The sequence below is a fragment of the Periplaneta americana genome, chromosome 12 (genome assembly GCF_040183065.1).
Source record: "Periplaneta americana isolate PAMFEO1 chromosome 12, P.americana_PAMFEO1_priV1, whole genome shotgun sequence".
NCBI classification, from domain to species: Eukaryota; Metazoa; Arthropoda; class Insecta; order Blattodea; family Blattidae; genus Periplaneta; species Periplaneta americana.
This window is the reverse complement of record NC_091128.1, coordinates 177,869,242-177,941,330: the sequence shown is the minus strand read 5'-3', so window position 1 is coordinate 177,941,330 and position 72,089 is coordinate 177,869,242.

The following is a 72,089-nucleotide window of genomic DNA, read 5'->3' as shown; positions in this document are numbered from 1 at the left end:
TTAACTTTGCTCTAGAGTATGCCATTAGGAAAGTCCAGGATAACAGAGAGGGTTTGGAATTGAACGGGTTACATCAGCTGCTTGTCTATGCGGATGACGTAAATATGTTAGAAGAAAATCCACAAACGATTAGGGAAAACACGGGAATTTCACTGGAAGCAAGTAAAGAGATAGGTTTCGAAGTAAATCCCGACAAGACAAAGTATATGATTATATCTCGTGACGAGAATATTGTACGAAATGGAAATATAAAAATTGGAAATTTATCTTTCGAAGAGGTGGAGAAGTTCAAATATCTTGGAGCAACAGTAACAAATATAAATGACACTCGGGAGGAAATTAAACACAGAATAAATATGGGAAATGCCTGTTATTATTCGGTTGAGAAGCTTTTATCATCCAGTCTGTTGTCAAAAATCTGAAAGTTAGAAGTTATAAAACAGTTATATTACCGGTTGTTCTGTATGGTTGTGAAACTTTCACTCTTACATTGAGAGAGGAACATAGGTTAAGGGTGTTTGAGAATAAGGTGGTTAGGAAAATATTTGGGGCCAAGAGGGATGAAGTAACACGAGAATGGAGAAAGTTACACAACGAACGCAGAACTGCACTCATTGTATTCTTCACCTGACATAATTAGGAACATAAAATCCAGACGTTTGAGATGGGCAGGGCATGTAGCACGTATGGGCGAATCCAGAAATGCATATAGAGTGTTAGTTGGGAGGCCGGAGGGAAAAAGACCTTTAGGGAGGCCGAGACGTAGACGGGAAGATAATATTAAAATGTATTTGAGGGAGGTGGAATATGATGGTAGAGACTGGATTAATCTTGTTCAGGATAGGGACCGATGTCGGGCTTATGTGAGGGCGGAAATGAACCTTCGGGTTCCTTAAAAGTCAGTAAGTAAGTAAGTTAATAGTAAATTGTCTATATTTAAAGAGCGCTGTATCGACGAAGAGTCAAGGTGTGACAGATAGTGAGTGACTCATTCGTAATTGCCGCTCACAGTAATTTGTGATCAAGGCTGATTTTGAGTTTCGTGGGCAGCAGACCTGTAATCTGTGCATTGTGTTGAACATAATTAATGCCGGGGCGTGCAAGAAGGAAGGCTGTGTTATGCTGCTTTTAATTAGTAATAGCCGTGAAATTACATCTTATTCACAGATTCTGCATTCTGATCAGCAATAATAATGACAGCAACAAACCAGGGACAGCGGCGGCTTAGGAGTGGACCAATTTGCACGCGTGTCCGGCGGAGTGATATAGTGGACACAATATCTGGGAGAGGACCTGTTATAGAGGGGGAGGCGAGACGTGACGTGAGTTTTACTATAAGGGAAAGAATAAGCTACAGAAAGAGAGTTTGTTTCATGATGGTTAATATTATACGAATCTAGAGTTCATCTCAGGCTAAAACCTATCTTCCCCCTCCATACCCATTGGTGATGAAGCCAGGACACAAGATAAGGTCACAGGACAGGTCTTGCCTCTGCCACTATACCATAGGCCAGCCGTGGCGAAAATGTAATCGTGCTCCGAGCCACTGTGTAACCTGCAACGTGCATACCACCTATGGAGGGAGGCGGACATCCGAAGGGGAAGTGAAGCAACTGTCTGACTTATTAACGGATTTTCATTTTCCTTACGTCAAGCACTTAAATATAATTTTATACAGTACAAGGCTACAAACTAATGTTTAGTACGTGTAACGAAGAAAGAAATGAACAATAAATGAACAATATCACAACATAAAATTAACTGTCTTCAGAATGTCTCTGCGACAGAGTAACACTTTTTTTTTTTTTTTTTTTTTTTTTTTTGTGGACAGAAAATTCTTTATCGAAATTTATGCTGCGTTGTAAACTCTTGCTAACATGTCATCACAAAAACGATCCTGAGGGCCTCTGGCGGAAAGCATTGGAAACATGGCGACTTCTATCTCACCGGTTCAGAAACTCCTTACTAGGCGCTAGGGTTCAAAGATACCTGACTGGTACTAACCGATAATTTTTGGTGTAAGTATGGCTTCTTTTGTTATTACTTTTATAAATAGATGGCGAAGAAAAGAGTCAGTGTCGCCAATAGTACATAAATATACCACCACTATAAAATTCAAAATTTAATCTCCCTCTAATGATTGTAAAAATTATTAGATTTAGTTTACGTAAATGGATAAACTACTTTCCTTCCCTCCTATACCTATTAAAGTGATTTGTTTGTATTTTACGGCAGTATCATTGAACTCCAGTCGTGGAAGGGGGCAGCAAAGGTATAGCCAGCTTAATATTAGAAATGTTAGTAAAAATAAAATGATGTCCCTGTATTATTGTGCATATAGAAGCTGGCTACGGACTGGAAGGTCCGGGGTTTGATCCCAGGTGGTGACAGGATTTTTTCTCGTTGCCAAACTTTCAGAACGGCCCCATAAGGTTCACTCAGCCTTCTATAAAATTGAGTACCGGGTCTTTCCCGGGGGTAAAAGGCGGTCAGAGCGTGGTGCCGACCACACCACCTCATTCTAGTGCCGAGGTCATGGAAAGCATGGGGCTCTACCTCCATGCCCCCCAAGTGCCCTCATGGCATGTTACGGGGATACCTTTTACCGATTTTTTTATAGAGGATTGTACACAAATTTAAGGCTCCGTAGTGCGATAAATGTTGATATAATACTGCTGGTACGAACGCATATTTTCTGACTAACAATAACAAAGCATTTAAAGATATTTTAATGTTGTTCTGATGTTATTACAATTCTAATTCAGTAATAAAAGCCCCATGTAATAGAAATCATATTGTGTATCAAATTACACTTCAAAATATCGTATAGTCTCATCTAAAAATACATCGTATTAAAAAAATATTTTTTTTCTGTTCTAAATGGTCATATCTTTAACCTCCTAGCATTTTACAGAAATCTTTTGAATCACTCTGTATAGCCCTACCTGCAAGATGCTTTACTTACTCTTTCATTACGAGTTTATAATATGAAGAACTGCCTATGCACTCCCTGGTTTTCGCTTCCTAACAACATTACTGTCTTATTATTTAAATGTCTTTTCTCTGACGTCATCTGTCCATGTGTTGACAGCTCTATCGCTCTCACTGTAGGCTGTGGATTGAGACGCTCAGTGCCTTCCTTAATACCCATCATGCACACATTTAAAAGAGCGCCGCATAATGGACACTAGGCACGAATCATCTGTGACACGTCGCATAAATAGTGTTTTAATAGCGTGAGACAAAAAACTCTGTTGCTATGCACGACGATGTTATAATTGCCTGTTGATGTTATCGGTGGAAGCAATAAGAGATGTGGCCGCGGAGTGCGAACACAAACACATCTGATTCATCGAATAGGCTGCTTACGTCTTCGATCCTTGGCTTCACTCGCTTCATCGATTTATAGTATGTGATAGATTTCTTTACTGTCCATAAATTTCCTTCCACTTTGTTTTTCCGCTTCTTTTCTTTGCTCTCTTCTTTGTATTCATTTTCTTCTTTCATATTCATCCATCCTTCTCTTTTCATTTGTTCTTCTTATGTTATGTCATCTTAAGGCTGGTTCACAATAAACCGGGAACGAGAACCAGAATGAAAACGAGAAGCAGAGGACGTGAATATGAAAATTATTGATTCACAATAAACCGAGAACGTAGACGACTATGGATATCGATATGTATGTCAATAACGATATGTAAAGTCGATATTACGCATTCTGATGTTATTTGTGTATAATTGTCCAATGGCGTTCTCTCATGAGTACAAGGCAGCCAACATAAACACAGGTTAACCAACTTCGAAATTTCAACTGAAACATTTCATTAGGTACGGTACTATAAATATGTCCATGCATCTTTATTATCACAACCTATTTTAAGTCTACCATAACGTAAAATAATTAGAGAAGAGACATTTGTAATAGAACAAAAATGAACACAACAGTAGTTATTGAATTGAAGCATGAATATGTAGTGTGTAATACAACCAATACAGTAATAAAATATGATTCACTTACGATCAGTGTTCAAAGATGCAGCTATTGAAAGCCACGTATTCTCCTTCATTTTTCTCATCTTTATACGAGGCGCGCCGCTTATCGTAAACGTGAGGATTTTCCTCAACACTCAATATTAGAATCTCATCAAATAAAACTGCTCCATGATGCACAGCACAGAACAAAATAATGCATAGGTTATGTCACGGTCTTTTTGCTACAAAATATACGACGACAAAATAGCTTTTAGATGGCAATAGAATGAATCTAGTGGGCTGTGATCGGAAACGTGAACGCCAAAGTTGAAACTTGGCCAACTCTCCGTTCCCGATCCTGGGCTCCGGCAAGCTTTTCGTTAATTGTGAATGCTCACATTTAAATGTACACATTTTAACAATTTTACCGTTTTCGTTTTCGTTCCGATTCTCGTTTCCGGTTTATTGTGAACCAGCCTTTACTTGGGGTGTACTAATAAACAATTAAGCAGTAACTTTAACTGCTGCCAGGAAGTCGAAAGGAGGATAGCAATGGCAACGGAAGCTTTTAAAAGAAAAAGGAGCATCTTCTGCGGACCTCTGGAAAAAGAACTAAGGAAGAGACTAATCCAGTGCTTTTTTTGGCATTGTATAGGTCAGAAACATGGACATTACGACGAAGTGAAGATAAACGACTAGAAGCATTTGAAATGTGGATATGGAGAAGAATGGAGCGTGTGAAATGGACAGACAGATTATGAAATGAAGCTGTGTTCGAACGAGTGATTGTAGAAGGAATGATGCTGAAATTGATCAGGAAGAGAAAAAGGAATTAGTTGGGTCACTGGCTGAGAAGAAACTGCCTACTGAAGGATGCACTGGAAGGAATGGTGAACGGGATAAAAGTTCGGGGTGGAAGAAGATATCAGATGATAGTCGACATTAAGATATATGGATCATAAGCGGAGACTTAGAGGAAGGCAGAAAATAGGAAATATTGGAGAATACTGGGTTTGCAATGAAAGACCTGTCCTTGGACAGAACACTATGAATGAATGAGTACACCATAGTAATTCTTCTCTTTTTAATTGTAAATGTCTTCGTTTGAAAAGTGCTGAAATATCTGGGAATCTTTATTGGTCAGCATGTGAAGTGCTAGTCTCATGTTTCTTATCTATGCAGCATATCACATAAAACTATTTATAAATTTGTCATTCTCCGTCGTATTTTACCATCAGCATCTTACGTACAGTTTACTTACTTGTCAGTCACCACTCAATAGGCTATTAGTAGGATATCATAGCGTAGTGAAAAACTTTGACAATTTGTTTACATCCTCTCGATTTTTTACAAAATAATATAAACAAAATTTGCTTAAAATCCTATTGATTACTCTTCTAAACTCATATATTCTCTATTTAAAATCTATAAGATGAAATAGCTCATTTCATTCATTCATTCATTCATTCATTCATTCATTCATTCATTCATTCATTCATTCATTCATTCATTCATTCATTCATTTTATTCCATAGATCTTACATGAGCAATGAAGCTTTAAGATGTGGAACAAGTCAAAATTTTACAATATTACAATTACAATTTTTACAAATTTTTACAGTTTTACAATTTAGTAATTTGCTATAATTTTTACAATTTTGTGCAATTTTTTTACAATATTTTGGCGAGATGCAGTGAGATGAGGTGAGGTCCGAGGATTCGCCAAAATATTACCCGGCATTTGCCTTTTGGTTTGGGGAAAACCTCGGAAAAACCCAACCAGGTAATCAAATCAAAGGGGTTGATGCCAAGGACTCGCCATAGACCATCCGGCTTCAGTCCCACGGCTGGGGAAAACCTCGGAAGGAACCAAAGACCAAAGGGGGATCCAACCCAAGCCCGAACGCAGCTCCGGATCAGCAGCCCAGCGAGTCTGCCGACTGAGCTACATCGATGGCTCTACTAAAAATATACAATACATAGCCAATCAGATTATTAAATTTACAAACGCAAACGATCATTCATAAGTTGAGCTATATGTATAATACAAAACAAGTTACACAAATGTACAACATAATTGAAGTATTTTCAGCAGTAGGCCTAATCTCACTAGAGGTTTTCATTTATCTAGAGAAAGTCAAAACTCGAGTGAGATTTAATTGACTATTACACGATTAGAAGAAAGTATGTAAAGATTAGAAGAAATAAAGTACTCTAATACAATGAAATATTAATTGACTTACTAAAACACTAAACTGTCTTGAAAATATATTGTACCATATCATCATTACAGATATTCCGCTAGATGGCAGTAGTGTGTTATGATTAGCTGTTCTCTTGTTAACAGTTGAGCCAACTATACAAAGTGCATTGAACTCTATGGACGATTACTAGTCAAGAAGGCTTTGTTGATTCAGTTTCATTTTTATTAAAACAGTTCCATTCCACTTCAATTATATGCATGGAGAGAGATCTAAACCAAGCTCATCAGGTTGATCAGGAAAAGAGGGCCATTTATGGACCTTGTATTCCCTACCTTAGTGCCAAGTATAACATCCCTCTCTTCAATTGGTCAGTGACAGGTTTATTTTTTGGTGCTCGGAGTTCTTTACCAAAATTTACATATCATTTTTTAAAACAATTATTATCAATATCATCTTTTGACATTCAAATAATCATCTAGCAAATTCTTAAAGATTCCCTGCTGATTATACAATTTCATTTATACCACTCAGATGGCCTTAATTAAGGATATGCTAATTTTAAATAAAATCTTTTATTTATAAATATAATTTCATAGTCATCTTCTAAGATTTTATTTTATAATTGATAATCAATGGTGCTTAATTATTACATTTTATTTTTATAACAATATTCATATTTAATTAATTATATTTTTTTTATTTGCTATTAATTTCCGGATCCTCGTGGTCATCCTTAATTAAGGCCGGGCGATTTATTTCTCTCTCTCTATTAAACAATCTCTGACACGTGATATCCATAATCTCATACAGCAGAAGCTATAACATAACCTAAATAATATAAACAAGATAAGTGATAGAAAAGTTTAATTAAGGATGATGAAATGTACATTAATCATTTTGAAAGATAAAATTATTGACAATGTTGGCAAAGAAAGAAACAAATGCTAGGGACGTGATAAAAATTGTAGGATAATCAGCCATAATTAGTTGAAACATGTCGTTCAGAACGTTTTCATTGGTCAAAAGTAGTATGACGCAGTAAAAGTGTAACAGTCACAATAATCGTAATGACAACATTATAATGTCTCTACATTTACAATAATAGACGGATGTTAGACACTCGGCCACAATATAACACGCTAGAAATACCACTTCACACATCATCTCTTTATTCTTCATCTTTCACTGTTGCTACTTCTCGTCACTGGAATTCTCTGCCGCCTGAAGTCAAGGGCTGCCGAACTTTAATTTCCTTTAAATGTAAATTAGAAAAATATCTTATGATGAGTTGCCAGACCTAACACGTTGCAAATATTTAATGGAATGTGTTCCACTGTATTTGTTTTTATTTTTTTTTTGTTTCTTATTTTTATTGTGTAATCATGTAAATCGTGTTTATTTATCACTTAACGCCAATATGTATCCCACTGTGTTGTTTTTTTATTATTAATCTATTTTTGTGTACATTTTATTCAATTGTCGGTTTCTTGTTGAATTATTGTCATCTAATACTAATATGTATACTAATGTGTTTATTTTTATTTTTACTGCGTACATTTTTTTATTGAATTATCGGCTTCTGTTTTTATGTGATTCGTATTTGATTCTAACAACATTAATATGTATTCCACTATGTTTATTTTTATTTTATGAGGTAAATTTTATGTAACTATCTCTTTTGATCTCATTATGTACCTAAATTGTATCAGTATGTAATTACTTAATTCCGATCCAGTTTTATATTCAACTCAGTGCGTATTTTGCGGGCTACCGGGGCTACCGGCGGTAGCCCAAGGAAATTACAAAAGAAAAAGTTTATAATATAACATAATGTAATAATTTTGTATTATTAGTTTTACCATAGTAATTAAAATTAAAGTAATTGTTAGATATATTTTGTGTAATAATAGGGTCAGCGGTAGCCCAAACCCTTTAACCAGTATACGCCCCTCAACTGTGTAAGCAAGTTTTAATCCTGGTTGAGTGTAAGAGAAGGCCTTACGGCCTTAACTCTGCCAGGTTAAATAAAGTCATTATTATTATTAATATTATTATTATTATTATTATTATTATTATTATTAATTTACTGAGAGTGAACGTTTTTCATAACGGCAGGTTTAAAACAGTACTCGTGTAGAATGAATAACTCCAGAATAAAAATTTCCCCAAATTTTAAACATTTTTCTTTATTAAGTTAAAAAAAAAAGCTAAGCATGTGCTCATAAGTAATATTTAAGTTGATTGTAGGTACAAGGTTTTTGTTTTTTATATTATTTTTAATGTACCGAAGTACATATGATATTTCCATGCAGATATTCTGCGTCATCATACGATGAAAGAGTAATGGAACGGAGAAAAATTCTCTCCGGCGCCGGGATTGAAACCCGGGTTTTCAGCTCTACGTGCTGATGCTTTATCCACTAAGCTACACCGGATACAACTCCGACGCCGGTTAGAATCGTCTCAGATTAAGCTCCAACTCTTGGGTTCCCTCTAGTGGCCGCCCTCTGCACTACGTCATAGATGTCTATGAACGCAGGACCGATATGTATGGAAATATCATATGTACTTCGGTACATTAAAAATAATATATATGATATGCGTAAATCACTTCGTGATTTAAGACGGCGCTTATTCCGTCGGATCCCGACCAACTAGTCACTCATATCGAGTGCACCTCAGCACATGTGTGGACTTCGTTCGGTCCTACGTTCATAGACATCTATGACGTAGTGCAGAGGGCGGCCACTAGAGGGAACCCAAGAGTTGGAGCTTAATCTGAGACGATTCTAACCGGCGTCGGAGTTGTATCCGGTGTGGCTTAGTGGATAAAGCATCAGCACGTAGAGCTGAAAACCCGGGTTCAAATCCCGGCGCCGGAGAGAATTTTTCTCCGTTCCATTACTCTTTCATCGTTTTTGTTTTTTGTTCATTCTTTACTACATTTCTGTGTATTAACTTTTGTACAATAGTATCTTCTTAGTTCCGCCCATGCACTCCGAAGTTTTTCGTTCTAACTTGCTGATGTGGCATCACTGTTAACTGCGTCTTAAAGAGCCAATTTCTTTTCTTAATATGAAGAATTTTGAATAATGTCGAGGTAGACAGATCTGATAGTGGTGTTATTTCGTTTCCATTTTTTTTTGCTTCTCAAACATGAAACGTTCCGACCACAATTTCTAAGAAGTCGGCCAGCCTTTATAGCGCAAGAAGTTGATATACCTCCCCCCCATTCCCCCACACATCAAAATGAATGCAAACTTATAGATCAGTTGGACAGATGGTACTGCCAGGCCGTGTGCAGAGAGGTTCAGCTTATTCTTGACGCTGCTGTTCGTGGTGGACTAAGCTCTGTGGTCTGCAAATCACATCTTAGGCTTTCTTCTGAACTCTCTATTGAGGAGAAAGGGATGGGGAAGAAACAGTGACAGGGTTAAGCAAATGCGTGTTGGAGATAAATTTCTTTATAACTCAGGATATTTTCAAGAAATTTGCAGACTTACTTACTACTGGCTTTTAAGGAACCCGGAGGTTCATTGCCGCCCTCACATAAGCCCGCCATTGGTCCCTATCCTGAGCAAGATTAATCTAGTCTCTATCATCATATCCCACCTCCCTCAAATACATTTTAATATTATCTTCTCATCTACGTCTCGGCCTCCCTGAAAGGTGTTTTCCCTCCGGTCTCCTAATTAACACTCTATATGCATTTCTGGATTCGCCCATACGTGCTACATGCCCTGCCCATCTCAAACGTCTGGATTTAATGTTCCTAATTATGTCAGGTGAAGAATACAATGCGTGCAGCTCTGTGTTGTGCAACTTTCTCCATTCTCCTGTAACTTCATCCCTCTTAGCCCCAAATATTTTCCTAAGCACCTTGTTCTCAAACACCCTTAACCTATGTTCCTCTCTCAGAGTGAGAGTCCAAGTTTCACAACCATACAGAAGAACCGGTAATATAACTGTTTTATAAATTCTAACTTTCAGATTTTTGGACAGCAGACTGGATGATAAAAGCTTCTCAACCGAATAATAACAGGCATTTCCCATATTTATTCTGTGTTTAATTTCCTCCCGAGTGTCATTTATATTTGTTACTGTTGCTCCAAGATATTTGAACTTCTCCACCTCTTCAAAAGATAAATTTCCAATTTTTATACTTCCATTTCGTACAATATTCTGGTCACGAGACATAATCATATACTTAGTCTTTTCGGGATTTACTTCCAAACCTATCTCTTTACTTGCTTCCCTAATCGTTTGTGGATTTTCTCCTAACATATTCACGTCATCCGCATAGACAAGCAGCTGATGTAACCCGTTCAATTCCAAACCCTCTCTGTTATCCTGGACTTTCCTAATGGCATACTCTAGAGCAAAGTTAAAAAGTAAAGGTGATAGTGCATCTCCCTGCTTTAGCCCGCAGTGAATTGGAAACGCATCTGGCAGAAACACAAATAAATATTTAAGAAAAATGTGTCCTATAATTCTAAAGAAAACGTATTAATACTTTGCATAATTTATTTATTTTTCTTGTGAAACCATTGAACAATGCACGAGTCACACAAGTGTTTTGTGTAAGTTTCCTCGCGTAATAGACGTTCGAGATGGGTAGGGCATGTAGCACGTATGGGCGAATCCAGAAATGCATATAGAGTGTTAGTTGGGAGGCCGGAGGGAAAAAGACCTTTAGGGGGGCCGAGACGTAGTTAAAATTGATTTTAGTGAGGTGGGATATGATGGTAGAGACTGGATTAATCTTGCTCAGGATAGGGACCGATGGTGGGCTTATGTGATAGCGGCAATGAACCTCTGAGTTCCTTAAACGCCATAAGTAAGTAAGTAAATTAATGAAGGACCACCACACGAGAATAACATTCGTGGTTGGGATAGACAGTTAAAAGAGACTGGAAGCCTATTGGAGGAAAAGCATGCTGGAAGACCATCGACAAATGAAACTGAAGAAGCCATTCGGAGAGCATTTTGTTCAAAGTACAAAGAAATCAGTTCGTAAATGTGCCCGACAATCAAGACTTCCGAAAACAACAGTTCATAGAAAGGTCTTCATCTGACTCCTTATAAAATTCAATTTTGTTGCATACACTTCATCCGGATGATTACCACAAAAAGTATGACTTTGCTTAAAGGATTTGCTGGGGTAAAATTGTCTGGACCCCGTAGAATGTATGGTGCTTTTAGTGATAAAATTGTTAGTAATATAATTATTCGGTTGAGAAGATTTTATAATCCAGTCTGCTGTCAAAAAATCTGAAAGAATTTATAAAACAGTTATATTACCGGTTGTTCTGTATGGTTGTGAAACTTGGCCTCCCCCAAAGGTATTTTTCCCTCCGGCCTCCCAACTAACACTCTATATGCATTTCTGGATTCGCCCATACGTGCTACATGTCCTGCCCATCTCAAACGTCTGGATTTTATGTTCCTAATTATGTCAGGTGAAGAATACAATGCGTGCAGTTCTGTGTTGTGTAACTTTCTCCATTCTCCTGTAATTTCATCCCTCCTAGCCCCAAATATTTTCCTAAGCACCTTATTCTCAAACACCCTTAATCTCTGTTCCTCTCTCAAAGTGAGAGTCCAAGTTTCACAACCATAAAGAACAACCGGTAATATAATTGTTTTATGAATTCTAACTTTAAGATTTTTTGACAGCAGACTGGATGATAAAAGCTTCTCAACCGAATAATAACAGGCATTTCCCATATTTATTCTGTGTTTAATTTCCTCCCGAGTATCATTTATATTTGTTACTGTTGCTCCAAAATATTTGAACTTCTCCACCTCTTCAAAAGATAAATTTCCAATTTTTATATTTCCATTTCGTACAATATTCTGGTCACGAGACATAATCATATACTTAGTCTTTTCGGGATTTACTTCCAAACCTATCTCTTTACTTGCTTCCAGTAAAATTCCCGTGTTTTCCCTAATCGTTTGTGGATTTTCTCCTAACATATTCACGTCATCCGCATAGACAAGCAGCTGATGTAAATTTGAAGAATGGATGAAAGAATAAATGCACAAAGGAAACTGAATGAATGAGAAAATAGAAAATAAAGGAATAACGAAAGAAAAGAATGAGAAGAGGAGCAGAAAGGGGGAAATGAAGTAAAGGAAAAGGAAATAAAGTTACGTGATAAAAGAGAAGGGAAGTAGGGAAGGATTAAAATAAAGAAAGAAGAGGAATAGATAAATGAATCAAACGAGAAGAGTGATGAGGAACGCAACTGGAAACAACGAAAGAAGAGCGATCAAAAACAAACGAGACAAGGAAGACGGAAACAAATGGAGTCTGCCCACTCGCTCTCCAGCCGATGAGCCATATTTCCAGACTTCCCTCTTTGCAGGGAATAACTTTTGGTCGGTTCTGATTTATTTTAAAATGATTCATTATTCCGGGATGCGCCGGGACATCGTTTATTTTTAACACGTTGCGGCCCTCCGAGGACAACACATCATGGCAATAAAAACGCGTTGTCTCGATAAGTTAACGTCCCGGATAATTTGTATTGTGTGTCTGACGTGCACTCCCGGAGTATGAATTAATTTATCAGACGGAGCACCTGCTCGTTTTTAAAAACCAGGGATAGCGCACTCAATTTGTTATGACGACATTGATAACTCCGAAAGAATCCATCAATCAGCGCTGCGAGGAGGGCAGCTAATCAGGCCGACAAAAACAAGACAAACGCGTTTTATGACAAACTCCGCCGTGCCCGAGCAAAAACTGGATGCAGAGCGGCGCTTCGACCTGCAAATCCAGTGGACCGGGTTCGATTCCTGGTGAAGAAGTGGACAATATCTCGCTCTCTTTGGAATTTACTGAGTGTCCTCTGACTTCAGTACCAAGTCCAGTCATTTGTGGATGTCACATGTTGCATCAGATTCCCGGGTAAACAAAAACAGAATATGTTATAGATCAAAGACTCGGAGCTCCACTGAAATCCATTGCAAGTACAGTATTGGTGCTGTGTTGTTTGAGTCATGAGGGATTGAAGCTTCTTGTGGATGGCTAGTGATGGTCCATAACCCTCAAATGAAAGAAAATAACCTTAAAAGATGGGTAGGCAGATAATAAACATATAGAGAAAACAGATAGACACGTGGACAGGAAAGTATGCGGTTAGAAAGATAGAGAGATAGATAAACTGATAAATAGTCAGAATAACAAAGTCAGATGGTCAGGTAGTAGAAAAGAAAATCATGTAGATATATAAACATATAAACAGACAGAATAGATAGACAGATAGATAGGTCGTTAGAAAGAAAAACAGACAGATATATAGTATGAAGAGATAATTAGACAGACCAGATACATAGGTAGATAGGTAGTTAGGAAGAAAAACAGGGACATATATAGACAGATAAATAAACAGAACAGATAGATAGATAGATAGATAGATAGATAGATAGATAGATAGATAGATAGATAGATAGATAGATAGATAGATAGGTAGGTAGGTAGGTAGGTAGGTAGGTAGGTAGGTAGGTAGGTAGGTAGGTAGGTAGGTAGGTAGGTAGGTAGGTAGGTAGGTAGGTAGGTAGGTAGGTAGGTAGGTAGGTAGGTAGGTAGGTAGGTAGGTAGGTAGGTAGGTAGGTAGGTAGGTAGGTAGGTAGGTAGGTAGGTAGGTAGGTAGGTAGGTAGGTAGGTAGGTAGATAGATAGATAGATAGATAGATAGATAGATAGATAGATAGATAGATAGATAGATAGATAGATAGATAGATAGATAGATAGATAGATAGATAGATAGATAGATAGATAGATAGATAGATAGATAGATAGATAGATAGATAGATAGATAGATAGATAGATAGATAGATAGATAGATAGATAGATAGATAGATAGATAGATAGATAGATAGATAGATAGATAGATAGATAGATAGATAGATAGATAGATAGATAGATAGATAGATAGATAGATAGATAGATAGATAGATAGATAGATAGATAGATAGATAGATAGATAGATAGATAGACAGGTCGTTAGAAAGAAAAAAAGACAGATATATAGTATAAAGAGATAAATAGACAGAACAGATAGACAGATAGATAGGAAGAAAAACAGGCAGATATATGAACAGTTTGTATTGTTGTATTGTATTGTATTGTATTTATTTACTTTTCATGGTATTCGTACTTCGCTTCACAGCTAGAATATGGGTCATGTCAAAAAATCTTAATAGTACTACAAAGTCTTAATTGTAATCACAGTCTAGTTGAAGTATATACAGAAGATTTTTACAATGTACATGTTTCTTCGTTATCAATGTTACCACAGTCTACTATATACAGCCACGAAGCTAGAGTTTTGAGGATGCTTGAAACAATAGACTGTGCCGGTACTATTTCGCATTGTCTGTAATGAGGCGATATTAGCGATCCTAGTGGTGAGCAACTATCTAATGTTTGCATATTTACTACGTATTGAGCTTCGTGACTGTATATACCAGACTGTGGTACGTATCTATTTAACGAGCAGCTCGCGACAGGAATAGTTTGACTGTGAGATTATAACTGCGCAAGCGCTGACTTGATTAATAAAAACCTAAACTAACCAAATCTAACCTTCGTATATGCAAGATGTGTAACCGGAGCACGAAGGGAACTTCTTGATTTGATCTGGAATGTGCACACGAAAATAAATTTCAGGTAAGGATCGCGCTGGCACAGCATGAGAGGTCTGCGCATGCGCCACAGCCAAAATGTTGCCCTCCTATTTAACCTATCCTTCCTATGCCCTTGATGGAGGTTTCAATACCAGAAGGATATTAGTTACACTTATTACCATCTAATATGCAAATAAGGTATTGCTGGGAGCAATTTAGTCTACAGGCTGTAATTTAGGCTTGGATGTCTTCAATGTGCCGGAAACCTTCAACACGGGACACACGGATTAAGTTCCTCCCGGAGGAATTGCGCTTCAGATTTTTTCGTCCTGAAAAATCCATCGACTCCAGCCGGGTTTGAACTCAGAATCTTTAGGTCTAGAGGAGAGCACTTTACCTCTAGGCCACTGGGAGCGACTGAAAAATATGTACTCACACTTAAGGTATATGTACACCCACAAAACGCAAAAAAATATGAAAAATTGGAATTTGAAAATATAACTATTTTAATGGAGAATTTTCTCCTCTTTAATTTGATATAAGAATTTTCGATTTATGCCTTATGGTTTTTCAGATAAGTCCCATTTTCTAAAATGGTGCGTCATCAGCCACGGTCACTTACTTTTGGAGTGCATTACTTTGTATTGTATTGTATTTATTAACATTCCATGGTATTCATACATTGCTTTACAGCTAGAATATGGAACAAGTCAAAAAACTTAATACTATTATAAAGTCTTAATTTATAGTCACAGTCTAGATCAAATATATACAGACGAGATTTACAATATAGTCTACTAGTACAACACAAAGTTTTAGTATCAATTTCATGAAGTGTTATTGAATGTCATGAATTCACCTACAGAATAGAAGGTGTGAGAAATTAGGTACTTCTTTAATTTGGCCCTAAATAATCTTATGTTTTGAGTTTCATTTTTTATATCGATAGGGAGGCTATTAAACATTTTTACTGCCATATAACGCACTCCTTTTTGATAGCACGATAGACTTGCCGATGGAGTATGAAAGTTATTTCTTTGACTTGTATTTATGCTATGAACTGTTGAATTAGTTACAAAGTTTTCACGATTACATACGAGGAAGACCATTAATGAAAAGATATACTGACAAGCCATGGGCATTATTTGTAGTTTTTTGAAAATAGTCCTACAAGATTCCCTAGATTTGCCACCTACTATTATTCTAATTACTCTTTTTTGTAATAGAAATATACTGTTACTATTTGTGGAATTTCCCCAGAATATTATTCCAAAACTCATTACCGAGTGGAAGAATGCAAAGTATATTGCTTTTAAGGTATTTTGGAGTGATCTTCGTAGCAGTCAATCCCCTCGTCCAGCATTGCTTGTAAAATAAACTTCTTTCTAGTCCCGAAATAGATGCATAGATATCTGGGCATGATCATTAGATTGAAAAAAACTTTTTTACATAATGGAGTAATTTATAATCTTTCACTGTTAGTCATAAAAATATAAATTTGTGTGTCAATGATGTTTTACGTCATTTTAATAAGACTCCAAAAGTAGAAATTACAATTCTGAGGATGATGGGCATAAACCCTGGGACAAGCACCATCGCAGAATTTGTTGCATCAATGGAAATAGAGACAAAAATGCCAAAAAAAAAAACATTAAACATATGAAGTTAAAACAAGGCGGAGGTATTTGAGAGGCAGAAAGAAGCTGAAACTGGACCGACATGAAGCTGCTTAGGGGGTGGCATATGATGATGGAGTCTTCTAGGCTCTGAAAGTTTGTGGCTCATTTCCTGTAAATAGTAATTTTAGAATATTTAATTCTTTTGAACATGATATCTCGGCCAAATATGGTGATACCAAGAAGATATTAGTGTCATTTTGAAGCTTGAAATGTCCTCCAGTGCCTGACAATGAGTAAAATAACATTAATATAATTAATAATTATCTATGGATTTTTATGCAACATAAAATATTAGTATAAGTTACATATATGGTAATATTTAATTAATGTGAATGAAAATAAAAATAGCTCTATGTCAGGCACTAAAGAATAGTTTTAGCTATAAAACAGTGAAGAAACTGTGGCTCTATCTTAAAAACTGCATGAGCTATCATGTTTCAAGTTGCATGTCAAAATTATAAACAAAATAATTTTTAAAAACAATTTAGACATAATTTCAAGGGATTTGCTAACTTCATTCTCTTTCTGGTACCATTCTCAATTGTATAAAAACTTTACAGAGCAAAATTATACAAAACAAAATTTTTTGTATGTAAAGGTGTACATATACCTTAATTTGGGACTCGAACTCAGAATAGTGACTGACACGCAACTCCCAAACTATGAATTTCGCAAATAAATTAGAAAATATCTGTTTCTGCCCACCGAGTGTATGGTTCAGCGTCGTTAAACAATGTCTAATCAATCATCTCAAATCGGACTTGTTCTGCCCCACAAGGACCCCCATTTAATTGGCCGGCACCGAAGCCCCGCCGGTAATAAATCCCTCCCCATCCCGGCGGCACGAAAGTAATATTTCTCTCGTTTTGAAGCAAAGGACGAATCGAGCTATCGATCAGGAAGACATCGCATTGAGTAAAACAAAATAACGGCGCAACAAACTGCAGTTATATTTCCGGGACGTGAAGTCAACCTGAGTGCCGATGTGGCGCGTGCGTTTCTCTAACAAGACGTGCAGGTTCGAGTCTCAGAATGAATAACGAAGGAATTTTACCTTCCGTCCGCGATGCTTGGTGTTAGGTTCATTGCCGCCCTCACATAAGCCCGCCATCGGTCTCTATCCTGAGCAAGATGAATCCACTCTCTATCATCATATCCCACCTGCCTCAAATCCATTTTAATATTATCTTCCCATCTACGTCTCGGCCTCCCTAAAGGTCTTTTTCTCTCCGGCCTCCCAACTAACACTCTATATGCATTTCTGAATTCGCCGATACGTGCTTTACGCCCTGCCCATCGCAAACGTCTGGATTTAATGTTCCTAATTATGTCAGGTGAAGAATACAATGCGTGCAGTTCTGCGTTGTGTAACTTTCTCCATTCTCCTGTAACTTCATCCCTCTTAGCCCCAAATATTTTCCTAAGCACCTTATTCTGAAACACCCTTAACCTCTGTTCCTCTCTCAAAGTGAGAGTCCAAGTTTCACAACCATAAAGAACAACCGGTAATGTAATTGTTTTATAAATTCTAACTTTCAGATTTTTTGACAGCAGACTGGATGATAAGAGCTTCTCAACCGAATAATAACAGGCATTTCCCATATTTATTCTGTGTTTAATTTCCTCCCGAGTATCATTTATATTTGTTACTGTTGCTCCAAGATATTTGAATTTTTCCACCTCTTCAAAGGATAAATTTCCAATTTTTATATTTCCATTTCGTACAATATTCTCGTCACGATACGTAATAATATACTTTGTCTTTTCGGGATTTATAACCCCTAGGAAAAAAAATGTTCGACCTCCATGGCTCACTGATACAAGTTGATCTTTTTATTTTCTTTGCCTACGATCATTTCCTTGTTTGATGTATCGATAAAGACTGTCGTTAGTGGAGGAATGATGTGTTGTGTTGGTGTACTGAGTGCTACAGATCTTAGTGTTATAAATGTGTATTTTGTTAATGTTTGTGTGAAATTAGTATCTTCAGTGAACTTAACTTTATTAAGAGACATATATTACGGTATAGTTATCAAATCACACAGGCAGTTAAACCTGTTTGTCCTTGATAGTGAACGTGAGTGGACTCGTTCCCTGCGCTGAGAGTAGCAACGATGGACAGAATGAGTGGAGTGGGTATTATAAGTGCAGGTATGAATAAATCCATGTTTGGCCTATCTACATTATGTAAGCACTGTATGTAGTAAGGTAACTATGCTCTGACATAATTCAAACAATTCAAACATATTTATTTTAGCAGTATGAAAGAATATTATTAATTGTGTCAGTTCGTACAGCAGCAATCATAATGACGAATAAGTAGGGTTAAGTAGCCCAGTGGCTAAAGCGCTGGACATGCTGTATAATCCTGTGGACCCGGTTTCTGTTCCTTGTTTACCTCCGATTTATTATTTCTGTTGGGAAAGTCCGAGGTTCAGATAACACAAGCGTTTTCTCCGGGACCTCCTGTTGGCATTCCAACACATCATCATCATCATCATCATCATCATCATCATCATCATCATCATCATCATCATCATCATCATCACCAGCTCCCATCTTTCAGCTCTCATCTCATCTGATCTCATCTTAGCTCTCATCTTTCATATCATCTCATCTCAGCTCCCATCTCTCATCTTATCTGATCTCAGCTACCTTCATTCATCTCAGCTGTCATTTCATTTTTCATTTCATCTGAGCTCTCATCACATTTCATCCTATCTCATATCATTTCTTATTCCATCCCATCCTATCTCATCTCATTTTTCATCACATCTCATCCCATTCGATCTCATTCTAATTCATCTCATCTCTCATTTCATCTCTTCTCATCCCATCCTATCTTTTCTCATTTCAGCTCTCATCTCATTTCTCATCACATTCTATCTCATCCTATCGCATCTCATTCTATCTCATCTCATCTCATTTTATATAATCTCATTTCTCATTTCATCGCATCCTAACTCTTCTCATCTCAGCTCTCATCACATCTCTCATGTCATCTCATCTCATTTATGATCTCATTCCATTATATCTCATCTCATTTCTCATCTTATCGCATCTCATTCTATCTCATTTCTTTCTATCTCATCTCTTTTCTCATCTCATCCCATTCTATCTCATCTCTCCTGATCTCATCTCATCTCATCTCTCATCACATCTTATTCTATCTCATCTCTCCTGAACTAATACCATTTGATCTCAGTTCTCATCGCATCTCATTCTATCTCATCTCTCCTGAACTAATACCATCTGATCTCAGCTCTCATCTCTCCTGATCTCATATCATCTCATCTCATCTCTCATCACATCTCATTCTATCTCATCTCTCCTGAACTAATACCATCTGATCTCAACTCTCATCTCATCCCATTCTGTCTCATCTCTCCTGATCTAATATCATCTCATCTCATCTCATCTCATCTCATCTCATCTCATCTCATCTCATCTCATCTCATCTCATCTCATCGCAGGTGTAGTGTAGTCAATCCTCCTATGCCGCACCAAGACCAACAACTCTGTCAGTAAACTGGTCTACACAGCTGGCTTCGTATGGGTGAATGTCGAACAGCCAAGTACCCGCCATTAGTAAAAATAAATGTTTCTGTTAAATATCTAGTTTTCGTAGCTCAGTATGTCCGAACTATTTACGGAATAAATCTTTAGGGCTTCTTCCTCCTCTAACTCTATACCAGACCTAACCTAACCTAACATAATCCCATTACTTTAACGTTGTCAACAATTCCATGCACTGAAGATAATTCCGGGTTATACATGACATTTCAAGTCTGTCTACAGCGCTAATAGAAGATGAGGATCTTATTGTGTGGCAGACAGAACTCAATGGAGGAGTAATATATGTGTGTGTGTTTTCCAGATGAAGAGGTTATATCTAATTCCAAAGCAAGAACTTTGCACTTGTAGGAATTCTTAATAGATCTGAAGACAGAGCACTTCCACTCTTTTAGAATTTCACTTAAATATTTGATGATTGTTCTTCAAAGAGGAATAAGATTGTCTTGATTTTTCTTGTGAATGTTAGTCATTTGAAATAACTTTGTACCACTTCTATAACATTTTTATGCTTATCTGAAGTACTGTCTATTGATTTAATGTTTAAAAGTAAATTATTTAAGAAAAATACTTATTTTATGGGTTGAGACATAAAAAATCATACTTTAAATAAATTAAATTTGACATTTCATGGTGGTACAAAGTTACATGGCTAATTGGGGAATGTTTGTACAATATAATAATATGTGATTTCATACTAAATTCAGTTCTCTGTATTACTCTTCAAATTCAAGGTAACTTTTGACCATCAAAAAGAAAATAAATGACATTTTATTTCATATGAAGTCACAAAAAAAGTATTGAAAACTTAGAACATTTAGTAATAGCAATAAAGTATACTAGGACTACAATAGAAGAAGTAAACAACATTTTTATGTGTTTATTGCCTACATATATGTTCGATATAATTTATTTATTTTTAATTTGCTAATCATATTCTTTACAGTCTTAAGGTATATGTACACCTTTACATACAAAAAATTTTGCTCTGTAAAATTTTTATACAATTGAGAATGGTACCAGAAAGAGAATGAGGTGAACAGATTCCTTGAAATTATGTCTAAATTGTTTATAAAAGTTATTTTGTTTATAATTTTGACATGCAACTTGAAACATGATAGTTTTTAAGATAGAGCCACAGTTTTTTCACTATTTTATAGCTAAAACTATTCTTTAGTGCCTGACATAGAGCTATTTTTTATTTTATTTACATGAATTAAATATTACCATATATGTAACTTACAATAATATTTTATCTTGTATAAATCATGCAAAAAATCCATAGATAATTATTAATTATATGAATGTTATTTTACTCATTGTCAGGCACTGGGGGACATTTCAAGCTTCAAAATGACACCAATATTTTTTTGTAGGTTATTTTACGACGCTTTATCAACATCTTTGGTTATTTAGCGTCTGAATGAGATGAAGGTGATAATGCCGGTGAAAAATATCTTCTTGGTATCACCATATTAGGCTGAGATATCATGTTTGAAAGAATTAAATATTCTAAAATTACTATTTACAGGAAATGAGCCACAAACTTTCAGAGCCTAGAAGACTCCATCATCATATGTCACCCCTTAAGCAGCTTCATGTCGGTCCAGTTTCAGCTTCTTTCTGCCTCTCAAATACCTCCGCCTTGTTTTAACTTCAGGTGTTGAATGTTTTTTTTTTTGGCATTTTTGTCCCTATTTCCATTGATGCAACAAATCCTGCGATGGTGCCCATCCTCCTCAGAATTGTAATTTCTACTTTTGGACTCTTATTAAAATGACGTACAACATCACTGACACACAAATTTACAGTTTTATGACTAACAGTAAAAGATTATAAATTACTTCATTATGTAAAAACGTGTTTTCAATCGAATGATCATGCCTTGATATCTATGCATCTATTTTGGGACTAGAAAGAAGTTTATTTTACAAGCAATGCTGGACGAGGGGATTGACAGCTACGAGGATCACTCCAAAAGTAATCCACAATATTTATTTAAAAGTTACATTTTTATCCTACAGATTTGCTATTTTCATAGAATGTAGATACATCCTTCAGAAACAATACGTCACTTTTCCATATAATGCCCGCACCTTTCAAATGACCTCCATAAATTGTAAAGTTTTAGAATAAAAATAAATTAAAAAAAAAAATGTTGTGCATTGCTTTTGGAGTGATCTTCGTAGAAGTGACCGTGCCTGATGACGGAGAATTTTGGAAAATGAGACTTATCTGGAAAACCACAAGGCATAAATCGAAAATTCTTATATCAAATTAAAGGGGAGAAAATTCTCTATTAAAATAGTTACATTTTGAAAATTCAAATTTTTCATCATTTTTTGCGTTTTGTGGGTGTACATATAGGTTAACATAATCAGTGCATACATGTCCTTTGATTAACCAACTTATTAACTTCCTTTATTACTTTAAACTGGTCAGGGCACATCCAATGCATTCCCTTCCTGTCCTTTCAACATACTTTGTATCTGGAGATGAGACCATGCATTTCAATGCCATTGACTGTAGGCTTACCAGGGAACAGAGCTCTTTTGTATGAGACTATTACAAAGTCATCACAGAACAGAGCACCAACATTCTGGGTGAAAACATATTTAGCCTCCTAAAATTATTTGTGTGTTTATTTTTCAATTTATTCACTAGTCTTTGCCTTGGGATGGAATAAGTATCTTAAAGACAATATATTTTGCCTATTTCCATTCCATTATGTCCTACGGAATAATATTTTGGGGAAATTCTGCAGATAGTAAAAATATATTCTTATTACAAAAAAGAGCCATTAGAATAATAGTTGGACCAAAGACTAGAGAATCATGTAGATCATTAAAAAAAAATTAGAGATTCTAACCTTAACAAATCAATACATATACTCTACAATAAATTTCCTCTTATGTAATAAAGAAAATTTTCCAACTAACTCAGCCATACATAGTATAAATACCCGCAGAAGGAATGATTTTCATACGCCTTCATCAAATTTATCATGCTATCAAAGGGGAGTACGTTACATGACGATAAAAATGCTCAATAGTCTTCCTGAAGACATTAAGAATCATAGCCAAAACCCTGCATTATTTAAGACAAAACTAAAAAATTACTTGATATCTCACACTTTCTATTCTGTAGATGAATTTTTGACATTTCACAGTACTGTGTAAATATTATAATACTATTAAATGGTAAACATATTACATTGTATAAAATATTATTATTATTATTATTATTATTATTATTATTATTATTATTATTATTATATTACCGGTTCTTCTATATGGCTGTGAAACTTGGACTCTCACTCTGAGAGAGGAACATAGGTTAAGGGTGTTTGAGAATAAGGTGCTTAGGAAAATATTTGGGGCTTAGAGGGATGAGGTTACAGGAGAATGGAGAAAGTTACACAACACAGAACTGCACGCATTGTATTGTTCAACTGATATAATTAGGGACATTAAATCCAGACGTTTGAGATAGGCAGGGCATGTAGCACGTATGGGCGAATCCAGAAATGCATATAGAGTGTTAGTTGGGAGACCGGAGGGAAAAAGACCTTTAGGGAGGCCGAGACGTAGATGGGAGGATAATATTAAAATAGATTTGAGGGAGGTGGGATATGATGATAGAGACTGGCTTAATCTTGCACAGGATAGGGACCGATGGCGGGCTTATGTGAGGGCGGCAATGAACCTTCGGGTTCCTTAAAAGCCATTTGTAAGTAAGTATTATTATTATTATTATTATTATTATTATTATTATTATTATTATTATTATTATTATTAAGGTATATTAATTCTGTACATATTTCATATTTGCATTTTATATGTATTGCATTTATATTTAAACGTAAGAATTGGACATGTTCTTTATTCTATGCTATAAAGCAAATGTAAGAATATTATGGAACGAATAAATCTATCTGTCTATCTAAAAACGTGCAGCTTCTAGTCCATCAAGTTTTGCAGTGTTTATATCAACTAATGTCAGCTGTCACTGCAACACCTTGCCTTTACAGCATATTGTCTTCTCTCTGGAGGATCCTTTTGGCCTCTTGCCATCTAAAAATTTCAACGCATTATGCAAATCCAAGAAGAATGTGAAAATGACAACAGTAGTTGAATAGCCAAGGTCAAAGAATTTCATTAATAGACCAACTATGCAGGACTTAGTAAAAAATTGATTCTTCAATATAAACTTAAAGTGTCTGTAGTAGATCTAGTAGTTACATTTTATATTAATTTTATGTAATATTTGTCTCATGTTACTTAATAAACAAAATAATTATCCATGTTGAATCTTTCCTACACTACTTTTGACACTTTTGATTAAATGGCGATCATACTCGTGTTAATTATGTAAGCATTTGCGACTTACAGCTGTTTCGGTGCTATTCGACACCATCCTCAGAGCCTACAAGATCTCGGCGCTATCTTAACTTCGCTGCCTGTTGTGTTGGTGCGTTCGTGTGATGAAGAGTTGTGTCAAATAGTGTGTGTGTTCTGAAATTGATCTGTGTGTTGAGAATTTGATCGGGGTGTGTTTTAGTGTGTCTGTATATTTCGTATTGTTCCAGTGTGTTGAGTTTCTGGTTTTTGGGTTGTATGTGTAGGATTTCCATGTCCGCATTTATGTTATTGTATGTGTGGTTAGCATTAGTTATGTGTTCGGCATATGTAGATGTATTGTGTCCTCTGGTTATTGCTTTAATGTGTTCTTTGTAGCGTGTTTGGAATGATCTGCCTGTCTGTCCAATGTAGAAACTGTCGCAACTATTGCATGTGAGTTTGTATACGCCTGTGTGGTTGTATTTATTTGTTTGTGTGTTGAGATGTCTTTGTAGTGTGTTTTCTGTTCTGTATGCTATGTTGCATTTCTGTTTTCTGAATGAGAATGCGATCTTGTGTGTGTTTTTGTTTTCGAATGTTAGTGTGATATATTTCTTGCGTTCTTGTGTTTGTGGTGTGTTTTTGTGTTTGTTGAGTTTTTGTTTTGTCTTCCATATGATGTTGTCTATTATATTAGGGTTGTAATCATTTTCTTGTGCTATGTATTTGGTTGTGTTCACTTCTTCATTGTAGTGTTGTTGGCTCATGGGTATGTGGAGTAATCTGTGTACCATTGTCCTGAATGCAGCATGTTTGTGTTGTGTGGGGTGGTTAGATGTGTTGTGTATGTGTGTGGTGGTGGTTGGTTTTCTGTATATTTTGAAGGTGTGTTTGCTGTCAACTTTTGTTATGGTGATGTCTAGGAAATTTATGGAGTTATTGTTATCAAATTCCAGTGTGTATTGGAGTTTTAGGTGTATTTCGTTTATGTTTCATCACACGAACGCACCCACACAACAGGCAGCGAGTTAATATAGCGCCGAGATCTAGTAGGCTCTGAGGATGGTGTCAAGCAACACCGAAACAGGTGTAAGCCACACATGCTTACATAATTAATTCGAGTAAAATCGCCATTTAATCAATTATTTAAAAATAATTATGTTCATTTATAAGCAGTTTTAAATGCTTATAATAGAATAGTTGTAGCAGTACAAAGTAACCCTGAAATCGAACCAAAACAGCACTAGGGTTTATTTTATAATGTACAAGACGTAGGGTTATGTATGTCACGAGGATTTTGTTGTATTTTAAAGAAGATAGGATAAGCATTGACATTTACAAAAATAGTAACAGTAACATAAAATTATATACTTACAATACAATGTCGAAAATCGTTCATAAATCAGCTACTATAAACGACTGCAATATTTAACCACATGGATCCTTAAATATTTTTCAGGTACAGATATAATAGATAGAAAGCAAAACATAGAGATCATGTTATGGCCTCAGTCCAAAGATAGCACACTTAGGAAATATGAAATTAAATCTTAAAGAAAAATTGGGAACTAGTACAAAGTTACCCCAAATGACTGTATGTCCTCTTATATCGGTGTTGTTATTGTATTGTATTTATTAACATTCCATGGTATTCATACATGCTTACAGCTAGAATATGGAACAAGTAAAAAAACTTAATACTATTATAAAGTCTTAATTTATAGTCACAGTCTAGATCAAATATATACAGACGAGATTTACAATATAGTCTACTAGTACAACACAAAGTTTTAGTATCAATTTCATGAAGCGTTATTGAATGTCATGAATTCACCTACAGAATAGAAGGCGTGAGAAATTAGGTAGTTCTTTAATTTGGCTCTAAATAATCTTATGTTTTGAGTTTCATTTTTTATATCGATAGGGAAGCTATTAAAAATGTTTACTGCCATATAACGCACTCCTTTTTGATAGCACGATAGACTTGCCGATGGAGTATGAAAGTCATTTTTTGACGTGTATTTATGCTATGAACTGTTGAATTATTTACAAAGTTTTCACGATTACATACGAGGAAGATTATTAAGGAAAATATATACTCACAAGCCATGGACATTATTTGTAGTTTTTTTTGAAAATAGTCCTACACGATTCCCTACATTTAGCACCTACTATTATTCTAATTACTCTTTTTTGTAGTAGGAATATACTGTTACTATCTGTGGAATTTCCCCAGAATATTATTCCAAAACTCATTACCGAGTGGAAGTATGCAAAGTATATTGTTTTTAAGGTATTGATATTTACTATCTCTTGCATAGATCTAATAGCAAAACAAGCTGGATTTAGTTTGGGGGTAATTTCTTTAATATGATTTTTTTCCAATTTAACACATTATCGATTTTTAAGCCAAGAAATTTGGTTGTTGTTGTTTCTAATAAGGATCTATTGTTAATTATTGCCCTAGAAATTTGCGAAGTTGAATTTGGACAGGATTTAAATTGAATTATGTTAGTTTTGTCACAATTTAATACCAATTTATTGACTGAGAACCAGTCACATATTTTGAAGAGAATTTCCTCTGTTGAGGATTGGAATGTGTTGGAGTTATTGGCTGTAATTACTATACTTGTGTCATCTGCAAATAATATGGGATGACCTACATCTTTTGTTAGCTAACGCTTGGACATCTGGCCTGTAGGTGTGTGCTGATTGCCACATTTTACACAAAATTCAGTAGACAGTTCCTTGCTCTGGGAACATTATAATATTAAATTTGTTCTAGGGATAACTTTATCTTCGAAATTTCTTCTGCTGTGACTGAGAAACACCTGCAACAATTATTATTTATTTCCTCTGCAGTTGTTTTGTTTTAGCTATTTCCATTTCTGGTGGCGTGGTAGAGAAGGTCTAATGGCCTTAATCTCACCAGATTAAATAAACTAATAGATAAATAGCCTAATAAGTAAATCTGTCTACAGTACTGAGTTACTCGCCATATTCTGAGGTTATCCCATTAATGTCTTGGATGCTCTCCACAGAAGTGAGTCCTTTATCTTCCTTTTTTTTTACCACCACCACTACCACCACCACCACCACCACCACCACTACCACCACCACCACCACCACCACCACCACCACCACCACCACCACCACCACCACCACCACCACCACCACCACCACCACGAACTTCGTCGTTTAGACCATGTGATCTGTTACCTTACACTAACAAGGAAAGATGTCATTGATCTCTCCACCGATATAGCGGTCTTTCCTGTTCTCTTGTGTTATTGGTCTATATACCAAAGTTAATTTAGGAAGTCTCTCCCTCCTCATTCTTCCTATACTTGCTCTTTTTTATGATGCAAATTTGTTTTCTTCTGTCTCTTTCCTTTCTTAGCAGTATTCCTCTTACTATTTCTACTATTGTTGAGTTGTCAACTCTATACGAAGACAGGTCTGAACCTTACTAGTGATAGCAACAATGCACTACTTATGAGGCAACTAAGCCAGGTGATAATGCGGCAGGGTGGTGAAGATGTTAATTATTTTTAACATTCTTTATATTTGTCCTCCTTAAACCTTCGAGATGTACCCATCTTTGATCGTTTTACATATCCAAAATTGTAGTGGAGATGTGAATCGTGTGTTTGTCTTATGTGATACTTACAGTAGGTCCTATTTGATTAGTAAATTATTTTTATTATCATTATTATTATTATTCATTCATAATGTTCTGCCAAGGGTAGGTCTTTCACTGCAAACCCAGCAGTCTTCAGTCTTTCCTATTTTCTGCCTTCCTCTTGGTCTCCTCATATGATCCATATATCTTAATGTCGTCTATCATCTGATACCTTCTTCTGCCCCGAACTCTTCTCCCGTTCACCATTCCTTCCAGTGCATCCCTCAGTAGGCAGTTTCTTCTCAGCCAGTGACCCAACAAATTCCTTTTCCTCTTCCTGATCAGTTTCAGCAGCATTCCTTCTTCACCCACTCTTTCAAACACAGTTTCATTTCTTCTCCTTCTTATTATTATTATTTTATTATTCATTCATTCATTCATTCATTCATTCATTCATTCATTCATTCATTCATTCTTAATGTTCTGCCAAGGGCAGTATTTCACTGCAAACCCAGCTTTCTCCAGTCTTACCTATTTTCTGCCTTCCTCTTAGTCTCCGCATATGATCCATATATCTTAATGTCGTCTATCATCCGATATCTTCTTCTGCCCCGAACTCTTCTCCCGTTCACCATTCCTTCCAGTGCATCCTTCAGTAGGCAGTTTCTTCTCAGCCAGTGACCCAACCAATTCCTTTTCCTCTTTCTGATCAGTTTCAGCATCATTCCTCCTTCATCCACTCTTTCAAACACATTTTCCTTTCTTCTTCTTCTTCTTCTTCTTCTTCTTCTTCTTATTATTATTATTATTATTATTATTATTATTATTATTATTATTATTATTAGTGTTAGTTGGGAGGCCGGAGAGAAAAAGACCTCTGGGGAGACCGAGACGTAGATGGGAAGGTAATATTAAAATGGATTTGAGAGAGGTGGGGTATGATGATAGAGACTGGATTGATCTTGCTCAGGATAGGGACCAATGGCGGGCTTATGTGAGGGCGGCAATGAACCTACGGGTTCCTTAAAAGCCAGTAAGTAAGAAATAATAATAATAATAATAATAATAATATTATTATTATTATTATTATTATTATTATTATTATTATTATTATTATTTTGTGAGGCACATTTTCATACTGGCCATTGTTGCAACTACGGACTGATTGCTCTATATTAAGTGATGCTTTGACGGGTGACACCCATAGAGGTGGTGGTCGTGATAGTGTATTAGAACAATGATACTGGTAATGGAGTGCCTCTAAGAATTTTGCTCCAGTGCTGTACTTGTGAATCATAATTAGGGACCGGATTTTTATGTAATTACATATTATATTCCTTTCAACCTAACCGTATATAAATAACAAATCTTTGCGAATCTTGTAATTACCATTAATATATTAAAATTTGATACTACATATTTTTACATATTTACCACACATTACATATTATGGCTTGGTATTACATAAATCTACATATTTAGGGGTTTTTATTCATTTTTACTTCTCTAAAAGGAAAAAAAAAAAAAAAAAAACTTCTGCCGGAGAAGTTTACAATTTGAAATACACAGATTTAAAAAGCCTTTTTACCTACCCAAGAAAGAATATATTTCGGGACGAAACATAACGTCCTTAGTTCCAGGAAGTAACAGAGGTACTCACCCCATACCGCCCACTGTAAATATAAGTGAACAAATGGCAACCTTTCTCATACAACTCATATTGTAAAAATCACTCGGAAAGTAGCGTTGCTTTCATGCGGTGGAGTGGGACGAGGACGACATGATTTGTATCGAACTATAATAAAATTGTTCTGCATACGTCTTAATAAGCCGTTCCCATGCAATTTGCAACCTTATCCACCCTCTTCCTAATCCTTCCAGGGAAAATCCGTGTCAAATCTGACATGAGCCGCAATAAAGTAGCCGACTTTTGAAAAGAAGCTGGAGTAAAAGAATAAACTGCAAAGATGTTGAAATATTGAAATAAATAGCTTTTCAGGTTTTTACTTTACCTCTTTATTTTAAATTTAGTAGACCTATACGGAAATGGGATTTTCCGAGGATTTAGAAAGTATGGATCTCGGCTGGAATAATGCTACCCTTCTGAATGAGACAGGAATGTCACTTTTCAAACAACAGTTTGTAAATACCTACAGTATAGTTTGAGGTTTTAGTAGGTACTTGTTTCTTACAGGGAGGAGCTGAAATGCATGTGTCCCACATCTCCTCTTATTTTCTTCTAATCCAGTAAAGCGAAACAGTGCTTGCAGTACTGTTGTGTCATTCATTTCACTCAGTTCTCTAGTTTTAGTACTTACAGTATAAAGTGCAAGTGAGTTTATCTACTGCTTTTAACTAACTAAAATGGCCCCTGTAAAATCATGGATTGCGATGGACGAAGCTTTCACTACAGATGGAAAAATAGTAATGTGTCAGTGCGCGGTAAAAAAGTCGGGTGCTCTATGAAATCACAACTGGAAAATGCTACCTATCCTATACCTGCCAGATATTGATATTAAATATTTTCATGATTTTACATATTTTGGTACATATTCAGCTTATTTTTCTTACATAAATATGTACATATTTCACACCTTGATATTACATAAAAATCCGGTCCCTGATCATAATGTACAAATGGACTAAGCGAAATTCGAACCCATATCCCCAGAGCAGAAAACGGACGACCGGCCTAGCAGGTGCTCCTCAGTGTTGCTTTAGGTTGGCGAGAACTGTTTTGTAGCTGGGAACATGTGGGGGTTTATTGGAATTAAAGACCATGTTAGGAATGGACATTAAAGTTGGCAACAGGAAAAAGAAGGACCAACTGCCAGCCACAATAAAGGAGTCTTAATTTAGTGGAAGTGCCGACAGTCTTCTTTTTGTTTTGGGGAACAAAGTAATTAAATATTTCACAGTAAAACGTTGAGCATGTGCAGATGGATTGTAATAATTTGAAGGTGTCGGAGAGCTTGGCCACTTTCTGTTTATTGGCGTTCTTTCGTCTTGCTGCAGAGTCTGGTTCATTATTATCATCTTTATCATCCACGCTGTTTCTGCAGCAATAGTAATTCATCAGCACGATTAATAAACAGTTCACAGTTCATTAGTTCATCACATAATCATTGTTAAGACATCTTTGATTAACGATCTGTGTTACTCTTTGAACTTACTTACTTACAAATGGCTTTTAAGGAACCCGGAGGTTCATTGCCGCCCTCACATAAGCCCGACATCGGTCCCTATCCTGTGCAAGATTAATCCACCCTATATCATCATATCCCATCTCCCTCAAATCCATTTTAATATTATCTTCCCATCTACGTCTCGGCCTCCCTAAAGGTCTTTTTCCCTCCGGCCTCCCAACTAACACTCTATATGCATTTCTGGATTCGCCCATATGTGCTACATGCCCTGCCCATCTCAAACGTCTGGATTTAATGTTCGTAATTATGTCAGGTGAAGAATACAATGCGTGCAGTTCTGTGTTGTGTAACTTTCTCCATTCTCCTGTAACCTCATCCCTCTTAGCCCCAAAAATTTTCCTTAGAACCTTATTCTCAAAGATCCTTAATCTCTGTTCCTCTCTCAAAGTGAGAGTCCAAGTTTCACAACCATACAGAACAACCGGTAATATAACTGTTTTATAAATTCTAACTTTCAGATTTTTTGACAGCAGACTGGATGATAAAAGCTTCTCAACCGAATAATAACAGGCATTTCCCATATTTATTCTGTGTTTAATTTCCTCCCGAGTTCATTTATATTTGTTACTGTTACTCCAAAATATTTGAACTTCTCCACCTCTTGAAAAGATAAAGTATCTTTATTTTTAATAAAAAAAAACATATAATCAGAGAAAGAATATACTCTCAAGAGAAGTCAATTTGTCTATTTTTGGTAAATATTTTTACATGGTGTCGACCTGTACACACCTGTCATCCTCATATGTTTCTTTTATAAAACTGAAGTATTTTTAGATATTAATCAATATTTAAATATGAAAATTTGTAAGATGTCCCATTTTAAGAGTACTTATATCGCCAATGGAAGATAAGGATTTTAATGTATGCCATTCCGAGCTCAATTTAGGAAAAATGTAGTCTGTGTGTGTTTGTACTTCTAGTGATTATCCATTTGCAAACCAAGAACTTTGTGCTTATAGATTATTTGAGATCAGTTGGGTTTAATCTACTGAGCACTACTACGAAATGTTTCATATAAAACAATTTTTATCTCGAAAAGGAAGCAAAAACGAGCAAAATTGTATGGTACTTTTTTGTTTGAAATATCTCAAAGAATAACTCCCTGAAATTAATGACATTGCCTACGGATCACCCTGTATAGAATGTCCCATTTAAAAACCACAACTTTGTGCTAATCGGAATTTCTGTATAATTACCATCTATTCCAAACGGTAAACTTTGTTTAGCTCTATAATGTAAATAACTATTTTTAGATACACTAAAATACGCCAGCTATGGAAGTGCCGCAAAGGTTATGGGACACACTGTATATCTGAAAGTTACATTCCTGCTTTATCGTAACTAATAGGCTATTCCTGATACATTCTCAATGGCCGTGTTCAAGATTCACAATACGTTTGGCTTCAGAGTTGCATGTGTACATCACAAGTCCTTCATTTCGAGCTCTGAAAACTTTCTGATGAAAGATTAAGTGTAACCCGTTATTAACAGGAAAGTTTGTGAAAATGCCTTTATTTCCTGCATAACATATGCAAAGGCGGGCGGAATGCTATCTATAGCTAATCTGTCCAGATGCTTCAATAAAATGGATAATCATGGTACGAATAATAATAACAACAATAATGAGAAAGATCAGGTCACGCATCCAGAAGACGAGGTGGGGTGGGGGCAGGATCAAAACCGAAACTGGTCATTTGATTAAATTTAATTCCGCGCTGCAACACCAGATGGCTATTAATTTGAAACGAGGTGGGCAGGTCTTGCAGATGACTGTAATAGCTGCGAACTGTTTAAGGTGTTATTTGATAGGCACGCTTCAATCGCCTCTACGTGACCGAAATCATAGGGCCTACCCGCCTGCAACACGGGACCCAACAGGTGCCGCGGATTTATATCTGTTCTCACGTGGATCTGGAGGAGAAAGAGTAGGGAGAATAAATGAGAAGAGGGTAATTAGAAGCAGAATGTAAACAGGGAAGAAGAGAGGAGGAAATATAAGAAGACGAAGAAAGGAAGAGGGAGAATAAAGAAAGGGAAAGGAAGTGGAAGATGGAGCAGAGGAAGTGGAAGATGAGGAAGACGTAAAGGAAGAGGAAGTGAAAGTTGAAGGAGGGGAAGACTAAGGAGAGGTAGAGGAAGTGAAAGAGGGAGGTTAGGAAAAGATAGAGGAAGTGGAAGAGGAGAACTAAAGAAAGGCAGAGGAAGTGAAAGAGGAAGGTTAGGAAAAGATAGAGGAAGTGGAAGATGAGAACTAAGGAAAGGTAGAGGAAGTGAAAGAGGGAGGTTAGGAAAAGATAGAGGAAGTGGAAGAGGAGAACTAAGGAAAGGCAGAGGAAGTGAAAGAGGGAGGTTAGGAAAAGATAGAGGAAGTGGAAGATGAGAACTAAGGAAAGGTAGAGGAAGTGGAAGAGGAGAACTAAGGAAAGGTAGAGGAAGTGGAAGAGGGAGGTTAGGAAAAGATAGAGGAAGTGGAAGATGAGAACTAAGGAAAGGTAGAGGAAGTGGAAGAGGAGAACTAAGGAAAGGTAGAGGAAGTGGAAGAGGAGAACTAAGGAAAGGTAGAGGAAGTGGAAGAGGTAGGTTAGGAAAAGATAGAGGAAGTGGAAGATGAGGAAGAGGAAGATTAAGAAAATGAAGAGGAAGTGGAATGTGAGGAAGAGGAAGATTAAGAAAATGAAGGGGAAGTGGAAGATGAGGAAGAGGAAGAAAGAAATGAAGAGGAAATAGAGACAGGAGAGAGAAAAGGGAGATAGGCGAGGAAGGAGGAGGCAGGAAATGAGGAGGATGTTAAGGAAGGAGGTAAAATAATAATAATAATAATAATAATATTAATAATTGGTGTGCGGCTGACAGCAGTAGTGTTGTCATTTCACCATTGCTCCATTAGCACCGGCTCCGCACAGATGCCTCGCCTCAACGTTGCCGGAGTGTTGGTCGATAACTGATATCGTGTTCGTAATTTCTTTGTTTTCGTAAAACGGTAATTACGTACAGAACATTCGCTGCCTTGATTGCATCTACAGAATTGCCTGCAGCAAGGCGTTTTGACTCCACAGGAAACGAGCAACATCAGCACCACGCAGCTTGTGCTACGACGTGGAAATCAAATAGATCTCACTCACAGGCAGGCTACCTCTGCCTTTAGATCTGGATTTATTCCTTGCCTTGGCTGCGGCCCTTTGTGACGGTCAAAATGTCTGGATGAGAACGGTGACATTCACTTCTCTGTACTAGCTCCACTCGGTGGTCGGGAGTGAACACACCCAATTTGCTGTAGTATACAGCAATTTTTTCTAGTATAGAGACTACAGGCTAAAGTATTTGTGGACTTAGAAAAGACATTTGACAGAGTGGATTGGAATAAATTGATGGGGATCTTGAAGAAAATAGGTGTGAAATGGAAACAGAGGAGGCTGTTCAGTAATTTTTATATGAAACAACGAGTGAAAGTCAGGATAGGGAAGTCAGAGGGAAGTGAAATAGGGAGAGCAGTAGGCCTACATCAAGGATGCCCTTTATCATCTACCCTGGCCGGAGAATTTAGCGAAGGCCTGTTTTCAGAACATGGGAGGAGTGATAGTAGGAGGAAGAAAAATAAATTGCATAAGATTTGCTGATGTGGCGTTGTTAGCAGAAGAGGAGACGATACTAAGGGATATGCACTGGAGCTAAATGACAGCTGTGAGCAGTATGGGATGAAGATAAATGCAAACAAGACGAAGACCATGGTTATAGGAAGAACAATAAAGAAGATAAACTTTTGATTTCTAAATGAGGCAGTAGAGCAAGTGGACAGCTTCAAATACTTGGGGTGTACTATAAGCAGTAACATGAGCTGCTGCCAGGAAGTCAAAAGGAGGATAGCAATGGCCAAGGAAGCTTTTAATAGAAAAAGAAGCATCTTCTGTGGACCTCTGGAAAAATAACTAAGGAAGAGATTAGTGATGTGTTTTGTATGGAATGTAATATTATACAGGGACATCATTTTATTTTTACTTCAATTTTTATTGTACCTGAGTTTTTGAATGTACTTCAGTCCCACCCCTTCTACTAAGGAAGTTCCAACTCCAAGACCGCAGATAGTAAGCAGTACTGAGTTACTGAGTATAGTACGTTCCAGAAATATATTCGCGTTTTCCAGTGACGAAAGAGCTTTCGATATTGAATCATATTTTCGCACAGGTACTGTCCGTTTGCCTACGTCGCATCCCGATTTCCCCCACCTGCTTCTGCTCGCCCCTCTGTAAAAGCTGGGCTGTCTTAGCTCTTTTCTGAAAACATTAATTTCTGTTAGGAATTGGACGTTTACGTAATATTATACAGCTGTTTAATTTAACTTAAATAAAAGGGCCTCGTTAAGTAATTAACTGTCACGTGATTTCCTCCCTTTCTACAATCCTGCGGCATAACCACTTGGACGGACAGTAGATAGCATGTCTGAGTAATTTTATATTTTCGGGTCGGGCAGAAGTGAAGATTGAATTTACAGTACGTAGAGTAGGTACAGAATTATTTCAACATGAGTTACTAGTACGAAGGACAAAACTGGCAATTGGAATTAGATGCAATAGTCTATAGTGCGATAATATGCACAAAAGAACTGAAGCCTGTATCGAAATGAACGGCCACCATTTTCAAAATTGTGTTTAAATATTCATATTATGGTTATTTTTCAATTTAACTTCTTTCTCTATATTGTACGCTAATGTGCTGTAACAATACAATATACACTGCATAATGAATACGTTCGCATGGATAACTCACTTCGTGAGTAAAAACACTTATTCTTAATACAGTACTGTACTTTGATTAAAGAAAAACCTAATGAAAATTATCAAACTCAAAATCGCGATGTTTCCTAGTTTACGTAAATGGATGAACTACTTTTCTTCCATCCTATACCTAGTAGAGTGATTTGTGTTTTACGCCAGTATCATCGAACTCCAGTCTTGGAGGGGTGAGCAAGCGGTGTTTCCGGTTCTCTAAAGGTATAGACAGGTTAATATTAAAAATGTTAGTAAAAATAAAATGTTGTCCCTGTACTTGTATTGTCATACAAGTGCAGCTCTTAAACATGGTCCTAGTTTCGGCCCAAGACTTTATAATAAAATTACAAACCATTTTCCAAATTTGAAATATTTTAAAATTGAAGCTTTTAAAAAAGAAATTTGTAAAATTATCCATGATATATAATATTAACAAATGTGTTTTTTTACCTTTTATTTCTGTTGACTATATTCATGTTTTTATTGAATATCACTGGCTTCTGTCGGATTGTCAATTTATATTAAATGTGTATTTTTCTGTCTTTTTCTTCTTTATTCTTTATTCTTGCTCTTGTGTTGTATTTATTGGTTTGAATTAAGTTACTGTATTTAGTAAACTGTCCTTGTAAATTTTATGTTAATATTATTGACTAAGACCACACCGTATATACGAGCCTGGCTCTTACGGTAGTGGCTAGAAACATTTTTGTTTTATAAGTGTAATTTGTACTCACTAGCTAACTAGTTAAATAAATAAATATGGGGTAGAAACATCGACATTACGACGAAGTGAAGAGAAGCGATTGGAAGTATTTGAAATGTGGATATGGAGAAGAATGGAGCGTGTGAGTGGACAGACAGAATAAGAAATGAAGCTGTGTTGGAAAGAGTGGGTGAAGAAATAGTGTCGCTGAAACTAATCAGGAAGAGGAAAAGGAATCGGTTGGGTCACTGGCTGAGAAGAAACTGCCTACTGAAGGATGCACTGGAAGGAATGGTGAACGGGAGAAAAGTTCAGGGCAGAAGAAGGTATCAGATGATAGACGACATTAAGATAATATGGATCATATGCGGAGACTAAGAGGAAGGCAGAAAATAGGAAAGACTGAAGAATGCTGGGTTTGCAGTCAGCTGTCTGCCTTTGGGCGGAAAACTATGAATGGATGACTGTCACTTGAATGTAATGTCGCCCCAGTGGTGTAAAGTTACTCACGTAGGTAACTAATATCAGAAATTAGCTACATAACTTGATTCGCAATGTCTATCCTCAGCCTTTCTGTCCTTGAAGTGGTAGGATCTGTTTGTAAAATTACTCTGCTTGGTCACAACACGGCGTGCCTCAGAAAAAGTGTATCCCATCCTCGCGGCGGCCCGAGCGGTGTCTCTCTCAGATAAAAACCCGGACGATGCAGCTGCGGCACCTCAAATGCGCTTCCCGAGTTCTCACCTCGCCGCGCCGCCCCGGTTGGTAATGATGATTGCGCCGCGCCGGGTAAAAACTCCGGACTCGTCACGACTGCGCGTCCTGTTCACAGGTCCACTTGTCTCCGCGGGTGCTCCCTTTACGCAAACAATAATCCATCATCTGTCCTGCGGTCACTGACATCGCAGCCAGGAAACCGAACTTGCTCAAACCTATTATCACCCAGGCACGCAAGAATCTGGGGTGGTTGTAGTCTCTAAGATACCCATCCCACTATAGGTTCCGTTTTGGAATTAAAAATCTACAGTTCATCCATTTTAACTTCAGGTTCATTTGAGCCTGTTCTGTGTCTCAATGCTCTCTTCATTTTGCCTAGGTTGTGTAGGTCTTCCTGTATCTCAGGCCTGCACAAACAGCGCTCAACGAGCGCGCGCGCTCCTTCGGGGCGGGAGAGCCGTGTTTACCGCTCGCCGAAACGGAGAGAAAGATACGTCAAAATGACATAGACTTGCTGTAGGTAGAGGAGAGGGAAACGACCACTCAGTTATCTAGTGGAGTGCAGTGTGTAGGCCTATTCTCAGTAACTGTTTCACGTTGCTTACCTACTGCTACAGTACAGTATGGAGGAATCTAAAAGACGGAACATAACATTTAACATTTAACGATTTACAGCTCGAACTTATTGATCTTCAATGTGACCTAAGGGCTAAAGATCGTTTGAATAATACTACTAGCCTGGTTGAGTTTTACAAGACTAAACATTAGCAATAATATCCACGACTACACATTGCTATGAAATTATTGCTATGTTTGGCTCCGCATTTATATTTGTGAGCAACTGTTTTCTATAATCAACTTTAATAAAGGCAGACATCGAACATCTGTAACTGATGTTTCATTACGATCAGTAGGCTACTGTTCCTTTCAGCTGCCAACAGGCATAAAACCTCGTTTTGATGTACTGATAAATAAAAATATAACAAAATGATATTGCACATTTAAGTAGCTATAGAATTTCTATTACTTCTGTGAAATAAATACTTCTTTATCAATTAATAATAGTCCAAGATAGTTTTGCAAACACTGAACGGGAATTCATTTCATAAACACTCGTAATAGTACTTCCTTTTGTGTATATTTTGTACGAGATCACCCTTCTTCCAGTCCACCCTTATACAGAGCGCAGCTAATATCTGCATTCCGCTCATGAGCTGTGAGCCGGCTCGGAGAGTGTAAACCTTGTGCAGGCCTCATCTATCTCGTTGTCCCATTGGAATGCTTCTTCACTGAACATATTGATTCAGAATCCTCTGTAGATAATTTAGCCAATTCTTTTGATATACTGTGCCTGGATATCTTGTACTATATTTTGAACTTTAATTTCTCCCAAATGTCTATTGAATTTTTAATGTAGAGCATCACCTATTTCTTGTTTAATTTCGCTTGCTTTTACTGAAGTATTCTGTACATCAATCATCATCATCATCATCATCATCATCACCATCATCATCATCATCATCATCATCATCATCATCATCATCATCATCTTCAGGCTTCGAGACTTTGGACCCGATACAATAAGTTTACTGTGCATGCACTATAGGTTGTTGACTCGCTGCAGGTAGATAGAGATGTGTTGAGGTAACAACGTTGCTATTTAGAGTAGAGTACGGTAGTATGGGGAAACACACATATGTACATTCTGAAAGTAAATATACATTACACAATGATAATGTCAAAAGAATGTGAAAAGCATTTATTCTCCTGTCTTTTATAAGCATTTGTGTTTAATTATACACAGTGTTAATGGTGGAAATAAACATGTAGCAATTTTAATTTTTTCATTTATCCTGTTGGTCGTCTTTAGGAAGTGCAGTTACAGTACCGAATTGCAATGTACTACAAGACACATTCTCAGTGTCTCAAACGTAAATCTTTTTCGGTTATCTGCCAAAGTTTGTACTGTAGAAAGCTGCGCTCTACGTCGCATGACGTGATAGGAGCAAAACGAAAAAACCTAACATCATTGCAGTCTCTAAGAGACAGTCCTTCATTCTCGGGCGACTCTATATCCACTAATTTGCTGTTTATGTTACACAATGTTCCATATCCGTTATTTTTACATAAAATTGATTTCCACTTCTGTTTTACACGTTCAGTACCCGGTGTACTTGGTGTCTCATTAATTCTCTGTGTCATTTTCTAAATTAATTTGAGGGCTTCCGGCATCTCTTGCTCTGACTTTTCTAACCGTGTAATAGTTTCAGACACAGTTTGTATGAAAACGAAATTATTCGTCAGAACTTTCAAATCCAGAGCGTTTTCCTTTGCGTATTTGTTGGCATTCATTCTACAGTACCCCCACCCACTGTACGCTTTACCACTATACTCAGTACGCCGTTATGCGGATTGCCCACTGAACTGCTCTATTGGGTCCGAAGTCTCGAAGCCTGGTCATCATCATGGATTAAGCTATGATACTTCATTTCGTACCCGATATGGTCATTCAGCTTAATCTCTGCCTTCTTTCGACTTGTTGACTTAAGCAGTTGATAAACTGGACTCGCAGTATGGACTACAGACGGAGAGTGAGATATTTGTCTTGAGTCCCTCATTCAGGAATAGAGTTGGTAAATCTACGACGCGAACCTCGCTAGTTTTGCCTCCCTTCCGCAGAAAACCGTGTTAAGGACTTTTATTGCCCATAAAGCACCCACCGGCCTCGCCTCGGTTTGAACTTCTGATCTGTTGACAAGCATGCGAACCAACCGCCGGCCTTGTGCAGCGCTGTATAAAATTTAAACTTGCGACTTCGGACAAAGATCCAGCCCTCATGCGTGTGTAATGTGCTTTCTAAATGCGTGTAGATGTAGCACAGTAAATTAAGTAATAAACTGTGTTAGGTGAATGGCACTTCCTCTCAATACAGGTGTTGAAACATATACAGTATTTTGAGGGGTAGTAGTATTCATGAAAACAAGAGAATAAGGTGAAATAAACAGGTTCCTGAAATCAATATGTTCCGAGATATGAATAGTTGCTCATCGACATCGAAGGAGATGCTTAATGTGATTTCCATAAAAAAAACATTCAGTATTCAGAAAGGTATTGGTATTCATCAAAACAAAACAAAAGTCTAAATGAATGGGTCGTAAAATTAAATTTTGTACGAAATGACTTTGAAATTGATATTGTAAGGACAGCATATGTATTAATCTGTCGTTCTGGTTCGCTGACATTGAGAGATTTTCATTTCATTTCATTTATTTAATACTATACACTTGAGCTACATTAGGCATTGCAGCCCGAAAGAGCAGAAGCTCGTGCTCGGGCGCAGTTCAGATCAGTTATACAAAATATATCACAAAATTAAGAGAGTTCATTGAGCATAATAACATTAATAAATGGTAAAATAATACAGCATGTAATAATAGGGTCTGTATACAAATAGAAAATACAAAAGTATATGAATATTAGAGTATCAATTTTTAACTCAATTAGCTTAAACAATTAAATAATTAATCTGATTTGTTTCTAAAATCTATGTGTGTTAAGTGTACTTAGCTCAGGGTAAGCTCTAATTAATGCATTATAAATTTTGGGTCCAAAATTTCTGCTGTGTTTTAATCCAGGAGTTGTGTCGCATTTGGAAGTATTCAGAAAGAAACTGTAGTTTTGTTTCGTATGGTATTCGTGAGGATCAAATTTAAATTTATTGTGGTTTTTATGGAAGTAAATCAGCAATGTTTGTTTATACATTTGTTCTAGATTTGATACACCAAAATCCTGAAAAATTAATTTTGTTGGGTAATCAAAAGGTTTATATAGACACATTTTTGATAATTCTTTTTTGGAGCAAATTTAAAGGATGGAGAGTCGATTTTGCCATTCCTCCCCAACCTAAAATACCATACTGAGTTATTGATTGAAACAGAACTAAGTACACAGTAGGCAGAACATAAACAGGTAAATAAGAGCGTAGAATGGAAAATTTGTGGATTGTTTTACGCAGTCTGTTACACAGGAAGGAGATATGCTTGTCCCATTTTAAATGTTGGTCAATAATAATGCCTAAATATTTAACTTGTGAGGATATACTCAAAGCGTTACATGGGCAAGTAGGTAGGTTACAATCATGTATTGTTATACTTCTGTTATTATTCATTTTTAGTTGCTCAAGGCCATGTGATGTTAATGAAAATGGTATTAATTTTGTTTTAGAAACGTTCAAAGAAAGTAAGTGAGCATCCAGCCATTCTTTAATAATGTTAATACCACTGTTAGATAAGTTTCATTCCAACTCGAACCGCTAAATATAACCACCGTATCATCAGCATAAGAATACAGAGTGCCAGAATATTTCTCAATGTCAATTTCAAGTAGATCGTTGATATATATTAAAAACAAAACAGGACCTAAAATCGTCCCCTGAGGTACACCTATATCAATGTTACGTGATTCACTAAGGTGATCATTTATTTTAGTTGCTTGAGTTCTGTTAAGTAAGATTTAAATAATTTTAAAGCTACTGCTTTTCATTCGGTAGAGATTTAGTCCAAGTTAACACAACTTAACAGTTTTGATGCCAACTTCCTAGCTCTTGTTACAATGTCTTAATTTTGTATGTTCCGATTTGTACTTTTTATTGTAAATATTTTGAGTTAGCCGATATGCTGCCTTCATTTTTTGGCATTTAATTTCGTTCGCTTTTGTTTCAACTACTTTCCTGAATCAAAATATTATTATTATTATTATTATTATTATTATTATTATTATTTATTATTATTATTATCAGCCTTCGTATTCCTATGAAGGACATGAGATATCACAAACTCTTCTATATTAGAAATTTTAAATCTTCCTCGCCGGTCTCCAGATGTATTAAACATGCTAACTTACATGTAAGCGATTTCGATCCATTCAATGTATAGAAGTATTAGAATATGGCAATGTCTTTGCTAATATTATTTGCATAATCCTTATACACAAATTGTTAGTACGAATTAACTCCTTTTCCTAATATTTTATAGCATTAATTCGTGTAAATTAATTATTATAATCTATGTTCTTTATTTTGTTGTTAACTCAAGTATTTAATTGTACCATAGTTGTTCATTTTAATGTATTAATTGTATCACTGTGCTGGACATTTATTGGCCAATGGCTGTTGTCCAGCACATAAATATCAATAAATAAATAAATAATAATAATAATAATAATAATTATTATTATTATTATTATTATTATTATTACTATTATTACTGTTATTTGGAGGGGAAGAAAATGGTGATGATTTTTATGTACGGGCTATTCCATCTCAAATCGACCGAAATATAGAGAAAATTGACCTTGCAATTTTTAAATACAATGAAACTTTTTCTGTCCGTTGACAACTGTGATACAATGCTTTGTGCAAAGTTTGAGGCATCAGAACTTCATAGTGTTTAAATTAAAAATATTTAAATTTATCGTATTTTCATAAAATTAGCAACTTTAAACTGTCGTGGCTCCGAAACCCTTTCACCCAATGATCAAAATCATGGTTTATTTTGATGCTGAGAAGTTAAAGTTTACAATTGACATGTGAACAGTTTTTCTTACTTTTTATGGAAATGGAGAAATTTAGATTTTTCTTCATTAAGACTCCTTTGCCCACGAAAAAATATTTTAAAAATATATGGTTAGATTCCGCATTGAAAGTTCAAATAAACACTTATTTTTACTGATGGCACGTTGATAAGAAAGTATTGAAAATATCGCGCGTGAGCTAACCAGCTGGCTGTGAGGCGGGAGCTAGCCGAGACAAGCAAGGCCAGGAGACAAACACGTGATGTTTCGTCTAGTAGCGCATAGCTGGGCTAACTTTATCACAAGTTTTCATAAACACAGGAGTAAAATGACGCCCAACGGTCGCTTATCTTCAGCTCTCGGCCAGTGCGTGCGGTATTGCGCCGTTCAAGTCTAGGCGTGTGAAAATAATCTATTTAATACCCTCGAAACTTATTGCCGAATCACTAAGCAAACAATGCCGAATACCTCTTAATAATGCAAGTTTTTTCCTCAATTTTTTTTTTTTTTTTTTCACATTTTTACAAATTGGCAAAAAGCCTAAAAGTAAGTAAAATCAGATTATCTGTCTCTCTGTATACAATAAAAATAAGGATTACTTCTTATCATAACCTACCAAATGTCAGCTTCAAAATAAGCTCCCGTTCAATGTTCTGCAGTAAATGGTTCCAGAGTTCTGAGCTGTGAAAGAGGCTTGTTTTTATAAAATACGCTAAATTTGTCGCTCAATAGTACGAAAACCGTTTGACTTTCGATAGTATATTTTTGGAAATGCACTCTCCTCAGCACCTTGTATAAATAGGGAAAAAATTAGAGTATTAAAATATGCGAGGTTTTTTACTGATCGATTTCATATGGAGTAGCCCGTACATTCATCACAGGAAATGAACCTTAAAAACAATAGAACATTGGGAGCTCTATAAGATGCGAAATTGTACTGTACGTGACCAGGCGGACATTTCCCACATAGGGCACCGAACCCCGGAATCTGCAGCTCTCCAACCTTTAATTTAATGCCAGCATGAAACCCGATTGATTCTGCCCAGTTAATTACGGGGCCATAAATCGCAGAACAAGCGGCCAGAGCGGACGACTGGGGCCTAATGGGGCCTAATGCAGGCGTGGAGACACGTACAAATATATTAACGGCTTTATTATTCCGTCTCGGCGAGGACAAGGTCCGTCCACAGACCATAACACTCATTTCAAATTTTACTGTTTAATTTTTTATATTATATTATGTCGACATCTCATTGTCCGACCACGAAATTAACGGCAGCAATAGGAATGGTGGCTCTGGCCAGGAATGACTGTGGTTGACGTCTCTCTGCGGCCGTAAAAGACAGAGCGGGGTGGCCCTGACTCACAGCGCGAGTGTAAAAATATGAGGCTTAACAGATTCCTAGACCCGATACCTCCGTCGATTAGGAAGTACAAATTCCACTGTCTGGTAATGTCACGTAAGACATTAAAAGTTGCGTTCTTTATGTCTGGCTAGCCCAAACATATGTGGATGAAATAATTGGGGATCTTCAGTGTGGTTTTAGGCGTAATAGATCAAATATTGACCAGATATTTTGTATTCGACAGATATTGGAGAAAAAATGGGAGTATAAGGGTACAGTACATCAGTTATTCATAGATTTAAAAAAGGAGTATGACTCGGTTAAGAGATAAGTTTCATATGATATTTTTATTGAGTTTGGTATTCCCAAGAAACTAGTTCGATTAATTAAAATGTGAATAATTTCAAGAGAAAAATTGTTCCGGGGCCGGGTATCGATCCCGGGACCTCTGGTTGAACGTACCAGCGCTCTCTCGGCCCCGGAACATTTTTTCCCTTGAAATTATTCAAATCTGCTTTACAGGAAGCTTCACATGAAAGACTAGATTTGCATAATATATACGTCACTGTGTACGTTAACAGAAAACCACAATTCCAAGTCACACAGAGTTTGTGTGCACTCGATGTGGGTCTCTGGCGTTTCGTCAGCCCACGCGAGTTGTGTAGATATAAAGGGAAAAGTTGAGACGGTGTCGGGTGGAGTTCCCGGGTAGCTCAGTTGGGAGAGCGCTGGTACGTTCAACCAGAGGTCCCGGGATCGATACCCGGCCCCGGAACAATTTTTCCCTTGAAATTATTCAAATCTGCTTTACAGGATGCTTCACCTGAAAGACTAAATTTGCATAATTAAAATGTGTCTCAGTGAAACGTACAGCAGAGTTCGTATAGGTCAGTTTCTATCAGATGCGATTCTAATTCACTGTGGCCTAAAGCAAGGAGATGCACTATCACCTTTACTTTTTAACTTTGCTCTAGAGTATGCCATTAGGAAAGTCCAGGATAACAGAGAGGGTTTGGAATTGAACGGGTTACATCAGCTGCTTGTCTATGCGGATGACGTGAATATGTTAGGAGAAAATCCACAAACGATTAGGGAAAACACTGAAATTTTACTTGAAGCAAGTAAAGAGATAGGTTTGGAAGTAAATCCCGAAAATATAAAGTATATGATTATGTCTCGTGACGAGAATATTGTACGAAATGGAAATATAAAAATTGAAAATTTATCCTTTGAAGAGGTGGAGAAGTTAAAATATCTTGGAGCAACAGTAAGAAATATAAATGATACTCGGGAGGAAATTAAACACATAATAATTATGGGAAATGCCTGTTATTATTCGGCTGAAAAACTTTTATCATCCAGTCTGCTGTCGAAAAATTTGAAAGTTAGAATTTATAAAACAAAGATATTACCGGTTGTTCTGTATGGCTGTGAAACGTGGACTCTCACTTTGAGAGAGGAACAGCGATTGAGGGTTTTTGAAAATAAGGTTCTTAGGAAAATATTTGGGACTAAGAGGGATGAAGTTACAGGAGAATAGAGAAAGTTACACAACGCAGAGCTGCACGCATTGTATTCTTCACCTGACATAATTAAGAACATTAAATCCAGACGTTTGAGATGGGCAGGGCATGTAGCACGTATGGGTGAATTCAGAAATGCATATAGAGTGTTAGTTGGGAGGCCAGAGCGGAAAAGACCTTTGGGGAGGCCGAGACGTAGATGGGAAGATAATATTAAAATGGATTTGAGGGAGGTGGGATATGATGATAGAGACTGGATTAATCTTGTTCAGGATAGGGACCAATGGCGGGCTTATGTGAGGGCGGCAATGAACCTCCGAGTTCCTTAAAAGCCAGTAAGTAAGTAGTAATAGCATAGAGCAGCCGTGGCGAAAATGTAACTCACGAGCACATTGTGGCTCGCAATGATAGCTATGCATGTCTCTTGCTCCCCCAACCCCCACCCTCTCACTCACTGGAGTCAAACTCCGTTCCATTTGTATTTGTCTCTGACCTGCGAGTGGCGTATCTTCGCAATGTCTCTCTCGAAACCATGTTCCTCTACAAAAACGAAAGTTTCAAGTAGGATGAGAGGACGCATTCTTTTGCTGCCAATATGGTGAGAGTATTAAATGTATGATTTGTTCACAAGTATTACGAGGAAAACGGTTGTATAACATAAAACAGCATTATACTACATGTTACTCAAGAAACATTAAAAGGTTGTGTTATTATTATTATTATTATTATTATTATTATTATTATTATTATTATTATTATCTCTGTACGTCGATCCTTTTTCAGCAGATGTACGAATAATGCGGTTAGGTCTTCAATTTAAACTCGCAGATTTACAATGCAATGTTACAATGAAAGCTAGATGTAAGGACTTGACAAATGTTGAACTTTTCAAATCTTTGTCAAAAAATAAATATCCAAAGCTTCGTTCTTTCGCTTGCTCTGTTGAAGCCATGTTCGCTACAACTTACGTTTGTGAAAAATTATTTTCAACAATGAAAATAGTAAAAACCTAATTTAGATTATGACTGATAGACAAATATCTTCGTGATCAACTACGACTGGCAGTAAGTGACATAATTCCTGATTTTGAAACTCTGTCGCAGAGACATTCTGAAGACAGTTAATTTTAGGTTGTGATACTGTTCATTTATTGTTCATTTCTTTCTTCGTTACACGTACTAAACATTAGTTTGTAGCCTTGTGCAGTATAAAATTATATTGGAGTGCTTGACGTAAGGAAAATGAAAATCCGTTAATGTCAGACAGTTGCTTCACTTCCCTTTCGGGTGTCCGCCCCCCTCCATAGGTGCTATGCACGTTGCAGTTTACACAGTGGCTCGACGCACGATTACATTTTCGCCACGGCTGGCATAGAGGATAGATAACATTAAAATGGATTTGAAGGAGGTTGTGTGAGATTTTGTTCAAAAAAATAAATCCAGATTTCGTTGAGTTAGCTTCGTAACGAAAGAAAGTACTTTAGGATTACAGGACGCATCATGCGAATTGGTTGAAATATTGTCGAAACTCACATGAACAAGCCCTGCGGGGGGAAGATGATCTCCAAGTCAGGAACTGGTGATCATCCAGCTTATGGTAGCGCGTTAAATAACAACATCGCTAGCAGTGGCGATTTGTCTGTGGCAATATTCCCACTCTGCAAGCGAAAGGGAAAAAATTAGGGATTTAAATTTAATGTTAAGACTAGTAAATTCATATTACAAAAAAGGAAATCACGAGGCGGTTTATAAAGGTGGAACTCCCCACATCCGAGAATCTGAACTTGTTTTTCTTCCCTTATAAATGATCAGCTGATTAGAATATAGCGCTTGGCCCTGTCAAAAGTCTTGCACGTTTTTACTCCTCGAAACGCGAGTTTTGTGTTACAAATGTGAAGCGGCAACTGTCATCTATCACCCGGGCAACCTTCATGCGAAGGCCACGTGTAATTTGTGACGCTCGTCCCTCTTTTGTTGTTTTTATTTAGCGACGGTTCGCATCATGGGCTGAGGTGAGAAAGCCCGGTAATGCTGTACAAGCCACCCATAAGACAATGCAACATGCAGCAGCGGCTGGTGCATTTGTCAATCAACCAGTCAGCCGAATCAGTCTGTGTGCCTTTTCAGAATGAGAGGTCTGCATATTTTGTAAGCTATTTTGGAGTACCACAAGGATCGAACTTAGGACCCCTTCATTCTTAAGGGAGAACTAGGAATGAACTGTTGAATTCTCACAATTGCAAATCGATTTATTTCATTCATCTATTAGATTCATTAAGAATAAGGTGTGTGCAAATTTTCAGCGCAATCGGACTGCAAGTTTTTTAGTTAATTTTATTTTAATTACGCTAATCAGAGATATAGTAAAAATAATGTTTCCGTCCTATTACATTGTCAGTTTCTGTCAGATGCGTTTCCAATTCACTGTGGCGTAAAGCAAGGAGATGCACTATCACCTTTACTTTTTAACTTTGCTCTAGAGCAGCGGTTCCCAAACTTTTTGAGCCACGGAGCCCTTTTTGAAGCAAAATTTTCTCGTGGAGCCCCAAGAAATGTTTGGTGTTTAGTTCTGTCTATATATGTTCTATGAAGCATAATACACACGATATGTATACGGAAGTATGAATAATAAGGTATATATATATATATATATATATATATATATATATATATATATATATATATATATATAGGAAACAATAGTAAAAACGAACTGGAGACAATATTATTTAAATCTATAAAATGATAATTATAAGTAGTACCTGTATTTAAGATATTTAGAAAATGTTACAATGTTACATTTATACCCGAATTAATGTGAAGAATGTGCCTGTTTCTTGCGACAGAGTTTGTCAATGTGTCGTGTCACGGAAGTCAGTTGAAGACGCATACCGTCTTCTGCATCCAAATAATTTAGCTTTTGAACTTAATATTGAATGATCCTCCCCTAACAGCCCAAAATTCGGGAAGTGGTTTGCTTTTAAATGATGCCTGACAGTGGCCGTCCGAAACCATGTCTATAAGGACCTCATATTCTTGCCGCAGTGAGGGCTGCTCGTTTTGACTTTACTGAAAATGGATCTAAAATCGAATCGTTTCTTGAGTGGCCCTTGGAAAGTATGAATTCATATTTTGAAGCAAATTATCATGCTGCGCTTTTATTATTGCTATGAATGAGTTATTCATTTTATTTTATTTTCTTGCATAAAGTTTGAAGTCAATGAGAAACATGTCATCCTTATTCTAGACTCTTTCCATGTAGAACGTTATTTTTTTCTTCAGTGCGGCAATTTTGTCATCAGCATTGAATATAGTCTTCTGTTCCCCTTGTATGGATTGCTAAATTCGTCAATTTTTTTTTAAATATGTGCCAACTAACATAATTTGCACAACCATTCCTAATCATTAAAATAATCTGCTAGAAAACTCTTTTGATCATTCAAAAGTGAAGACAACGCTTATCAAGCGACAACCACCGCACCTCTGTGTGTAATAAATAACTAATAACAATGACTTGTGTGTACTTCCCATATCTTCATACAGGATTTTGAGTAGCCTACACTACAAAGGTCGTGCCTTAACAAAGTTGATAATTTAGGCGACGTTGTCTAGTACTTGCTTTAATAATGTTGGTATTTTTTTTCGTTGCGAGGGCGTGTCGGTGTAGTACACAATGACTACTTGTACAGTTTTTTCAAACTTTCTTGATCCTTGTAACAGTACCAGCAACAGGACCTACCATGGTCTTTGCTTCATCTGTGCAATTGTCTCATGGTATCGATGAAGAGGATAGAACAGAAGAAAATTCTCTTCAGCACAAGGACTCGAACCCGGGTTTTCAGCTCTACGTGCTGACACTTTATCCACTAAGCCACACCGGATTCCAGTTCCGATACCAGATCAGTTTAAATTCTGTCTCTGAGTTTTACCTTTCGTGCCTACCCCCATATACTGTGTCACAAAATATGTGACAGTGGCACAATATCCAGTGCACTATGTACAGACGTGCACTCATTACGAGTGACTAAGTGGCCGGGATCCGACGGGATGAGGGCCGTCTTGAATCACTAAGTGGTTACTTACGCATATCATATTATTATGATGTACTACTTCGGTACAACATAATAATACCATGGTGTCGAGTTTTCAATGAAGACATCTATCAGGCAAAAAAATTCAGTACCGTTTGTAGAAGATGGCAATGGCTTGCAGAACAAAATATTTTCATGAAAAGAACCTGAAAATTTGTACCGCCTAACGTCATTAGCACAGCTAATCCGGCAACGTCCGTGGTTTCGCCAAGTTGTTGCAAAAATTTCGTTTGACTGACATGGGAAATTATGGTATTTTTAACATCATTTCATAGATCCTGGATCCAAGTACGCACAGTGTTATTTGATAAGGGTACACTGGAGATCAAGTTTGTAGTTTTTCGTCCACCATGCACATCACTACCTTCACTAAGAGTGATTTTATAAGAATTTCGGCAAGGGTATGAGGTTTACCAGTAAGACCCTGGTCATGACTAACCAAGGACGACGCTTCCAGTGCTTTATAGTTATTTGTCTTTATACGAGATAAAATTTTTGTCTGAACTGCATGGAGTTCGTCACATTTTCTTTTGAAGTAATCTGCAGTTTTATTTGTGAAGTCAGGATGAGTTTCGAAATGCTGTCTAAGCTTGGCAGATAATATAGAACTATTCGGCAAAACTTTGTTACATTTCACACACAGTGGACGTCCATCAGCAAACTCAGTGAAGCCCATATCCAAATATGAATCACAATATTTCAGTTTTTTGCTCCCTTTCGGTACCTCTACACTAGGCATCGTAAACTCTGAAGTAGGATCATGTCCAGCATATTCTGAACTCAATCCCAAAGAATTCGCACTATCTTCTTCGGAAGTAAGGCTGTTATTATCCCCTTTTGACTGAGCACTGGTTGATGGCTGATGACTCTAGTAGATCTATTATTGCTGCTTCTATCTAGCAAGAAGAGATCAAACTACTTTCTGAGAAAGTACTTTTCGCTTGATGGAAGTAGTTTACGTTTTCCGCACTAGAGACTAGATGAAAGCAGAATTTTTTGTCATTTTCATAACTGCCGCGGTCGGAGCCCCTGAGACTCACTTGCGGAGCCCCAAGGGCTCCGCGGAGCACACTTTGGGAACCGCTGTTCTAGAGTAAGCCATTAGGAAAGTCCAGGATAACAGAGAGGGTTTGGAATTGAACGGGTTACATCGGCTGCTTGTCTATGCGGATGACGTGAATATGTTAGGAGAAAATCCACAAACGATTAGGGAAAACACGGGAATTTTACTGGAAGCAAGTAAAGAGATAGGTTTGGAAGTAAATCCCGAAAAGACTAAGTATATGATTATGTCTCGTGACCAGAATATTGTACGAAATGGAATTATAAAAATTGGAAATTTATCTTTTGAAGAGATGGAGAAGTTAAAATATCTGGGAGTAACAGTTTAATATAAATGATACTCGGGAGGAAATTAAACACAATAAATATGGGAAATGCCTGCTATTGTTCGGTTGAGAAGCTTTTATCATTCAGTGTCCTGTCAAAAATCTGAAAGTTAGAATTTATAAAACAGTTGTATTACCGATTGTTCTTTATGGTTGTGAAACTTGGACATAGGTTAAGGGTATTTGAGAATAAGGTTCTTAGGAAAATATTTGGGGCTAAGAGAGATGAAGTTACAGAAGAATGGAGAAAGTTACACAACACAGAACTGCACGGATTGTATTTTTCACCTGACATAATTAGGCACATTAAATCCAGACATTTGAGATGGGCAGGGCATGTAGCACGTATGGGCGAATCCAGAAATGCATATAGAGTGTTAGTTGGGAAGCCGGAAGGAAAAAGACCTTTAGGGAGGCCGAGACGTAGATGGGAGGATAATATTAAAATGGATTTGAGGGAGGTGGGATATGATGGTAGAGAATGGATTAATCTTGCTCAGGATAGGGAATAATAATAATAATAATAATAATAATAATAATAGTAATAATAATAGACTAATAATAATAATAATAGACTAATAATAATAATAGTAATAATAATAATAGACTAATAATAATAATAATAATAATAGTAATAATAGTAATAGACTAATAATAATAATAAAATAAACTTTTAATACAAACGATTGAATCTAGTTCCAGACCTTGTCATGGTTTAGGTTATCCGCCGATCAAACTAGCCGTCTTCTGAAAAATAACGGAAAACATAATAAAAATGATAAATTTGCCTAGACGTTACCCCTTCCGTTTCAAAATGTGGTTATGCATCGGTATAGTTCAACGAATGCATTACGGTGTACGACATTAGGAAGTTAGGTCAATTTAGTGACCCTTCGATATCAGACGAGATGAGTTGCAAATTATGGCAAAACATGGCGCAGTCCTGTAATACAAACGAGTTGTTTTTGTCGCTGAAACACAAGCTTTCGACAGCTGGCAAGCTACACGCGAACCCGAGTAATATGTATATATTTTGTTCTGTAATTTGTATTCGAGAGAGAGAGACCGGCATTTGTTATAACAGCTCTTTTTTATCAGTACGTCATCAATCACCATGGTATCGATTCCGGGGTAGTTTAAACACGCCACCGCGCAGGCACGGCCACCTGTGCTTCACTACAGGAAGACAGAAGTAATGAGGATTATGCTCCAACATAAATGATTTATGATGCCTGTTCTCTTTATCAAAATTACTGTAGTCTATTTGTATAATGTGAGAAAACACTTCATTCTGGTAATGTAGTGTTGTGCGTTTGAGATGGACTTGTTGAAAATGTTATGAAAGACAGAAATAGACGGAAGTCTGTAACATTGAGATAGTAATGTTCTGAAATGCTTTCTACGTTACGTAAACAGGAATGTCAATTGAGAATATAGCGCATGCGTAAATATTAACTCGTAGTGTACATTCACGTTCAACGTTTGTATCCCATATGTAAGAAATAAATGATAATAATAATAATAATAATAATAATAATAATAATAATAATAATAATAAATGCATTAAGCTTCTTTTCTTTTACAAAAAATAATATAGGTCTAATATCTATATATATAATTTGAGCTGGTAATGGAAATTACGGGAAAACGGCTGAATGGATTTTAATGAATGATCCCTCATTTTGAAGCTTAGAACTCAAGGTTTTTCAGAAAAATAGTAGTTTTCAGTCAAATGTCAATTTTCCAACATAATTTTCCTATTTTCCAAAATCCATCTGTCGTCAGTTTTGAGAACTAGCTAATTGCATTTCAGAATGAAACAAAACACACATTACAGTAAACAATATTACACGAAGACCATGATCTGCAAGAATGCTGACATATTTAGTGCTCAAATTAAATTGGTTATTAAAAACTTAACTTACTAAAAATAATTTACAGGTTCGATTCTGTGGTGTGTAATTTTCTGGGTACAGCTGTGTATTGGATATTAAAAACTACAAAACTTGAGGTGGTGTGATGACATTATTACTATTAGAAATGAAATATTATTGTAATTAATGCCATGATGTGACTATTTTTCATTAATTATACATATTAATGCTATATTGATGATATGAAAGTGAAACGTTTTGGGGTTATATAAGTAGATGTAGAGAATATCTTAAATTAGATTTTGATTTCTATATTTTACTGTGTGGCGGCTATATAGTATATATAGTGTATGTTACTGAAAGCTATAAAACTTACGTAAGATAATATTATTAAAAATCAAATATTTTTATAGCTATTAATCAAGTGGGGTTGGGTCTTTTTCATATATTTAATGGCGGTGTGGTGTAGATATTTATATGCGTGGTTCTCTTCAGTATTGGCTCCAGAGAGAGTATCTTTCATTACTATGGAAGCAAATAACTTTCAGAATGTCTGGTATTCTTCATTGAAAATAAATCTGAAAAATGTTTATTTGAACATCTAATGAACTTAGTTTGCAGCATTTGCTGCACAAGCCACTAGTACTTTATAATTAGCTTACTCCAAAAAAGCCAAGTCTTTTGTTCGAGAGTGTTGTTAGAAAGGCAAAAGTGGGCTAGAAATATACACAATAAGTACATTATGATATAGAAGAATAGACAAGGTAATTTACAAAAATAAAATTACATTTTATAATATGAAAAATGCTGACAATATTCTTGAGAGTCCATTTTTCTACTAGACTGAAGTTAGCAAAATTAATTTGTACACCTCCTTTTTAAAACCAAAATCATTCATTTATGTTAGATGTTGATAATTCCATTGTAAATCCCGGAAAGACAAAGTATATGATTATGTCTCGTGACCAGAACATAATGCGAAATGAAATTTAAAATATTGGATATTTATCCTTTGAAGAGGTGGAAAAATTAAAAAACCTTGCAGCTACAGTAACAAATATAAATGATGCTTGGGAGGAAATTAATATGGGTCAGCTATTATTCCGTTGAGAAGCCATTGTCATTCAGTCTGCTGTCAAAAAATGTGAAAGTTAGAATTTATAAAACAGTTATATTACCGGTTGTTCTTTATGGTTGTGAAACTTGGACTCTCACTTTGAGAGGGGAACAGAGGCTAAGGGCGTTTCAGAATAAGGTGCTTAGAAAATATTTGGTGCTAAGAGGAATGAAGTTACAGGAGAATGGAGAAAGTTACACAACGCAGAACTGCACGCATTGTATTCTTCCCGTAACACAATTAGGAACATTAAGTCCAGACGTTTGCGATAGGCAGGGCATGTAGCACGTATGGGAGAATGCAGAAATACGTATAGAATATTAGTTGGGAGACCTGAGGGGGAAAATACCTAGATGGAAGTATAATATGAAACGAATTTGAGGGAGGTGGGATTTGACGGTAGGGACTGGATTAATCTTCCACAGGATAGGGACCGATGGCGGGCTTATGTGAGGGCGGCAATGAACCTCAGAGTAAAAGCCATTTGTATGTTTTTACATTTTACAATAGGTCAGTGAAACTTACATCAGACTTCGTATAGGCCAGTTTCTATCTGATGCGTTTCCAATTCACTGCGGGCTAAAGCAGGGAGATGCATTTTCACCTCTACTTTTTAACTTTGCTCTAGAATATGCCATTAGGAAAGTTCAGGATAACAGAGAGGGTTTGGAATTGAAAGGGTTACATCAGCTTCTTGTCTATGCGGATGACGTGAATATGTTAGGAGAAAATCCACAAACGATTAGGGAAAACACGGAAATTCTACTTGAAGCAAGTAAAGCGATAGGGTTGGAAGTAAATCCCGAAAAGTCTAAGTATATGATTGTCTTTCGTGACCACAATATTGTACGAAATGGAACTATAAAAATTGGAGATTTATCCTTCGAAGAGGTGGAAAAATTCAAATATCTTGGAGCAAGAGTAACAAATATAAATGACACTCGGGAGGAAATTAAACGCAGAATAAATATGGAAAATGCCTGTTATTATTCGGTTGAGAAGCTTTTGTCATCTAGTCTGCTGTCAAAAAATCTGAAAGTTAGAATTTATAAAACAGTTATATTACCGGTTGTTCTATATGGTTGTGAAATTTGGACTCTCACTTTGAGAGAGGAACAGAGATTAAGGGTGTTTGAGAATAAGGTTCTTAGGAAAATATTTGGGTCTAAGAGGGATGAAGTTACAGGAGAATGGAGAAAGTTACACAACGCAGAACTGCACGCATTGTATTCTTCACCTGACATAATTAGGAACATTAAATCCAGACGTTTGAGATGGGCAGGGCATGTAGCACGTATGGGCGAATCCAGAAATGCATGAAGAGTGTTAGTTGGGAGGCCGGAGGGAAAAAGACCTTTAGGGAGGCCGAGACGTAGATGGGAAGATAATATTAAAATGGATTTGAGGGAGGTGGGATATGATGGTAGAGACTGGATTAATCTTGCTCAGAATAGGGATCAATGGCGGGCTTGTGTGTGTGCGGCAATGAACCTCCGGGTTCGTCAACAGCCAATAAGTAATTAAGTATAAGTATATGTATATATATGTATGTATATACACTACCGGTCAAAAGTTTTGGTCACCTATTACAGCTATGGATTTGTGGTTAAAACAGAGATTTCGTTTTGAATATTGTATCGCGTCATAATGCTAGAGAGAGAAAATATTTATTTTGTTGGTCTATTTAGGTTTTGCGATGTGTTTGTACATTGAAATAAAGTCTATAGTTGTTTTCATAGCTAATCGAAAACTTTTGACCGGTAGTGTGTGTGTGTGTGCGTGTGTGTGTGTGTGTGTGTATATATATATATATATATATATATATATATATACATACATACATATGCATATATACATATACATATATACATATTCCTAATTCTTTTTGATGTCTAAAACTTTGAAATTTTCATTTACGTATGAGAGTTGTTGGAAAATCAAATGCTGATTGAAATACGTTTTAATTATTGTTTTATAAAGTTGAGCCAGGAGAACAGAAAAGATTTTGTCTTACTTCGTATTCCATATCCAGTAACCGACTGGCCTAAACTTCAATAAATTGACCATATTACACAACATGCCAGAAACTTTTCCTGAATATCGCGGTTACTACTACTGACACAGGTTTTTGTGTGAATGTGGTAGTAAATTTTGGTTTGCCAACTCCATGTAGAACTACAGACGTAGAGCTATAAAATTTATCCTTCTGCAAGAAATACAAATATTCGAACATTGTGAAAGATGTCAAAAGTTGCAATTTTCTGAATAGATGGTATTAAGTGGGATACTTCCAGCCTTAATAATAATATAGCAGAATGAGTGGCAATCATGTAACATCTTCAAACCTTTTATTTTCGGTACAGCCAACTCATAAATGACTCTTTCCTCTCGCACGCTATGGTAGCGTGATCTGGATGTAGCAATTGTCATCGCTCCTAGGTGAGGAGTGATATTTTTTGTGAGTCTGTTTATTTAGGCCATCGTATTAGTCTGTTGCCTTCCCTCTCCAATACAGGAAACTTCGCATTTTTTTAACGTCTCACTTGATTCCAATTAGACCCGAATGTCTTGGTTACAAGTTCGTACATTAGAAGATATTCACGAAGTGAAGTGCAGCAAAAATGTTTTTTTTTTTTATGTAATTCAAAACTAGAAATTGCTTCTTTAAAAAAATGAAATGGTCAAGTTTAGTTTAGGCCTATCTCTCTCGGAATTAATCTGCTTTATTTTACGAATTAAAAACGATCAGAATTTATTATTTTTAATTTATTAATCTTGAAGAAGTGAACACAATCAAATATATAGCACAAGAAAATGGTTACAACACAAACATAATAGACAACATCATAAGGAAGACAAAACAAAAACTTAACAAACACAAAAACACACAAAACACAACATAAACACAAGGACACAAGAAATATATCGCACTAACATACGAAAACAAAAACACACACAAGATCGCATCCTCATTCAGAAAACAGAAATACAACATAGCATACAGAACAGAAAACACACTACAAAGACATCTCAACACACAAACAAATAAATACAACCACACAGGCGTATACAAACTCACATGCAATAGTTGCGACAGTTTCTACATTGGACAGACAGGCAGATCATTCCAAACTCGGTACAAAAAACACATTAAAGCAATAATCAGAGGACACAATACATCTACATATGCCGAACACATAACTAATGCTAACCACACATACAATAACATAAATACAGACATGGAAATTCTACACATACAACCCAAAAACCAAAAACTCAACACACTAGAACAATATGAAATATACAGACACACTAAAACACATCCTAATCAAATTCTCAACACACAGATCAATTTCAGAACACACACACTATTTGACACAACTCTTCATCACTCGAACGCACCCACACAACAGGCAGCGAAGTTGAGATAGCTCCGAGATCTAGTAGGCTCTGAGGATGGTGTCAAGTAACACCGAAACAGCTGTAAGCCACACGTGCTTACGTAATTAACACGAGTAAGATCGCCATTTAATCAATTATTTATATTCAAGTGTTAAAAGTAGTGTACGAAAGATTCAACATGGATTAATATATTTATTTAGCCTTTATATGAAGGTGATGTAAAATCATTTATCCGCTTTGATAACATAAAGTGAAACGTAACAACATTGAAACAAGTATTCTAATTACCAACTTTACCGCACTGAGTGTCGTAAAGTAAACATTTTATTTGTTATTAATGGTAACATTTTCACTATTGACTTTTCCGCTTTAAAAAAGCTAACAATTGTGTGTACTTACTGATGTCCACGTTTTCCTTCTATGGAATCGTACACCGCAACATAGAATAATGAGTCCATAGAAAACTTGATTTCTCCTTTTCAGTTTTCATTGAAAAATAAGCCAGCATAACCTTTTCAGAAACTTTCGCTACCTTTTTTTCTTACTTCAATTTTCAGGCTTCTCATATTCCTCTTCATAATTCTATCGCGATTTTGTTGGAATTAATAATCCAATAGCAGCATTTGCTGTTAATTCAATATCATTAACACTCATTTGTAATATTTATATTGACCAGCCACGGTAACAATACCGACAATAATAACGTTCTTCAAATGTTTCTCGTACAAGGCCCTCTACATGAATCGATCAGCTACAAAATCAAATGACGTATGTATGTATGTATGTATGTATGTATGTATGTATGTATGTATGTATGTATGTATGTATGTATGTATGTATGTATGTATGTATTCACACTGCAAATGTGTATATACCCGGTGGCAGCGGTAACTAATTACACTCAATAATGACAATTAATAATAAACACAACTAATAAAAACAATAATTAATAATAATAATAATAATAATAACAGTAATAATAAAATAATAATAATAACAAGGAACATCCTAAATTAAAAGAAGCATGGCCACTTAAAATAACATTTAAAGAAAATCGAATTTGTATCTTAACCCTAAGTTCGAACTAAGACCCACGAGTGTTACAGGTTCATACCTACACAAGTACCTTTCGGCACTACACTTATTTCGCTGTCAACTCACTCACTGCACTGATTCTATCCTGATTTCACTAACACTTCAAAACCATTTCACTGTTCAAATACTTTGCACAGCCACTTCACTGACACCAACACACTTCACTTACACAATAGACTTCACTGACACTACACACTTCACTGACACAACACACTTCCTCACTGATAGAACACTTCAAATAACAAGATATCAATTACACCCTTTAAATAGTTACTACCGTCTATTAGTAAGGTCCTTAAGCCTATGTTTAAATACATTTTTGGTTATTGGTAAAGCCCTTAGTAAGTCTGCAGGTAAAGCATTCCAGTCCCTGATAGTACGATTGAGAAAAGAAAACTTTCCAGTGTCCGTCCTCTGCCTTCTTTCCCTCAATTTATATGAGTGGTCGTGCCTTGAAGAGTAATTTGGCGGCTGCAATCTATTTTTTTATTTCTCTCCAGGCAGGCTCACCTCTGTATGTTTTGAACAGTGCGTATAATCGAATTCGCGTTCTCCTGTCCGTGAGTGTGTCCCATTTTAATGGTGAATTTTTCCGACAACACTTGAGAGCCCGTTTTTGAATCTTTTCCAGTGTCTTAATATGTTCTAATCTGTAAGGATCCCAACATGCAGCACCATATTCCATTACTAGACGTACTAGTGATTTATATTTTATTGCAATCTCTTTGGATTTATCAGAGCCTTTCCTTAGTACCCTCATCACAAAGTATATACCCGGCCATAAAATTTTGCATTTAGACAACATTCAATTTTACATTAATTTCTTTTATGAAAGCGGATGAAACTTTGTACGATACATATGTTACAATTTCATATTACAATACTCGACTGGTTACGAAACTCGTATTGTAAAATGAAAAGTTACGACATTAGTATCGTAAATAACGAGTCTAGAACTAGAGGGCGAAGTAACTTTACATTTCTCGTGGTTCCCTCCTTTGGTTCGTGTCGATAAATGAAGCCCTCGAGATACAACCTTTCACTTCAGTTACTAGTTCCATAAGTAACTGTTACATTGATACTTATTAGAACATTAAAATAGAATGACAATTTTCAGTGGTGAAGATGTTTTTAAAAATTTCGCCGTGGCGTGACTATGTTGATAGTTTTTTTGCCTTTCAAGTCATAAGGTCGAGGTTCGATTGTCTACGTGGGCAATGGAAAAAATGTATACTCCGTCTACCAGGAGGTTTTTAGTAAGATCTTGTAAGATCCAAAATTGCTGCCGCATTAAGAAATAAGGGCTGGATAGTAGAAGAAGAAATCTCCTTCTAGCTGAAAATGGGTCAACGAGACGAGTAGATATTTTAGCGTACAGGGCATCATTGTGGACCCCACGATACGTTTTGAAGTAGAATGTCATCAGTCAGCCGAGGTCCACCTTGAGAAGGAGTCGATCTATGAGCCTACAGTCAACTATTTCAAGCTGAAATATGCCTTAATTCACGTTCAGGTATTCGGCTTGCTCATAGGTGCTCGAGTGACTATACCAACTTTTTTCGAAGAATTTCGACGGCAGTTTACTCTGCCAACATCTCTGAGGGATGAGATCGTGATAATTATGTTAAAAAAATCCTGCCAAATCCTAATTAATCACATGGTGCCACATTAATAGCAATTGTAATGTTTCACGCCCTTTTCTTTGTTTCCCTTCTTTAAAATTTAATATCTATGTTTACATACTTACTTACTGGCTTTTAAGGAACCCGTAGGTTCATTGCCGCCCTCACATAAGCCCGCCATTGGTCCCTATCCTGAGCAAGATTAATCCAGTCTCTACCATCATATCCCACCTCCCTCAAATCCATTTTAATATTATCTTCCCATCTACGTCTCGGCCTCCGCAAAGGTCTTTTTCCCTCTGGCCTCCCAACTAACACTCTATGTGCATTTCTGGATTCGCCCATACGCGCTACATGTCCTGCCCATCTCAAACGTCTGGATTTTATGTTCCTAATTATGTCAGGTGAAGTATACAATACGTGCAGTTCTGTGTTGTGTAACTTTCTCCATTCTCCTGTAACTTCATCCCTCTTAGCAACAAATATTTTCCTAAGAACCTTATTCTCAAACACCTTTAATCTCTGTTCCTCTCTCAAAGTGAGAATCCAAGTTTTACAACCATACAGAACAACCGGTAACATAACTGTTTTATAAATTCTAACTTTCAGATCTTTTGACAGCAGACTAGATGACAAAAGCTTCTCAACAGAATAATAACAGGCATTTCCCATATTTATTCTGCGTCTAATTTCCTCCCGAGTGTCATTTATATTTGTTACTGTTGCTCCAAGATATTTGAATTCTTCCACCTCTTCGAAGGATAAATCTCCAATTTTTATAGTTCCATTTCGTACAATATTCTGGTCACGAGACATAATCATATACTTAGTCTTTACGGGATTTACTTCCATTCCTATCGCTTTACTTCCTATCTATGTTTACATATGTATGAGAATTTTTTTTTTTGAGGATATACTGGGTCCATATGGGCTACCCTCAATGGGGGGGCAGTTTAATATTATTAATATTATTATTATTATTATTGTTATTATTATTATCATTATTATTATTATTATAACCAAATTGGATTCATTAAGGTATTGTAGAGAAATGAAAACTTTCTGGGAACAGGAAGAGTATGTCAGATTAAACACAAGAGAAGTGAGAGAGTAGGTTTAGCCTGGTGGAGATTAAGTATTTGGATTCTCAAAAATAGAAGAGGTAATGTGGGCAAGGATATTTGTCCCCTATGCGAGTGTTTGGAAGACGTAATACATACATACATACATACATACATACATACATACATACATACTAACTATTGAAATGCACAGCGACCGTTGACCTCAGAATTAGCGGAATAGATAATACATTTTTGAAGATAAACGAGAAAATAGCTTTCACAAAACTAAGTGCGTCGTTAAACACTAAGGGCCGTATTCATAGACATTTTTAGCGCGGGTTTCCGATGGATGATCAGCGTTTTTCGTATTCATAAACCAGTGTTAGCGATAGGATATGATTTGAATTCTGTACTAGTAACCAGTGGATAGCCGGGGCTAGCTTAGTACGCTCGTAGCGCGGGCTAGCGAAATGCCTATGCATAGCACCCTAACAAGCTTAATAACTTAGGTAAACTTCTGTTCAGAGTCAAAATTAGATGGGAAAAAAAGATAAAAGAACTAGTTGAAGACAGATTATAATGTGAGAGAATCCTTCACTCTACAAAAGCTGTATTAGTTAAGGAGTCAACTTTACAGAGAGTTATACGTGAAAGCTTGATTTGCATAATACACGTCACTGTTCGATAACAGAAAACCACGATTTAAGTCACACAGAGTTAGTGTGCACTCAATGTTGGTTGCTTGACGGTTGTCAGCCCACTTTGAGGTCTGTGGATATAGAGGGAATAATTGGATCAGTGTTTGGTAGAGTTCCCGGGTAGCTCAGTTGGTAGAGCGTTGATACGTTTAACCAAAGGTCCCGGGTTCGATACCCGGCCCCGCACCATTTTTTCCCTCGAAATTATTCAAGGAGCAACCAGATTAATAACTTGTTAACAGTTAAGTAAACAAGTGAAAACATGAAATAGAATAATAATAATAGTAAAACATTTAGGAATGGTAAATATAGTGATGTGAGTTTATTATGATCTAGGCCTATTATTATTTACTTACTTACTTACTTACTTACAAATGGCTTTTAAGGAACCCGAAGGTTCATTGCCGCCCTCACATAAGCCCGCCATCGGTCCCTATCCTGTGCAAGATTAAGCCAGTCTCTATCATCATATCCCACCTCCCTCAAATCCATTTTAATATTATCCTCCTATCTACGTCTCGGCCTCCCTAAAGGTCTTTTTCCCTCCGGTCTCCCAACTAACACTCTATATGCATTTCTGGATTCGCCCATACGTGCTACATGCCCTGCCCATCTCAAACGTCTGGATTTCAAGTTCCTAATTATGTCAGGTGAAGAATACAATGCGTGCAGTTCTGTGTTGTGTAACTTTCTCCATTCTCCTGTAACTTCATCCCGCTTAGCCCCAAATATTTTCCTAAGCACCTTATTCTCAAACACCCTCAATCTTTGTTCCTCTTTCAAAGTGAGAGTCCAAGTTTCACAACCATAAAGAACAACCGGTAATATAACTGTTTTATAAATTCTAACTTTCAGATTTTTGGACAGCAGACTGGATGATAAGAGCTTCTCAACCGAATAATAACACGCATTTCCCATATTTATTCTGCGTTTAATTTCCTCCAGAGTGTCATTTATATTTGTTACTGTTGCTCCAAGATATTTGAATTTTTCCACCTCTTCGAAGGATAAATCTCCAATTTTTATATTTCCATTTCGTACAATATTCTGGTCACGAGACATATTCATATACTTTGTCTTTTCGGGATTTACTTCCAACCCTATCCCTTTACTTGCTTCAAGAAGAATTTCCGCGTTTTCCCTAATAGTTTGTGGATTTTCTTCTAACATATTCACGTCATCCGCATAGACCAGAAGCTGATGTAACCCGTTCAATTCCAAACCCTCTCTGTTATCCTGGACTTTCCTAATGGCATACTCTAGAGCGAAGTTAAAAAGTAAAGGTGATAGTGCATCTCCCTGCTTTAGCCCGCAGTGAATTGGAAAAGCATCAGATAGAACCTGGCCTATACGGACTCCAAGAGTAATACTACATTAATATTAAAACCATGTGAATAAAACTTAACACAAGACATATTTTATGCAAGATTTCTCTTCGCGATTACTGTGAGATCTAGCATTTACGGAATGATTGACGCTTTTTCACCTAACCGTAGGTATTTATTAACTCAATACAGCTTGAGAAAAAACAGAAGTAATAATAGTAGGTCTAATATTGAAGCAATATGTTTAACTCTGCTTGTTCCACGTAACCAGTGAACCGTATGAGATTCTCATTTCAAATTAAATGACTCGAAAAGCCAGGAACTTTTGAAACGTTTCACTATATAAAAGCTTATCTTTGAAAACGAGCATTAAAACTGCAGGAGGGGTATTTTAGTATTGCGGCGGATCGTTATGTAGTAGAAAACAGCGTTTTTTGTTCTTGATTTAATATATTTTTTAATGTTTATTTATTGGCACAATAAATCACTTGTAACGTTTCAGGATAACGAAGAACAATGGAGGTGGCAAATGTCATAGAATATCAATCAGGAGCCGGCATCCATATTGAACGAGAGTTACGAGAGCGCCGTACGTGCTTTAGAGCGATGTGCAGTTTCACGACATGAATTGTACTTCTGAAAATAGTTGCTAGCCGGAACATCTTATATTGAATTCTTCTCTCGCTCTCTTTCACTTTTGCTACAGGTATTCAAACTCGGAATGGTTGCCTATGGTAGATTTCGAGATTTTATTACTAGGCCTTTTGCTGTGAAATATTCTTGTTCATAATATAATGTTGCGATGGATCGTGTGTTTCCATTCTAAAGTTGTATTAATGAGAATATTCTAGAGTCACCCGCAATCGAAGTTTGACATTAGAAAGTATGAAAGGAAGGACCGAGTACCCAACTTTCATAGACAGTCGAAAGTTTCATGTCAATAGACAATCTCATGAATCAGTTCACCGAACTTATGTCTGTTATTATTTTACTCAATCGTTACTTAAACTAAAATATAAGCTCTGCAAGTTAGAAAACTTCAACGACGAAAAGTATTGTCTCTACCCCTAGTCGTGTTGTGCGTGATGCCTAAAACAATTTATGAACGGCTTCAGTCATACACTCTGTACACAAAGAGCGTTTTTTTATGTAATATCAAGTGGCTTTAATATTGTGAATTTTATTTCAACTCAACAATAGGATTTTATTCTTCCAACAATAATTCCTTTCTACAATTCACCTTAAACGCTCTCGTCAACAATAGGATTTTCACTCAACACAGTATTCGTTATAGCACTCCACTGACGGCAATCACAATTTACTTGGACTATCACGAACAACAATGAACTGTTAATCTTAACTAATATTTACAAAGCACTATTTACAAATCAGAACTATCAGTTCTCAGTTCACAGTTCTTCTAGCTCAATCACTCGAGTTCACAGTATCTCGAACCACAGACCTTCAGAGACAGTTCACTGTACTCGAACTCAGGTCCCTCCAACTGCGGTCCACTGCACTCGAACTCAGGCCTTCGGATGCTGACACAGTTGCGGACGCACACTCGAGTCGAACTCCGGTACACAAGACTGGCTTGCTTGCTCTGGCCTACTCACTGACTGAATAAACTGAAACACTGCCTAAGTTCGGTCGCGTTTCTTCTTTTATAGCAAAATCATAGTTGAGAGAAATTTCTACGGGTGTCCTCTCGAATTATCTGGCTATTTCCACTTCGGACGGACTTCTCTAGAAGATTCGGGAGGGTCCGTCCCCCCTTTTCTCCGCGAGTAGCAGCTGCTCGCGCACTCTCCCCTCGTCGCGTTGGCCCTTTCCCCTTTCTTCTCTCCGCCGCGCTCCGTCCCTCAGTGCTCCGTGAAGCCCGCGCGATCTGCTCTCTTGCGGGACGCTGGTCGTGAGTTCGAATCTCACGTCGCTGTCACAATATATTTAGATAAATATCTCCGACAGTCAAATACACGTACAAAGATATACAAACATAATAGTAATATGCGTTACAAGAGCTGTATGTTGAAGTTTTCATGTTCGAGGAAAAGTTTGAAAAAGCGAAACGTAGTTGAGTTTTTTTAATTTCCGAGAATTGAAAGAAAACATACCGCTCGTGTATCGTATATTATTTTGTGCGAAGATCGTTTATTACATACCTGAAAGAGGAATTTCTAATTGGTTGCAATGAAATCTCCATCTTGGTTTGTGTTCAATGACGGAAAATATGCAAAACAAAAATATCTATCTTCAACATTGTTGCTTTAAAATGTTTTCTGTGTTTACTATACTCCAGCAGGCCTTGATATACGTGATATAAGTCTGGAGTTGTAGAGTTTACTTAATTTTTGCAAATATTTAAAAACAATAATTAACAGTGCAATTTAGGTGAAATTGCAGTGGTAAGTTTCCAGTTTATAATTATTACTATATTGAACGTCTCTAAAAATAATATGTTAAGGGCGGAATTCATAGTCGTCACTTATAAATGAGTGAACCCTTAAGTGGTTACTTATACTCATTTCTAATTCATAGTTGTCCCTCATTCACATAATGAGTGATTAATTAAGTGAGCTGATCTGTACCCTTAAGTGACCACTCATTTTCAAAATGGATACCGAGAATGATTTTGGGGATTTTGTGGAGTTTGTTGAACGAAATGAGGAAGATATACGTGTCCCAAAAAGGTATATTAGAGACATGAAGAATTCTCTGGAAATGTACAGTGAACTGGAAATTAAGAAGCAATATCGTTTTCAGATCAATTCGAAGTTGTTGCTCTAGCCAAATTCATCGTTATTTATTTACTTACTTACCGGTATTTATTAATTTATTTACTTACTTACTTACCGGTACTTATTTATTTATTACTTACGAGTATTTATTTATTTATGTCTATAACAGGGCAAAGCCCCAATTACAATAGACAGTACAGATATTTGTTAAAAAAGCATAGACTTGCATATAACATGAAAAAAGAGATGAAACAGATACAAGTGTAATTACAAATTAAACATAAAAAAAAAACAAATAGATGCTACCTAAATAAAAGACACAGATCTAGTTATAAATGAAAAATACCAAATAAAATAAATTAAAAAGAGTTAAGTATAGATATCATAGCCAAAAATGTAAAATGCAGCTATAATTGGCAAATTGCAGAGTAAATATAACACTATGTTAATAAATTCAATATACAGTATTATATAGTAGGCCTAATAGGCTTAATTAATTTATTTAAGAAATTCACTACTACAGAACACGTGTTCCAATTAGTAGCATATCTGATTATAACTATAACTAACATGCAACTAGAATTCAACATATCATGAAACTATTGCTGTATATAACTTCTTCAGTACAATAATATCGATAACTCGTTGTCATAGCAACTCCACATGTAGAGCTGCTTTCGATTAGTTCAGTGAGAGTCAGCTTTTGTTATGACGTCATGTCCGGCGCTGTAAGTGAGCACTCATTACGTTAAAATAAGTGTTGTCTATGAATTTGGAACTGACTTAAGGGTTCCCTTATTATAAGCAAACACTTATTACTTAAGGGTTCACTCATTTTATAAGTGACGACTATGAATTCCACCCTAAAAGCCTAAAGCAGTAAAATCAATATGTCACTTAAGCGGTAAGAAGAGGGAAATTGTTATGTGTGTTAGGTTGGGAATACTGAATGTGGAATTTTAGACTTATCGCGGATTGGTTTTGTGCGGAAACCAAGCAAATGCGCACGATCTCGCACAAAAACATAATTTACGTCCGTACATTCTGTCGGATTCCTGAACACCATTCCTCCCGATCCATTTCCTGTTTTTCTAAATATCTTTGTTTCATTGCTTCTAGAATTCCCTCCTCCAATCTTGTTTCAGGTAGTACCCTTTTTCTTTTGCATGATTGAATTCTTTAAATGGCAGCTTTGAAAAATGTCTTTTTATTAATTTTCATCAAATATCAGTCATTGTGACGAATGTAAAAAGAGTCCCACAAAGTGTGCACCTCACTGAATTACATATAGATGACATTTAGATTTACTACAAATCCTCTGGACAATCATATATTGCTATATTTAATTATGTAGTGATATGATTGACGTAATTATTTATTAAATTAATTTACTTTAATCTTTAATGTTGCCCTTGATTTCCGCAGGCTTTCTGGAGCGCTACCAGTCACCACTGGCTGGCCACAAACTATTTGCCTAGAAAATGTTAACCAGGAACAATTTTAATTTGCGGTTCTTAACAGCTGTTCACCATTATCAACATCTGTTTCCAGAGTCTGGACTTCGCGGTCGTTTCTTTGCTTCTACCTGGAGGATGATCGAACACGGAACCGCCGATCTTGCAGACATACATGAAACAACAGTAAGTTTGAAATTACAATACGATGTTATTGAGCTTTCAATTAATGTTCGATATTATGTGTAATACAGGATGTATCAGAAATATTTTGCCAAACTTTGGGATATTGTACAAGGGTCCCTTGATTTATTCTTTCAGAGATATTTTGATGTTTTTACGTTCTTGACTTGTTTTAAATTTGTGTTTGAATTTGCTCTACATTAGATCATTTTTATTTTAAGGTATTTGTGGTTAAAATTTCTTCCTAACACCATTTTATTTTTCGCATACCCGGTTGCAGAATCACCACTGAAAATCAAAATTTTCACCCAAAATCCTGTTCCGTTCCCCCTTAATCTGACTTCACAGATCCCAGTTCACTATCTGAAAATGTTTTGTAACGCATCCTCTATTTCATGTTTAATTTATACACGCTTTTATTGAATCACTCTGTATAGAACAATGAGTTTTTCATTCGGGGCTTCCCCTTGCAAGTTAATTGGAAGATACGCAGGTTCGTAGCCCATTTCAACAAGAGCGCTTGTAGAAAAGCACGGAGAGGACAAACAGTACTTAGAGTTCCCAGTTTAGAAAGAATAAATGGTGATAATTAAAAAAACAAAACCAATTAAAGTAGATTATCAAACTAAGCGAAAAACTAATAGAAGGAGACAAAAATAAATAATAAAAATATGATGATAACACCTAATAGAAAGAAAAAGAAGGAGTAATATAATTACAATAAACACATAATGTCAAGACTAAATTTAAACAAAGAAAAAGTTAAAAAAGCGAATAAAGTAAAAGAAAACAAACAAACAAATATATATATATATATATATATATATATATATATATATATATATATAAACTAATGAAGTTGAAAGAAAAAATTAATGAAATACTAATAAAAATAAAAACAAAAAAGGCATGAAAGTAAGAAAAATAAGACTTAATAAATAAAACAATCAACGAAAGTAAAAATAAACTAAATACAACAATGATAAATATAAAACAAAAACAATGGAGGGAAATGTAAAAAAATATATGCAGAATAATGATGTTAAAACTAACAAAAAAAAATAATACGAAATAATATCAAAGAAAAACAATATATTATAAAAACCAGATATAAAAAAACATTTAATTAATTAATATATGAAAGAATAAATTGTGACTAAAAATTTAAAATAAAATAAAAAAAGAAAATATTAAAATTTAATTCGCACAAAGAAAATTACTAAACAAGAAAAAAAACTAAATAAAAACAACAATTAAAGGCAATAAAAAATAATGAACAAATAGAAAAAGAAACAAAAACAAAAAGAAAAAAAGAAACAAAAATTATATGAATAAAAATAAGAGTGAATAAAAGTACAAAAAACAACGGAAAAAACGATGTAATTCATAAAGATAAATGAAGATAAAGAAAAAAAAACAGTAATTGGTAAAAAAAATGTTTATAATGAACATAGATAGAAGATAGAAAATAACAAAAAAAAAACAAAAAAATAACCTATAAAAATAATAAGACAAAAGGTCAAAAAACCAAATAAAAACAAATTTAAAAAGGTAAAATTATTATAGAAAAGGAAAAAAAGAAACAAAAATTATATGAATAAAAATAAGAGTGAATAAAAGTACAAAAAACAACGGAAAAAACGATGTAATTCATAAAGATAAAGAAAAGAAAAAAAAACAGAGTAATTGGTAAAAAAAATGTTTATAACGAACATAGAAGATAGAAAATAACAAAAAAAAAACAAAACAAAAAAAACAAAAAATAACCTATAAAAATAATAAGACAAAAGGTCAAAAAACCAAATAAAAACAAATTTAAAAAGGTAAAATTATTATAGAAAAGGAAATAGAAAAAGAATAATAAACCAAATAAAAACAAAAGAATAAAAATAATGATGAAAGAAAAAAATAGAAACAAAACAAAACAAACAAAAAACCAAATTAAATAAATGAATTAACACAAAATAACTACCAATATCTAAAATTAAAGGAAAAAGAAATAATAAAGGAAAAACAAAAATTTAAAGAAGAGGGGAAGGAAGACAAAAAAATAAAAAAAACAACAAATAAAGAAAAAAATTAGTTGAAAAAAATGAAAAAAAAAATAATACATCCAAAAAAAAGCAAAAAAAAAAAAAAGAAAAAAGAAAATAAGAAAATAAAATTAAGAAAAAAAAAACAAAAATAAAGAAAAAAGTTCTTGTTGTATCTGAACTGCAATCGTGTCGAAGGTAAGGTGCGTACACACTGACATGGCTGGGGCAGCTATTCATTATTGTAAACAAATATGGTGAATAACAAGTTCTCGCTAGCGAGTCATAAATTCCCTGTTTAAAGAAACATATCGTTTGTTTATTGTAATTGGTTGGTGCAGCCAATTCCGGGCAGGAAATAAGTGCTTGTATCTGATGGGTATTGGCTACCGGAGGTAATCTGCGCGGGGGAATCTTAAACGAATTTCACGGGCCCGATGCTCAGCAGGACACGTCAGCTGCACCCAGCAACGAGAATAACATTAAGCACGGCAGTCAAGTGACTGGCTGGATAAGTGGGCGACTAAACAAGCAGGCACTCATAAACAATCCGCTAAGAAGTACAGCACTGATATCGTAACAAAAAATAAAGTAATGCATATGTATCAGTAAGTAGATAAATAAGCAAAGAACGACTAAACAAATAACTTAATGACTAGATAATGAGTAAAAAACAAAATAATAAATAATGTTCAATACGAAAGTTACTTTTCTGTTTGCAATTAAATGGGCTTACAAGAATTTCAGACAAATTCAAATGACGCACAATCTTTCATTCCCTACTACCAAAAGAATGAATTACTTATAAACGGCTTTTAAGGAACCCGGAGGTTCATTGCCGCCCTCACATAAGCCTGCCATTGGTGCCTATCCTGAGCAAGATTAATCCATTCTCTATCATCATATCCCACCTCCCTCAAATCCGTTTTAATATTATCCTCCCATCTACGTCTTGGCCTCCCCAAAGGTCTTTTCCTTCAGGTCTCCCAACTAACACTCTATATGCATTTCTGGATTCGCCCATACGTGCTACATGCCCTGCCCATCTAAAACTTCTGGATTTAAAGTTCCTAATTATGTCAGGTGAAGAATACAATGCGTGCAGTTCTGTGTTGTGTAACTTTCTCCATTCTTCTGTAACTTCATCCCTCTTAGCCCCAAATATTTTCCTAAGCACCTTACTCTTGAACACCCTTAACCTATGTTCCTCTCTTTAAGTGAGAGTCCAAGTTTCACAACCATACAAAAACAACTGATAATAGGCTATACTAGTTGTTGATAAAGCGTCGTAAAATAACCTACTAAAATAAAATCTATATATACTAGTACGTACGTACGTAGGCCTACATACATAGACCTACGTACATGCATACATACATACATACATACATACATACATACATACATACATACATACATACATACATACATACATACATACATACATACATACATTTCGGGTTTGATCGTTTTGGATGAGCGAACGTTTGGGGTTTGGATGAGCGGAAATTATGGTTTGGACATTCAGGAAAGGATCTTCTGGAAAGGACATTAGAGATGGGGGCGAAATGCCGAATGGACATTTTGGACAGGATCAAAATATATCCACTTCCCATCCAAATAGTCGTGTTGCAGGATATCACATGAAGAAATTAACCTCCGTCAGCGAGGAGTGCACTGCCCGCGTGTTTCAGTCTAGAAACGCGAAAACGGTGGCGTTGCCAGGGCAACGTGAGGAAGAGGAGTCGTGGACCTGTCCGTGAGAGCCGGGAACCTTCGTGCGCGCCGACCACCCAGATAGAGGCGTGAAAACACCTCGCGCTGCTACAATGTATTAATTGCCCCGGCAAATGTAGAAATAGATGCGTTATATTGCTTCGGCCAGCACGATCAGATTTGTGCCACGTCTGAACCTGCATAAGGCATTACTCATGAAGCAACTAAGTCAAGAGATCGGGTAGGGGGTCAGTTCCTTTTCCCCTTATAATTACTTATGGCATGAATTTATATATATATATATATATATATATATATATATATATATATATATATATATATATATTAGTGTTGTGGGATTTAATATGTTAATGTAATGAATTAATCGATCAATTTCTGTTGTGAGATTAATCGATCAGATATATTTAATCG